The sequence below is a fragment of the Somniosus microcephalus genome, chromosome 1 (genome assembly GCF_052327205.1).
Source record: "Somniosus microcephalus isolate GS21.2 chromosome 1, FLI_Smic_1.0, whole genome shotgun sequence".
In the NCBI taxonomy this organism is placed as follows: domain Eukaryota; kingdom Metazoa; phylum Chordata; class Chondrichthyes; order Squaliformes; family Somniosidae; genus Somniosus; species Somniosus microcephalus.
Window position 1 is genome coordinate 403,698,184 of NC_140987.1, and position 72,089 is coordinate 403,770,272.

Genomic DNA, 72,089 nt, shown 5'->3' on the forward strand with positions numbered 1-72,089 from the left:
CCCCTCATCCCCGGGATTAACCGAGTGAACCTTCTTTGTACTGACTCGAGAGCAAGGATGTCTTTTCTTAAGTATGGACACCAAAACTGTATGCAGTATTCCAGGTGCGGTCTCACCAATACCTTGTACAACTGAAGCAATACCTCCCTATTTTTATATTCTATCCCCCTAGCAATGAAAGCCAACATTCCATTGGCCTTCTTGATCACTTGCTGCACCTGCATACTAACCTTTTGAGTTTCGTGCACCAGGACCCCCAGATCCCTTTGTACTTCAGTACTTTCCAGTTTCTTGCCATTAAGATAATAAATTGCTCTACGATTTTTCCTGCCAAAGTGCATAACCTCACACTTTCCAGTATTGTATTCCATCTGCCAAATCTCTGCCCACTTACTTAGCCTGTCTATGTCCCCTTGCAGGTTTTTTATGTCCTCCTCACTCACTACTTTCCCCCACATCTTAGTATCATCTGCAAACTTTGATATGTTACACTCGGTCCCCTCCTCCAAATCGTTAATATAGATTGTAAAGAGTTGGGGACCCAGCACTGACCCCTGCAGAACACCACTAGTTACTGATTGCCAGTCTGAGAATGAACCATTTATCCCAACTCTCTGCCTTCTGTTAGATAGCCAATCCTCTCTCCATGCCAGAATATTACCCCCAATCCCGTGATTTTTTATCTAAAGCAATAAACTTTTGTGTGGCACCTTGTCAAATGCCTTTTGGAAGTCTAAATACACTACGTCCACTGGTTCCCCTTTATCCACCCTATATGTTACTTCCTCAAAGAACTCCAGCAAATTTGTCAAACATGACTTCCCCTTCATAAAACCATGCTGACTTTGTCCTATTAAATTATGATTATCCAAATGTCCTGTTACTGTCTCCTTAATAATGGACTCCAAAATTTTACCTACCACAGATGTTAGGCTAACCGGTCTATAGTTTCCAGCCTTCTGTCTACTGCCCTTTTTAAATAAGGGTGTTACATTAGCAGTTTTCAAGTCTGCCGGGACCTTTGCCGAGTCCAGGGAGTTTTGGAAAATTATTACCAATGCATCCACAATCCCTACCGCCACTTCCCTCAGGACCCTAGGATGTAAGCCATCAGGTCCAGGTGATTTATCCGCCTTGAGTCCCATTATTTTACCGAGTACCACTTCCTTAGTGATTTTGATTGTGTTTAGCTCCCCCCCCCCTTTAGCCCCCTGTTTGTCCAGTGTTGGGATATTCTTAGTGTCTTCTACTGTAAAGACTGATATAAAATATTCATTCAGTGTTTTTGCCATCTCCATATTTCCCACCATTAATTTCCCGGTCTCATCCTGTAAGGGACCAACATTTACTTTAGCCACCCTTTTTCTTTTTATATAACTATATAAACTCTTACTCTCTGTTTTTATATTTTTTGCTAATTTACTTTCATAATCTATCTTCCCTTTCTTAATCAATCTTTTTGTTACTTTTTGCTGTCTTTTAAAGTTTTCCCAATCCTCTATCCTCCCACTAGATTTGGCTACCTTATATGCCCTTGTTTTTAGTCGAATACTATCCTTAATTTCTTTACTTAGCCACGGATGGCTGTCTTTTCTTTTACACCCTTTTCTTCTCAGTGGAATATATATTTTTTGGAAATTGTAAAATTACTCCTTAAATGTACACCACTGATCATGTATCGTCTTACCCTTTAATCTATTTTCCCAATCCACTCTACTCAATTCCACTCTCATACCTTCATAGTCTCCTTTATTCAAGCTTAGCACGCTTGTTTGAGATCCAACCTTCTCACCCTCTAATTGAATATGGAATTCAACCATGTTATGGTCACTCATTCCAAGGGGATCCTTTACTAGGACATTTTTAATTAATCCTGTCTCATTACACAGGACCAGATCTAAGGTTGCTTGCCCCTGGTCGGTTCAGTTACATACTGCTCAAGAAACCCTTCCCTAATACACTCAGTGAACTCATCCTCAAGGCAGCCCTGCCCAATTTGATTTGTCCAATTAATATGATAGTTAAAATCCCCCATAATTATAGCTGTTCCCTTATTACAAGCCTCAAGTATTTCCTGATTAATACTCCGTCCAACAGAGTTGCAACTGTTCGAAGGGCTATAGACTATGCCCACTAGTGTTTTTTTCCCCTTATTATTCCTTACCTCCACCCAAACTGTTTCACTATCCTGTTCCTTTGACCCAATATCATTTCTCTGTATTATAGTGATTCCTTCCTTTATTAACATAGCCACCCCACCTTCCCTCCCTTCCTGCCTGTCCTTCCTGATTGTTAAATAACCTGGTATGTTTAATTCCCAGTCATGGTCACCCTGCAGCCATGTTTCTGTAATGGCCACAAGAGCATACCCATATGTAGTTATTTGTGCCGTTAACTCATTCATTTTGTTACGAATGCTACGTGCATTCAGATAAAGAACTTTCAAATATGTTTTGTGACACTTAGTTCCTGTTTTTTCCCCTTTTACTACTTTACCTTTTACTCCATACCTTCTGTCCCTTCCTGACACGTTCTGTTTTTTAATTCCCCCACTGCTACCTAAGTCTATGACCTTCTCTGTTGTCATTTCTATTATTTGCTCTCTAGAAACCTCCCCCCCACTAATTAGTTTAAAGTCCTCTCTACAGCCCTAGTTATATGATTCGCCAGGACTCTAGTCCCAGCACTGGCCAAGTGGAGTCCGTCCCAACGGAACAGCTCCCTCCTGTCCCAGTACTGGTGCCAGTGTCTGAAGAAGCAAAACCCATTTCTCCCACACCAGTCTTTGAGCCACGCATTTAACTATTTACTTTTATTTATCCTAGCCAAATTCGCTTGTGGCTCAGGTAATAATGCAGAGATTATTACCCTTGAGGTTCTGTTTTTTAATTTGACCCCTAGCTGCTCATACTCCTTTAACTGAACCTTTTTCCTTGTCCTATCTACATCGTTTGTACCAACATGGACCACGACAACTGGATCCTCCCCCTCCCACTCCAAGTTTCTTTCCAGCCCAGAAGAGATGTCCTTAACCCTGGCACCGGGCAGGCAACACAGCCTTCGGGACTCCCGCTCTTGACTGCAGAGAACCCTATCTATCCCCCTAATGATACTATCCCCTACCACTACAACATTTCTTTTTACTCCCTCCACTTGAATGGCCCCCTGTACCATGGTGCTGTGGCCAGGTTGCTCATCCTCCCTGCAGTCCCCGCTCCCGCCCTCACAGGGAGTAAGAACCTCGATCCTGCTTGACAAGAGCAAGGGCTGCGGCTCCTTCAACACTACATCCTGGATCCATGTACCTTCCTCACTCGTAGTCACACTGTCCTGTCCCTGACCACGGACTACATCTGCAGTAATTAATTTCATAGGTGTGACCACCTCCTGAAACATAGAGTCCAGGAACTTCTCCCCCTCCCTGATTCACTCAGAGGGTTGTGAATTTTTGGAATTCTCTACCCCAGAGGCTCAGTCGTTGATTATATTCAAGACAGAGATCGATAGATTTTTGGATACTAAGGGACTCGAGGAATATGAGGATAGTGTGGGAAGGTGGAGATGAGGTAGAAGATCAGCTATGATCTTATTGGATGGTGGGGCAGGCTCGAAGGACCGAATGGCCTACTCCTGCTCCTAATTCTTAAGTTCAGGAACAAGTGCAGGAGTCTCTGACAGGGTTTGCAACCACAGTAACTGCAAGTGTGCAGAGAATGGAGGAGTCCATGTCAAACATGAGCAATGCCGTGGTTCAGGCAATGGAGAATGTACGTGCCGCCATGGAAAGGATAGCAACCTCCATGGAGGACATAAATCGCCAGACTCAAATGAACATGGTGACTCTTCTAAATAGATGGTCTGCTATGGAGGATAGATGGGCATCTATTGAGGAGAAGAACCAGAGGTACATGGACGCCCCCGTTATGAGGACTGTCAGTGCAGAGAGGGGTCCTCATGGCCCCACTGATGGGCAGCAAGGTGCTCTCTAGCCACTTGCTAGCAGTGAAGTGCGGGTGACCCATGAGATGGATTTTGTTGGTCCACAACAAGGAAGTGTGGGCTCCTCTCCAAGAGTTCACACTCCCATGCCACTGTGGATCCCTTGGTCAGAGCCCCAGATTCCTCACCCAACTGAGATGGCCGTCTCAGCCCCTGCACAGCCGCAGGATGAGCAGACTGTTGTGGAGCCCTCCCAGGCTCCCAAACCCAGAGGACACCTGCCAAAGGTGTCTAAGCAGGCGCAGCATCAAAGTGAGCAAGGTGCCTCTACATCTGTTGAAGCCACAGGGGAAGCACCACGTAGAAGCGCTCGTAAGAGAAAGTTAACACACAAATAGCCACAAGGGTAGTCATTTGGGTGTTTTGATCTCATACAAAGTAACGCTTGTCATCTGGAAAGTTGGGTTGGCAGGTTGAAGAGCTGAGGCACGGTAGACTACCATAGGATGAACGAGTCATGGCAACTGCCAGGGAACTTGGTGCAAACATGCATAATTTTCTTCCTGTGGTTACACACCAGATGGATGTTAAGGGAGTGGAAGCCCTTGCAGTTGACAAACACAGCTGGGTTGTGATGCGGTGCCCTAATGGCCACACATGTGCACCGTTGGGAAGCCAACCGCACATGCAGTTACATTTGCTTCATTCATGGAAAAGTGGATGTAATTGTGTGACTTTGCAAAGAGGGCATCAGTAACCTGCGTGATGCAAGTGTGTGCGACCGACTGGGAGATGCCGCTGATGTCTGCTGCTGATCCCTGGAAGGACCCTGAAGCAAAGAAGCGGTGGTGACTTTGACAGCCACTGGTAAGGAACGTCCACCCGCTCCTTTGGGCTCCAGGTGTTGGTGTAGCATTGCGCAGATGTCAGCGACTACCTCTCATGAAAGTTTCAGCCTCCTTTGGCACTGCTGCTCACTCATGTTGAGGAAGCTCATCCTTGGCCTGTAAACCCTGTGTTGGGGGTATCTCCTGCGGCGCGGTGCAACCCTGCGCTGATACCCTCTGCCCTGTGCAGCATCAGGTGGCTGAGGAGAAGGTTGGCGCTTCTGTTGTTGGTGCTTCTGTTGTGCCTGGTTCTGCTGCTGCTGTGGCTGCTCTTCCTCCGATTCTGAGGACCAGGATGAGAGGGTATGAATGGTTCCCATTCTGCTGGTGTATATCTCAGTTGAGGAATAGATGTTATAAGCGCTCAGTCAATGTGGGGAGAGGGCTTTCCAAGGAGGCCACAGTAAATATGGATCTCACCTTAATCACTTACAAGCTCAATAGACCTGCAAAATGTGTTCCAAAACTTCAAAACACAAGGTTCTGCCATCTGAAAGTCAGCCATGTTATAGGTCCGCTTTTATGCTGCAGGAGCAGCTGTCAACAATTCAGCTCGTTGCTGAACCCGGCACAATCAGCTGGCGTGTTTGTCGCACGACGGGCAACACACTGAAAATGTACTAAAATGGGAAGAGCCTGTAAAAATGGAATTATCTAGGCAGTTAACAAGTTGTTACCTGCCTTAAGTGCCTCTCCCGCTGTTTGGTGTCAGGTCTGATCGGGAATCACAGCCCCAACACTTTGCAAAGTTGCATAGAGGCAGGATGGTGGTGGGTACGCAACCCGCCGTCAATCATTTGGATGTTAACTCCCGACCCGCCTCCAAACCCGCCCTCTGAGTGCCGGCAAAATCGCAGACTTAGGGAGGGAATTCCAGAGCTTAGGACCTAGGCAACTGAAGGCACGACCGCCAATGGTGGCGCATTTAAAATCAGGGATGTTCAAAAGGCCAGAGTAGGCGGAGTGCAGAGATCGAGGGGGATTATAGGGCTGGAGGAGATTACAGAGATAAGGAGGAGCAAGGCCATGGAGGGATTTGAAAACAAGGATGAGAATTTTAAAATTGAGGCGTTGCTTAACTGGGAGCCAATGTAGGTCAGCAAGCACAGGAGAGATGGGTGAGTGGGACTTGGTGCGAGTTAGCACATGGGCGGCAGAGCTTTGGATGACCTCAAGCTTATGGTAGGTAGAACTAGCGAGGCCAGCCAGGAGAGCACTGGAATAGTCAAGTCCAGAGGTGATAATGGCATGGATGAATGTTTCAGCAGCAGATAAGTTGAGGTCTTCTTCTTAGGCAAGGGCAGAGATGGATGATATTATGAAGGTGGAAATGGGCAGTATAGTAATCTGGGATGTAATGTTTAAGTTATCCACCAGATGGAGCCAAAGATTAAGGGATCATATTCACCAGTGTTTAAGGTAATGTCCTGGTACACCAGTTAGTATGGTAGTGTGGCATTGCATTATGGGTATGACTCAGAGGTGAATCCTCCACCTTGGCTCATGCAGTTAGAAATACTGTGTTTTGCTTGCAGCCTGTAAGAGCTATGTCTCTCTGCTACACCGTGTAATAAACAGTTGGGTTTTCTGCCTAAGAACTCGCTTCTCTCAGTTTCAGACCTTACCACTCGGATATCACATATTGGCGATGAGAATAAACAGATCACATCTTGAAGAAGAAAAAGAAAAGAGTGCTGAATAACTGATCATGGCTACAGAAAATGCTGGAAAAACTCAGCAGGTCAGGCAACATCCGTGGAGAGAAATTTGAGTTGACGTTTCGGGTTGGACCCTTGAAGAAGGGTCCAACCCGAAACGTCAACTCAAATTTCTCTCCACGGATGTTGCCTGACCTGCTGAGTTTTTCCAGCATTTTCTGTTGTTATTTCGGATTTCCAACATCTGCAGTATTTTGCTATCGAACTGATCATGGCTGCTATGGTAGGAAAGATCTCTGTTTTTGATGTTCAGACTCAGACCTGGGATGAGTACTGCGAGGTGCTGATGCATTTCTTTGAAGTAAATGATATAGATGATGTCGGGAAAAGGAGAGCTATTTTGCTCACTTCCGTGGGAAGTCAGACGTATAGTTTAATGAGAAACTTATGTAGTCCTGCAAAGCCAGGAGACAGTACATTTGCTGAATTAGTGGCCTTGCTGAAGGAACATTTCAATCCCAGACTGAGTGAGATTGTACAGCGTTTCAAATTTAATTCACGGAACAGAAAACTGGGAGAGACTGTATTGGATTATGTAGCAGTGTTAAGGAAATTGGCACACGATTGCAATTACGGGAACAACCTGAAAGACATGCTGAGAGATAGGCTCATTTGCGGGATAATGGATGATCGTATGCAGAGGAGATTATTGTCCGCGACTGGGCTTACGTGTGAAAAAGTGTTGGAACTTGCTCAAGCCATAGAGACAGCGAACCGAGATGTAAAAGAAATACAAGGTTCAGACTGGGCTACTACAAAGCAAGTTGGGAGTCAAGTGGTTGTGCACAAGTTAAATATGCGTCAGAAACCACAACGTGAGCATGTAAAGGCATGTTATAGATGCAATGGTGATCACCTGGTGAGGGAATGCAGGTTCCTGGAGGAAAAGTGCCACAAGTGTGGGAAAAAAGGACACATAAAACGTGCATGCAGGGCAAAAGCAACCATGGAGGAATACAAACCAAAAGGGGGAGGAAAGCAAAACCTAGGAAGAGAAGTGAAAAAACAGGGAGCACATCACATCAGCGGAGAAGCTGAGAAAGAAGATGACATGTTCATAATGCATAGTATGGTAGAGAACATTCCAAAAGTGGATCCTATCATTTTGCAACTGACAATAAATGACTCTAAGGTCAACTTTGAAGTGGATACAGGATGCGGCGTAACCACAATGAACAGGGAGGAGTACTCAAAATTGTGGAACCGTGCAAAAGTTCCAGAGTTAAAGTCTTGCTCTATGCAGCTTAAAACATATACTGGTGAACGAGTGGCGACATTGGGTACAGCTACTGTAACTGTGCAACACAGGGACACCGTGGAACAGCTATCTGTAGTTGTAGTATCGGGTTCTGGACCAAACTTGTTAGGTCGGGACTGGATACGAGAACTTAAATTAGATTGGGGAGCAATAAATCAAATGGAGGGAGGCAAACAATTGTCTTTGCAAGAAGTGTTGATTGAACATGAGAACGTGTTTAAGGAAGAACTTGGCACATTTAATGGCCCCCCAGCTAAGATTTATGTAGACAAGGAGGCACTGCCAAGGTTTTTTAAACAACGACCTGTGCCGTATGCCATGAAATTAAAGGTAGAGGCTGAGCTTGATCATCTTTTGAGAGACAACATCCTGGAACCCGTGAAATGTTCAGAATGGGCAGCTCCCATTGTACCTGTTTTAAAACCGGACAATTCGGTAAGACTCTGTGGAGATTATAAATTGACAGTAAATAGGGTGTCTAAACTAGAACAGTATCCTATTCCCAAAATAGAGGATCTCTTTGCGAACCTGGCTGGAGGGAAGAAATTCACGAAGCTGGATATGAGTCATGCATACTTGCAGATTACACTAGATGAGGAATCCAAGAAGTATGTAACCATAAATACACACAAGGGTTTGTTTACCTATAACCGCTTACCATTCGGTGTCTCATCTAGACCAGCTATTTTCCAGAGGACTATCGAGGGGGTACTGCAAGGGATCCCACATGTTTTGATCTATCTGGATGACATTCTGGTGACGGGAACAACCGACCAGGAGCATCTGAGCACTCTGAGAGAGGTACTACAAAGATTGGATAAGGCTGGGTTATGGCTCAAGAGGAGTAAGTGCACTTTCCTGGGGAATGAGGCCATGTTCCTGGGACACAGAGTGGATGCCACCGGGCTCCATCCAATCAAGGAGAAGGTACAAGTACTGCAGGAGGCCCCAGCTCCTACCAATGTGACTGTTAAAAGCTTACCTGGGACTGCTAAACTATTATAACAGATTTTTACCAAACTTGGCAACAGTGTTAGCACCTCTTCACAAACTTCTGTGCAAGGAGACACAGTGGCAGTGGGAAGAGGAACAGAGGGGTTCATTTGAACAGTCCAAGAAACTGATGCTGTCCTCGGATGTGCTGGTTCACTACAATGCAGAGAAAGACATCATTCTCTCTTGTGATGCTTCACCTTACGGGGTGGGGGCGGTTCTTTCACACAGCTTGGAAGATGGAACAGAAAGGCCAATAGGGTTTATGTCTCGAACTCTGACACCAGGGGAAAAAACTATTCCCAGTTAGATAAAGAGGGATTAACAGTAATGTTTGGGTTACAGAGGTTTCACAAGTACATATATGGCAGGAAATTCACCATATGCACTGATCATAAACCTCTTCTATCTCTTTTTAACGAAATGAAAGCAGTACCACAGATGGTGTCACCCCGGATCCAGAGGTGGGCAGTGACGTTGAGGGCATATGAGTATGTCATCGTTTACAAGGCGGGCAAGTACCATGGGAACACAGATGCCTTGAGCCATCTTCCACTGCCAGGTACACCTATCCGTGCAGCTCCAGAGGACAGAGTTTTGATGTTGGAGGACACGGACACGGCAATTGTGACCGCAGAACAAGTAAGGACCTGGACCGGTAAAGATCCAGTACTGTCTAGAGTCCGAGAATATGTGATGAGGGGTTGGCTACAGCATCTGGAAGGGACTGATTTCACACCTTACAGTGTCAGGAAGACAGAGCTGAGTGTGCAGGATGGTTGCGTGTTGTGGGGAGCACGAGTGATTATTCCACAGCCAGCACGACAGTCTATCCTAGGGCAACTACATCAGTGTCATCCTGGAGTTTCGCATATGAAAGCCTTGGCAAGGAGTTACTTGTGGTGGCCAAAGCTAGGTGAGGAGATAGAAAATCTTGTCAAGACATGCAGCACTTGTCAAGTACACAGGACGGCACCAGCAGCGGCTCCTCTCCACCCCTGGGAGTGGTCGGATAAACCATGGAGAAGATTACATGTAGATTATGCAGGTCCATTCATGGGAAAGATGTTCCTCATAATCATTGATGCACATTCCAAATGGATGGATGTGTATCCTGTAAATTCTGCTTCATCTACTGTTACTATAGACTGCTTGTGTAGGAGTTATAGTAATCAAGGGCTACCGGAGATCATAGTAAGTGACAATGCCACGTGTTTTGTGAGTACCGAAACAAAAGAGTTCATGAGAAACAATGGCATAGTGCACGTGACCTCAGCTCCATATCATCCGTCTTCAAATGGACTTGCGGAGAGAGCCGTACAAACATTTAAGGAGATGATGAAAAAAAGTGCGGAAGGGCATTTGGCAACCAAGGTGTCACGAGTTCTGTTTAGCTACAGAATAACACCTCAATCTACCACAGGACTCTCTCCTGCTGAGCTGTTGTTAGGATGTCGACTACGCTCCACTCTTGACCTGGTTCACCCAGATCTAAAAAGGAAGGTGGAAAACCGACAAATCAAACAAAAGGAGAACCATGACAGAAGGACAAAGAGCCGCAGTTTTGGAGAAGGAGATGTGGTCCTTACCAGGAATTTCAGTTATGGTCCAAAATGGATTCCTGGCATCATAGACTCAATGACCGGTCCAGTATCATATACGGTCATGGTGGGAACTGGTCAGGTAGTACGCAGACATGTTGATCAGATACTGACCAGACAAGGGGAAATCGAACTGGAGGTTCCAGAGGAGATGTCGGAGGACAAGTTGGCCCCCAGTTATCCAAATGCATCGGTGGTACCACCACCACAAACAGAGCTAGTTCCACCTGGACCCCTTCGTCAAGAGGAAACCATCATAGCAGAGTCAGATACTCTGAGTACTGCTCAGGAGCAGCAGGTGGCTCTACCACAACCAAGCAGGGACTTGACTGTAAGACGTTCACCAAGGGCTCGCAAGCCGCCAGAGAGATTGATAACGACCTGCTGGATTCGTTCAGTATGGACTATCGTTAAAGGAGTTTCCTTTATGGGACTTTTTAAGAATGTTGTTAAGAAATTAATGTAAACTTAAGAGGGGGGGATATAGTAATCTGGGATGTAATGTTTAAGTTATCCACCAGATGGAGCCAAAGATTAAGGGATCATATTCACCAGTGTTTAAGGTAATGTCCTGGTACACCAGTTAGTATGGTAATGTGGCATTGCATTATGGGTATGACTCAGAGGTGAATCCTCCATCTTGGCTCATGCAGTTAGAAATACTGTGTTTTGCTTGCAGCCTGTAAGAGCTATGTCTCTCTGCTACACCGTGTAATAAAACAGTTGGGTTTTCTGCCTAAGAACTCGCTTCTCTCAGTTTCGGACCTTACCACTCGGATATCACAGGCAGATTTAGTGATATAACAGATATGAGTTAGGAAGCTCAATTCGTGATCAAATATGACACTAAGGTTGCAAACAGACTTGGTCAGCTTTAGACAGTTGCTGGGGAGAGAGGTTGATTCAGTGGAAAAGGAATGGAGTTTGTGGCGTGAACCGAAGACAATGGCCGGGATTTTGTTCACCTCAGCTGGTCCGGTGCTGGTGATGTTGGTGGTGGGTTGCGGCCCTACTACTGGCACCATCCCGCTGCCTAAAATGAATTTACGTTGATAGGGCTTGTTAAGCCCGCCCAGCACATTTCTCAGCCCAATTAGAGGAAGCAGGTCTGGTGACATCATTCATGACGTGTCATCAGCCAGTTTCCTTAATGGGACCATGGCCAACTTTCTTTTGATGTTTGTGCTGTCAGTGCTCTACAGCAGTGAAGTGCTGTAAACACTGATAATCACTGCACAGAGGTGCAGGGCTGCACCCAGGTTCTCCCATTACTCCCTCCATATGCTTATGGAAGGAGTCACAAAATGCAGAGAGGCCCTCTTCCCTTCCCATGGGCGGAAGACACCTCCCCAGGAGATCAACACAGCCTGGTTGCACATTGCAGAGGAAGGCACAAGCAGGGATGTCGTCAGGAGGACCTGGGTGCAGTGGCGCAAACCTTTCAATTATCTCATTAGATCACAAAACATTAGTACAAAGCCACTCTCACCTTCATCCTGCTGTGCCTCTCATCACATCCCCATCACTCTGCTTTCCCTACCCTACTCCTGCACATCCTTACTCACACCAACTTACCTTGCACCTCCATCCATCCCTCTCTCTCTATCTACATTATCACATCCCCATCTCACTAACCACCCCTCACACTCACCCTCATCCTAGTGCAATCATACCAACTAACAACACACAAGGGTAGCCACTTAGGTGTTTTATCCAATGTTCATGTAAAGTTTCTGTTAATGTGCTGTCAAACATTGAAGCCTTTCATTTCAACATGTTCCGTTCTTGGACAAATTTGTGTGCACCTTTAGGAAGTGACTTAGTGAGTTGCAGTGAATGGTGATACATAACGGTACCCCCCGCAATGGTGGTGAGTGTGAAAGGAATGGCTTGGACATTGCAGGGATGCTTTATGGTGTTGCTGTTGGGTGGTGCCAACCTGGCACATCATGTGGCAGCCAGGGTGTACAGCATCAAGTGAAGTAAATCTGGCCATGGTGAGGCGATCCCTGGCCTCTTGGGCAGCAATGTGGTCAGGTGCCGATGCCCTCTGTCCTGTGCAGCATCCGATGATTGCGGAGAAGGTTGGTGTTGTTGTTGGTGCTGCTGGTGTGCCTGGTGCTGCTGGTGTTGGGGCTGATGGGTGTTGGGGTCGGATTCTGAGGACCAAGGTGAGACAGTATAAACGGCACCCATGTTGATGGAATAGATGGCAGGTGAAGGAGAGATGACAGAAGCATTCTGTCAATGGTGAGAGAGTTCTTCCAATGAGGTGAGAGTGGATAGAGAGTGGAAAGTGGAAAGCCTGCAGAATCTGTGCTGGAAATGGACTGAGAAACAGCCTGTGGCTGTGGAAAGTAATGGGAGCTTTTACTGTACATTTGAAGCTGTCAAGTAATCAGCTGGAGCAATGGCCACTGAAGTCCAGCCTCAGGTTGACAGACGTGGTCCCCTAACAGCATGGTTTCCGTGGCCATGAAGTTAAAGTTAAAAAAACCTGTTAAGGGTCTGTTAAGCACATTATAATGAGTTTAATTGGGTTTCCCGCTGCTGCCTGTTGGGTCTGCTCAGCGCTGACAAACCCGACATTGGGAAAGGTGTGTTGCGGCGGGTTGACAGCGGGTCCCTGACCCGCTGTAAAAAAAAACACTTTCCCACCCAACTCACCACCGATTGCATCTGCTGACACCCCGGAAAATTCCGGCTAATGGCTTCGGTCTTCCCGATTTGATTGGAGGAAATTTCTAGTCATCCAGTGCTGGATGTCGGACAAGTAGTCTGACAATGTAGAGATGGTGAAGGGTTCGAGAGAGGTGGAGGAGAGGTAGAGTTGCGTATCATCAGCGTACATGTGAAAACTCACGCTGTGTCGCCGGATGATGTCATCGAGGGGCAGCATATAGATGAGAAATAGGAGGGGGCGATGGATAGATCCTTGGGGCACACCAGAGATGATGGTGCGGGATCGGGAAGAGAAGCCAGTGCAGGTGATTTTATGGTTACGGTTGGAAAGATAGGAATGAAACCAAGCGTGCGCAGTCCCATCCAGCTGGACGACGGTGGAGAGGCGTTGGAGCAGAATTTTGTGGTGAGCCGTGTCAAAGGCTGCAGACAGGTTCGGAAAGACGAGAAGGGATAGATTAACTTTTTCGCAGTCAATTAGGATGTCATTTGTGACCTTGGTAAGAGCAGTTTCAGTACTGTGGCAGGGGCAGAAGCCTGATTGGAGGGATTCCAACAAGGAATTCTGGGAAAGATGGGTGCGGATTTGGGAGGCGACAACACATTCAAGAACTTTGGAGAGGAAAGCGAAGTTGTAGATGGGACGATAGTTTGCAAGGATGGAGGGGGTCAAGGGTTGAATTTTTTCTGTCATTAAATGGTCCGAAAATCATTTGCAGCATGCACCCTAATTTCTGATATGTTCTATCGAAAGGAAGGCTTTCCACTGGAATGTTACTCCTATCAGGCTTTAAAGGCACTCTCCATTTCATGCGAAGCGAGCATTTGCCTATGGATGTGTTCTCAGATGTTGAACTCGAGAAATATTAGAGTAAACCTTAAAATTAAACAAGCTGTTTGTGAAAAGTCTGTTCTGCAGTTGTTGAGCAACCTGGTTTGAGTGGCAGGTTAGGCTTGATCCTCTCCACAGGTGCTGTTGAGGGATTACAATGGGGCTAGCTTGATCTAGTCTCAAAGAGAATTTGCAATGTGACTTGGAAAGAATGGAGCCTAGTGTCAAGTTATGAGCTTCTGCTGCTGAAAGTAGTACTACAGAAGACAATGGAGCAAGGGCCGGGGAGAAGTACATCAGCTGGAAAATTGTTGGCCCGGGCATGTTGGCAACATAGAAGCTGGTCTAAAGGGAGTAAATATTAGGCAGTAGTTGTCAGCCCATCAGCAGACAAAGATTATGTTACGAAAGGGCCAGAGTAGAAGAGCATGCCAGGAGCAGCACCAGGCGTACCTAAAAATATGGAGCCAACCTAGGGAAGCTGCAAGACAGGACTACATGCATGCTAAACCATAGAAGCAGCATGCTATAGACAGAGCTAAGCGATCCCACAACCAACAGATCAGATCAAATCTGCAGTTTTGCCACATCCAATCGTGAATGGTGGTGGACAATCAAACAAATAACGGGAGGAGGAGGCTCCGTGAACATCCCCATCCTCAATGATGGTGGAGCCCAGAGCACGTGAGTGCAAAAGAAAAGGCTGAAGCGTTTTGCAACCATCTTCAGCCAGAAGTGCTGAGTGGATGATCCATCTCGACCTGAGGTCCCCACCATAACAGGAGCCAGTCTTTAGCCAATTTGATTCACTCCACGTGATATCAAGAAACGGCTGAGCGCACTGGATACAGCAAATGCTATGGGCCCCGACAACATCCCGGCTGCCGGCTGTCGTGCTGAAGACTTGTGCTCCAGAACTAGCAGCGCCTCTAGCCAAGCTGTTCCAGGACTGCTACAATACTGGCATCTACCTGACAATGTGGAAAACTGCCCAGGTATGTCCTGTCCATAAAAACCAAGACAAATCCAATCCAGCCAATTACTGTCCTATCAGTCTACTCTCAATCATCAGCAAAGTGATGGAAGGTGTTTTCGACAGTGCTATCAGGTGGCACTTACTCACCAATAGCCTGCTCACCGATGCTCAGATTGGGTTCTGCCAAGATCACTCGGCTCCAGACCTCATTACAGCCTTGGTCCAGACATGGACAAAAGAGCTGAATTCCAGCGGTGAGGTGAGAGTGACAGTTCTTGACATCAAGGCAGCATTTGACCGAGTGTGGCATCAAGGAGCCCCAGTAAAATTGAAGTCAATGGGAATCAGGGGAAAATCTCTCCACTGGCTGGAGTCATATCTAGCAGAAAGGAAGATGGTTGTGGTTGTTGGAGGTCAATCATCACAGCCCCAGGACATCGCTGCAGGAGTTCCTCAGGGCAGTGTCCTAGGTCCAATCATCTTCAGCTGCTTCATCAATGACCTTCCCTCCATCATAAGATCAGAAGTGGGGATGTTCACTGATGATTACACAGTGTTCAGTTCCATTCGCAACTCCTCAGATAATGAAGCTCTGGTAGAGAGAAAATGGGGAATTACAGACTGGTAAGCCTGGCATCGGTACTGGGGAAAATGCTAGAGTCCATTATAAAAGATGTACTAGCAGAGCACTTGGAAAACAGTGACAGGATCGGACAAAGTCAACATGGATTTACAAAAGGTAAATCGTGCTTGACTAATCTACTGGAATTTTTTGAGGATGTAACTGGTAAAATAGATAAGGGAGAACCAGTGGATGTGGTGTATTTGGACTTTCAGGAGGCTTTCGATAAGGTCCCGCATAAGAGATTAGTGTGTAAAGCTAAGGCACATGGGATTGGGGGTAAGGTACTGACTTGGATAGAGAACTGGTTGGCAGATAGGAAGCAAAGAGTTGGAATAAACGGGTCTTTTTCCGAGTGGAAGTCAGTGACTAGTGGGGTACCGCAGGGATCGGTACTAGGACCCCAGCTATTCACAATATATATTAAAGATCTAGACAAGGGAACTAGATGTAATATCTCCAAATTTGCAGACGACACAAAGCTGGGTGGGCGTGTGTGCTGTGAGAAGGATGCCGAGAAACTCTAGGATGATTTGGACAGGTTGGGTGATTGGGCAAAAGCATGGCAGATGCAATATAACGTGGATAAATGTGAGGTTATCCACTTTGGTGGCAAAAACAGGAAGGCAGATTATTATCTGAATGGCAATAGATTGGGAGAAGGGGAAGTGCAACGAGACCTGGGTGTCCTTGTGCACCAGTCACTGAAGGTAAGCATGCAGGTGCAGCAGGCGGTTAAGAAGGCAAATGGTATGTTGGCCTTCGTAGCGAGAGGGTTTGAGTACAGGAACAAGGATGTCTTGCGGCAGTTATACAGGGCCTTGGTGAGACCACATCTTGAGTATTGTGTGCAGTTTTCGTCGCCTTATCTGAGGAAGGATGTTCTTGCCATGGAAGGAGTTCAGCGAAGATTCACCAGGCTGATACCTGGGATGGCAGGAATGACGTATCAGGAGAGATTGGGTCGATTGGGCTTGTACTCGCTGGAGTTTAGAAGAATGAGAGGGGATCTCATTGAAACTTATTAAAATCTGACAGGACTGGACAGAATAGATGCAGGAAGGATGTTCCCAATGGTCGAGGAGTCCAGAACCAGGGGTCACAGTCTAAGGATAAGGGGTAGGCCATTTAGGACAGAAATTAGGAGGAATTTCTTCACCCAGAGAGTGGTGAACCTGTGGAATTCTCTACCACAGAAGGCAGTGGAGGCCAATATATTAAATATATTCAAGAAGGAGTTGGATATATCTCTTAAGGCTAAAGGGATCAAGGGGTACAGGGAGAAAGCAGGGACCGGGTACTGAATTTGGATGATCAGCCATGATCGCATTGAATGGCGGAGCAGGCTCGAGGGGCCGAATGGCCAACTCCTGCTCCTATCTTCTATGTTTCTATGTTTCTATGAAGCAGTCCATGCCCGCAAGCTGCAAGACCTCGACGACAGTCAGGCTTGGTCTGATAAGTGGCAAGTAACATTCACGCCACAATGCCAGGCAATGACTATCTCCAGCAAGAGCGAGTCTAACCACCAAATGGGAGTCTTCAGCACTTAAAGCTGAATTCCCTTCCGAACCTCAAAAAATGGGAAAAGTGCTTCAGCACTAACAGAAATGGCTCAGCAAGCCAGGGAGCTGATTTCTTCATGTTGTATTGGATGGATAGATGGATAAAGTTAAATTGGAAAGTTTGCTTTATGGTGGCTTTTATTTCAGCATCATGGCCAAGAGAATGCTGTGATGGTCAGTAACAGAGGGAAGGTAAGGTGTGGGACAAATGTTGAAAGGGGAATTGGGGCTGTGGTCACTGGTACCGCAGGTGGATGATTCTATTCCGGATATCCCAACCAGAAAGGGGCTGTTTGGTTTGCATCATTCCTTCTGCTTCCTTCTCTTCAGTTTCCTCCTCTTCGGCTTCTTCCTCTTCCCTCTGTGAGCGGATGCTGTAAATCTGACAGCATAAAATGCTGGAAATACTCAGCAGGTCAGGCAGCATCTCGACCTGAGACGTGAACTCTTTTTCTCTCTCCACGGATGTTGCCTGAGCTGCTGAGTATTTGCAGCATTTTCTGTCTTCTCAGAGGTCTCCCTTTACCATCCAAGGCCTTGCAAGTGTCCAGCAGCAGTCGCAACACATTTAAAAATCTTTTAACATCCATTGCAGCAAGCCACTACTTCAGTAAAGTAAAAAAAAAAGGCCAAAAGCTTAAATGCAAACTTATCTGAAAGATGTGCGTGCCCCTTTAAGAGGTACTGACAGCGTCTCTGAGTCTGCTTGCTCGCTGGGTTTAACTGGTGTGCTTAGGACTCAGCACTGAACTCAGTGCAAAGGTCCCAGTTCGCCATGCTGACGTTAAGTTGGTGTGTCCCTCATTTTACTTTGCAGGGCGATACATCTTAACGGCATCGCTGCTGGGCCTGGGAAAATGGTGGACACCGCAGGACTCGCCACCAGCTGGCGAGAGAGCGGCAGCTGCCCTGTTTTCGTCATTTTTTGACGGCAACGGGTGGCGTAAAACCCCTGAATTTTTAGCACTTTAAGCGTTAAATTGGCCTTTTATCAGTACAATTAACTCCAAATAAATTTACTCTTTATTCTTTATTGGCACAAGTGCAGTGGAGCAGAGCCCCCGGCCACCCTATCTCCAAGACAGATGCCATCCTAAGACCCAGGGATAGGGTAATTTGCATGGCTGGGGCAGGTACATCAGTGGCACCCACCCTGACCACCAGCCAGAATGTCAGAGCGGTGTCATTCCACTGCAACGGCAGAAAGGAGACCCAGCGAGACCCTAAAGAAAAACCTCTTAAAATCTTTTTCACCCGTTGGGCCTTTGGGAAATTAGTTGAGCCCTGCTAAAGTTTGGGGACCTTTATGCAGACCTCAACAGGGCACACACCAGCTCTCTCAGAGTTCCAGTGAGGCCCACAGAGGGTGTAAATACTGGCATTTACCAGAGTAGCCCAAGATCTCCCTGAACAGATGCCCTTGAATAGGATAGCAGGCAGAAGATCTGCCCATGCCATCCCGCACCCCATTATTGGAATTTAAAAGGCCAGTCTTAATGGGATGGAACCTCATCAGAACCAAGCTCTCCCCAAATTATTGTCCACCCCCGTCCCCCCATAAAATTATGCTTTCCCCCCTTTCCGACCTCAGAAATTTCAGGACCATTGGCCTAGAAATTCAGTATAGCCACGTTTGGGGCGCTACAGCATGGCGTTCACTAACTTTTGCGCCCGGCGCAACTTAGCGCCACCTTCGCCGACATTCAGTTGCATTGCCCCAAGAGGTTGCTGCTGCGCTAAAGCAGGCAATGCACGACTATCATTAGGCGCTAAGCCGGCGATCCAGGGTGCAGACACCGAAGGCGGGCGCAGCGCAGGTGCGGCGAGTTGCTCATTGAGGGCAGACAGTCAGGCGCCGGTCAGCACTTAAAGGGGGAGGGTGAAATTGCTTGGCTGCCACGCCCTGCACACTGCAGCCCTAAGGCAAGGCCTGAACACTGCTTCTGGAACAGCTCCACGCCCAGGAGAATGGAGAAGGCCAGGGAGAGAGCGCAGCGCTTCGGCGAGGGTGACCTGAGGCTGCTGGTTGGTGCAGTGGACCGCAGGTGCCATATCCTCTTCCCTGAGGGTGGCAGGAGGCCGCTGCCCACCGAATATCGGAAAGCATGGAGGGATGTGGCAAACAGGGTCACGTCCAACAGCGTGGTTGGCAGGACACCAACCCAGTGCCGGAAAAAATTCAACGACCTCACTCGGGTTGTCAGGGTGAGTACCCTTTCCAGTATCCTCCTCATCCCTGCATGTGCACCTCACTTTATGGCCAAACGGGTCTGAAAGCCCTAATGGCCAGCCCTCATCCAGCAGCTATGGGACTGTCATGAAAAGCACTTGCGCATTCAGGACTTTAGACACTGTCAGGGCTACTCGACCATGGGAGGCAGTGCGGGCAAGATCAGGGCTTGACACTGTCAGGGCTAATCGACCATGGGAGGCATTGCGGGCAAGATCAGGGCTTGACACTGTACTAAGAGGCGGTCCTTTCTCTTGCAGGCCAAGCTGGCGCATAACAGAAGACAGCAGCGACAGACCGGGGGAGGCCGTGCTGACCTGAAACAGCTGAGCGACCTCGAGCAGCGAGTGGAGTGGATCATGGCAGGCCGGCTGAGTGGCCCCGTCGCCACTGGAGATGCCGACCCTGTTCTGGGCACCAATGGTAAGGTCATCACCTTTTTGACCTCTCCCTTTCCACTTGCGCCTCACACCAGCATCCTTTGCCACTATCGAACCAATGTAGTGCACAGCAGCACTCATGCCTCCCTCGCTGCCGCCCTGTCCTCACTCTAAAGCAACTCTTGTGCCTCCCTGCATTCAGATGGTGACTCGCCAGGTGAGGAGTCGGCCCCTCAAGCTGGCACTGTGTCCGAGTCAGACATAGAGGAGGAGGAAGAGGAAGCCGGCCCATCAGGGACACCCTCAGCCGAGGCAGCACATGGCCATGATGGTGACATGTCTTCCCTGGAGGGGAGCAGGGGGGAAGGGTCGGAGGATAGTGAAGCTCCGGGGACCAGTGGGCTGCAGCAACACGGGAGGGGTGGGGGAGCTCGGCGGCCTTCTCCCCGGAGGGTGAGTGCGGCCTCCAGTCCTGCTACGGTGAGAGCAGAGGAGGTGCAGCTCCTAGCGGAAATGGGCGCCCAGGCTGAGCGCAGGCACACTGAGCTCATGGCTGCAGTGGCAAGGATGCCTGACTCCATAGAGTCACTGGCAAGGAGTGTGCAGGAATTCGGGGCAGCACAGGCCAAGAGTCTGCAGGACGTCGTGGCAGCACAGGTCAGGAGTCTGCAACAATTCAGTGCAGCACAGGCCAGGAGTCTGCAGGACGTCACGGCAGCACAGGCTAGGAGTCAGCAGGACTTCGCTGCTTCACAGGCGGCTTCTAGCCAAGTGCTCAGTCATGCTGTGCATTCACCTGCTGCTGTCATGCAGATACAGACCAGGGCCACACGGGCACTAACTGCTGCCACACTCGCTGGATCGGCCAGGCATCGCTGGGGCACTCGCCGTGCTGCAGCAGCCCAGCAGTCTGTGCCTCAGCAGATTGCTGCGCATGCTGCAGTGCTGGCCCGTGCGCGTGCCAATGTATCAGCCGACCAGGGAGTGCCTGTGATCTGTCAGGTTGGCAGCATTCCTGCAGCCAACACTGTCACTCCTCCATTGCAGCTGCCACCAGCTGTTGGACAGACTGCTGCCGCCCAAGCAGAGTTGGAGCAGTCAGCAGCCGGCCCCTCCAGGCCCAGAGCTGGTCCAGGCCGACCCCCAAGGGCATCTGCCGTCTCACCATCTGACCCTCAGCAGCCTTCCCCCAGCCTTGCTGCAGCCACTGGGGTCCCATTGAGGAGGAGCTGCAGGGCAGGTAGGGGCCAGTCACGGAAGCAAAACGGATCACCCTTGCAGGGGAAAAAGTAGAAGGTGTGGCCAAATGTTTTGTTTTATATTTAAAGGCCGAGACTGGTATATTTGTTTTACTTGTAAAGGCCGAGACTGGTGTATTTGTGTTTTTGGGGGGGGTTTCTCTCCATTAGTTTGTCATGTGGGAAGGGCACAGAGGTATCACAGTAAAAAAAATTCTTAAATCGCACTGTCCATGCTTTCTTTTGGAAGTCCTGGTTGCCCTGCTCGGCTGAGGGCTTGTGGAGCGGCTACATTCATCTTCTGCCATTGGCACAAGCCATTCCCTGAGAGGGGGCCTAGAACCGACTTGCAATAAGCCGCTGACGGGCAGCCCTTGCACTTTCTGCCTCCCTCCTGTGCTGGTCCTCCTTCTCATTCTCCTCCTCCTCCTCCTCCTCCTCCTCCTCTGGTGGTCCTCCAATGTCTGCTGGCAGTGGCTGAGTCCTGCGGATAGCCAGGTTGTGCAGCATGCAGCACACGATAACGAAATGGGAGACTCGCTCAGGCGAGTACTGTAGGGCTCCCCCGGAACGATCCAGACAGCGGAACCGTTGCTTCAGCACACCGATTGTTTGCTCAATGATGTTCCTGGTTGCTTGATGGCTGTCATTGTATCCCTCTTCAGCAGGGGCGCTGGGCGCATGGAGCGGGGTCATCAGCCAGGTGCACAAAGGATAGCCTTTGTCTCCGAGAAGCCATCCTCGTGGGTGAGGCTGGGCCTCGAACATGTCTGCCACAGAAGTCTGGCGCAGGATGAAGGCATCGTGGCTGCTGCCTGGAAAGCGGGCATTGACAGCTAGGATGAGCTGCCTGTGGTCACACACCAACTGCACGTTGAGCGAATGGTAGCCCTTCCGGTTGCGGTAATCCTCGGCATTCTGTAGAGGTGCCCGCAAAGCCACATGCGTGCAGTCAATGGCGCCCTGCACCATGGGGAAGCCCGCTAATGCTGCAAAGCTCATTGCACGCTCTTGCTGCTTCTCAACGGTCATGGGGAAGGAGATGAACTGACGTCTCCTTCTGAAAAGAGCATTGGTCACCTGGCGGATGCAGCAATGTACCGCAAACTGGGAGATGTTGGAAATGTCCCCAGTAGCGGATTGGAAGGAGCCGGTGGCATAGAAGTTGAGAGCCACCGTCACCTTCACTGCCACCGATAGAGACGTCCTGCTCCTCAGCTGTGGCTGCAGATCTCCGCGAAGTAGGTGGCAGATCTCAGTGACCACCGCCCTTCTGAATCGCAGCCTCCGAACACACTGCTCCTCAGACATGTTCAGATATGAGAACTGCTGGCAGTATACCCTGGGTGGGTAATGTGGTGTATGTAACCTGTTCCACCTTAAGAGAACTTAAGCCTGGTCCACCTTAAGAAAGGTACTACTTTCTTTGGCTGCTGTATATGTAATACCGGTGGTGACCACACCGGTATATAAGCACAGTGTAATAATATTGTATTCAGTATAGTCCTGACCTCCAACCAGTAAAGACCTGTTGAATTTACTCTTGTGGTCTGTGTAATAATTCTCACTATAACACACAGACTTAACAGTGGCGACGAGTCCGATTCTTACCCTGCTGCAGTAATTTCCACGGCGACTTCGTCCACAGACAGGACGTCGAAGAGAGGTTTCCACCCTCATCACCTACTGGAAGACACGTCGAGCGGCAGGCATCGAGCAACCGGAGTGCAGAAGACATCCTGACCTCGAAGCCTCCATCAGCGACTGTCAGCTTCTTCTACTACCTCGTGGTGGGTAAGCCGGGCAGCGACGCAACAGAAAGTCAACCGCGTTGGCTGTACAGACGGGGCTGGGAAGACGGAGGAATAAGGGCAGTGAGGTCAATCGCGACCGGAGATAAGGGCCGGGCCACTTTCGAGCTAGAGGCGCAGCGCGGGACATCGATCGCGACCGGAGATAAGGGCCGCATTCAGGCTAAAGGCGCAGCGTCTGGGGAAACTGAAGGCGCGAGAGCCGCGGTGAAGCGGAGACAGCGTCGGGGGACGGGTGAAGACAGCCAAGCGCGGGAAAACCGCCATTTTGTGGGCGGAGGACGACGACAAGAGCGGGAAGCTGCCATCTTGGATAACATTAAAAATACAATAAATTGCTACGATGCCTAAACATGGGAACATTAATGCCTTCGACAGTGATATAGAAGACTGGGCTATGTATGTAGAACGCATACAAAACTATTGTAAGGCAAATAAAATTCCTGATGCAGATAAAGCACTAACATTACTAAACTTAATGGGTGCGAAGACATACGGGCAATTGAAACACCTGTTATCACCAGATGAACTGGCGGATAAGACGTTCGAACAGATTGTTACTGTCCTAAATAATCATCTTAACCCCACGCCACTGATGCTAGCGGAACGATTTAAATTTTACGATAGAAGACAGCTGCAAAATGAAAGCAATGCTGAATATTTGATGGAATTACGTAAGCTAGCAAAATATTGTCAGTTTGGAACGGGACTGACAGAGGCACTTCGAGATAGATTTGTGTGTGATTTATTTAAACAGGATACACAAAGGCGGCTGCTCGAGGAGAATGAGCTGTCTCTCGAGAAGGCGGTCACTATGGCAGCAGCACACGAGGCCGCAGCGAGAGGCACAGCAGTAATGCAGCTACGGCCACCGGAACTCGGTACAAACAAATTGGGTTTGAGTTCTGTCAAATGTTATCGTTGTGGAAAGACAACGCACGATCAGAACCAGTGTTGGTTTAAAAACCAAGAATGCAGAACGTGTGGCAGGCTTGGCCACATAGCTAAAGTATGCCGGTCAGGAAAGAAGACCAGCAACAAAAAGTCACCGCAAGGAAAATATGCAAAGGTACACAAGGTGACAAAGAACAGTTTGACCGAACAGAAGTCAGATTCAGACGCTAGCAGTAATGAACTGGATAGCTTAAGAATACACAACGTTGGTAAGGATACAGACCTCCAGACAATTTGGGTCACTCTTCAGATAGCAGGAGTCCAAGTAAAAATGGAATTGGACACTGGATCGGCATTGACGGTCATGAATAAGAAAGATTACAGAAGGTTATTCCAACATATTCCCTTACAGGATACGGAGATTATATTGAAAACGTACACGGGGCAAAGAGTGTACCCCATCGGAAAAATAGAGGTAGAAGTGGTCCACAAGGGCGAAGGAAGCCAAGTAATGGACTTATATGTGCTACCTGAAGGAGGTCCACCACTACTAGGACGGGAGTGGATTAGGAAAATGAATATGGACTGGCACTCCTTGAAAGCACTAACGGTAGATTCCGGGGAAACAGCTGTCAAACCTAAACGATTGTCCAGAATATTGGATGAGGCTAAAGAGGTGTTCCAGCTGGGATTGGGAACACTGAGAGGAATTACGGCAAACATCAAGATTGATGAACATGCACAACCAAAATTTTTTAAAGCCAGACCGGTACCCTATGCAATACGACCTACGGTTGAAGCGGAGCTGGAAGCACTAGAACGTTCAGGTGTACTGTCTAAAGTAGATTGGAGTGAGTGGGCTACGCCCATTGTTCCCGTTATGAAACGTCCTGCGAACAATAAGCCAGGAGATACAGGGAAGGTTCGCATCTGTGGAGATTTCAAAATCACCGTTAATCCGGTGCTTCACACGGTGCAGTCTCCGCTTCCACGGATTGAGGATATTTTCACTTCACTGTCTGGCGGGAAACACTTCACCAAGATAGACCTGGCGCAGGCGTACTTGCAGATGGAGGTTGAAGAAGAGTCATGCCAATACCTCATGATCAACACGCATCGAGGGTTGTACCGGTACAATAGGCTGGTTTTTGGTGTGGCATCGGCTCCAGCAATTTGGCAGAGGGCCATGGAGCAGGTATTACAGGGAATTCCAGGCACACAATGTTACCTGGACGACATTCTGATCACAGGTGATGGTGATGAACAACATCTCGCTAACTTGGAACTGGTGCTCAACAGACTGAAAGAGTATGGACTTAGAGTAAATCGGCAGAAATGTGAGTTCTTCCAGAAGCGGATCTCGTACTGTGGTCATGTCATTGACCGGGAGGGGCTTCATAAGTCTCCTGACAAGATAGAGGCAGTTGTAAAGGCTCCCGCTCCGGAGAATGTCTCTCAGTTGAGGTCGTTTCTAGGATTAATTAACTATTACCATAAATTTCTGCCAAATCTATCCACGGTACTGCATCCGTTGAACGCTCTTTTACAGAAAGGGGTACCATGGGACTGGGGCGAAAACTGTAAGAAGGCATTTCGCAAAAGCAAAGAATTGATCACCTCAGAGGAAGTGTTGGCTCACTTCAACCCGACACTGCCTATTCGGTTGGCTTGTGATGCTTCTCCATATGGTATTGGGGCAGTACTCTCACATAAATTGCCAAATGGCACGGAAAGGCCAGTCGCGTTTGCATCCAGATCATTGACCTCCGCTGAGCGCAACTATGCGCAGATCGATAGGGAGGCCCTTAGCCTTGTATGGGGAGTGAAGAAGTTTAAGCATTACCTACAGGGCCAAAAATTCACGCTTCTGACGGACCATCAACCGTTGGTGTCCATTGTTAACCCTAAGAAGGGTGTTTCGGTGATGACAGCACAGCGTCTCCAGAGATGGTCTCTTTTCTTAGGGGCACATCAATATCAGATAGAATTCAAACGTACGAAACAGCACAGCAATGCTGATGGCCTGTCATGCCTGCCACTACCTGAAGATGAAGACACGACGAAAGTTGACCCTGTTGAGTTATTTCATTCGACCATTATCGAGTGTTTACCTGTCACCAATGCAAGTATTGAAAGAGAAACCAGGAACGACCCGACACTGTCCAGAGTCTACGAGGTGACAGTGAAAGGATGGCCAACACGGGGTGATCCTCTGTTACCGGCATTCTCGGCAAGGCGAGACCAGCTGTCCGTCTGCCATGGTACTTTGATTTACGGGACAAGAGTGATTATTCCTCCCAAGTTAAGGGAAAGAGTTTTAAAAGAACTACATGAAGGTCATCTGGGGGGAGTTAAAATGAAAAGTCTTGCTAGGGCTTACGTATGGTGGCCGGGTATTGACCAACAGATTGAGGAGTTAACGAAAAGCTGCGCTGGGTGTCAAAAAGTGCAAAATGCACCTCCGATAGCACCGCTACACCCATGGGAATGGCCTTCAGCCCCATGGCAACGCGTACACATTGACTTTGCTGGTTCATTCATGGACTCCATGTTCCTAATCGCGGTGGACGCACATTCCAAATGGCCAGAAGTCATCAAGATGAATACCACTACTTCAGAAAAGACAATTGCGGTGTTAAGAACAATATTCGCAAGGAACGGATTGCCAGAACAGATCTGTTCGGACAACGGACCACAGTTTGCATCGGAAGAATTCCAACAATTCTTAAAGAAGAATGGAGTTAAACATTTTACCTCTGCCCCATATCATCCGGCGACAAACGGGTTGGCTGAAAGATTTGTCCAGACATTCAAAAAGGCTATTAAGGCCATGAATGATGATCAGATTCTGCTGCAACACAAGGTCGATAAGTTCCTGATGTCATATAGAAACGCCGATCATGCCGTGACTAACCAAAGTCCTGCTATGATGTTTTATAACAGGAGGTTGCGGTCCAAGTTGGACTTGTTAAAACCAAATGTGCGGAGGGAAGTGGAAAACAAACAGTTTCGGCATATTAACAGCAAGACCACTCGAACTTTCGACGTAGGACAACCAGTGATGGCAAGGGGTTATGGAAACGAAAAATGGCAGTCCGGAACAATCCGGGCCAGACAAGGACCTCTGATGTACACCGTAGATATTGGTCATAATGTGATAAGGCGTCATGCGGATCAACTGGTAGAGTCGAGAGCAAGGGTCGAACCCATGGTTGTGACAGAGCCAGCTGTGGAAGACGTTCATGAACCTGCAGCATCTACCTCGGCCGAGAATGTACTTGATGATGATGACACCCAATACATTGGCAACCAACTAGAGGAGGCACCTCAACAACAAGAATCAGAGACCACTGAAAGGCGTTATCCAAGCCGAATCAGAAAGCCTCCTGAGAGACTGAACCTTTGAACTGTTATACCTGAAGTTATATATGTATATATGTTATGTTTATTTGGGGATATGACTGTTAAGCTAAAAAGGGAGGATTGTGGTGTATGTAACCTGTTCCACCTTAAGAGAACTTAAGCCTGGTCCACCTTAAGAAAGGTACTACTTTCTTTGGCTGCTGTATACGTAATACCGGTGGTGACCACACCGGTATATAAGCACAGTGTAATAATATTGTATTCAGTATAGTCCTGACCTCCAACCAGTAAAGACCTGTTGAATTTACTCTTGTGGTCTGTGTAGTAATTCTCACTATAACACACAGACTTAACAGGTAAGGCCTCCTTTGCTGACGCCTGTTGGCCCTTCTCCATCTGGCCATGACTGGCACTCTCTCACAGCATCTCTGAGCCCTTTGAATGCAATGGAGAAGCCCAACGTTTCCACCTATTGCAGCCCCCATTATATGTTTCCAATCAATGCTATGACACTGAAGTTAAAGACAAGTGCAAAGCTGTGGCCTGAAGCCACAAGTACCTGTGCGAGTGTTAAGCCAAACCAGAAAGCTCTCTACCTTTGTCTCTCTCCAAAGATCCGTCTCTCACAAAGAAGGAGTGGTGCAAAATGGCTGCCATTTATACTGCAGGAGGAGTCCCCTTTAATTAGCGCCCCCCGCGCCCCGCAGCGACTGGGAACCGTTCCCCTCTACCAGTCGCTAGGGGCGCCAGGCGCACAATAGGCCGGCGCCAATGAATTTCCGGTTCGGGGCGCACAAAGGGCGTTGCACCATGAAATGACATCAGGATCTGTGCGCGCAGCTGAGCGTGCGCAAAGGTTTTGCGCCGCCGCTAAATCTTAACTGAAGTTCGCGAGAGGCGCAGATCGTGCTGCGCCCGGGCGCTAGCCGCTTAGCGCCCCACTTCTCCTCCTCCTAAGGTGCTAGCGGCTGGTGCAAACAACTGAATTTCTAGGCCATTATCTTTAACAGTCTTAAATTGGAATTTTTCTGCTGGTGGGAATTTTCTCAACCTTAAGAAAATGTATTCAATTGAATTATATCACAAAGCATCCGAAACTCATTTCCAGTTATGGTTTTGTCATTATTATATCACTCGCACAACACGACATGGCACTAACCAACAGATATTGAAAGGGATCATACAATACTTAGAGCTGCTGGTTAACTTCTGAATGTTTTTTGGTGTGTTTTATCACTCTGGAAAGGTCACTTTGACTAAACAGAGCAAGATTTTGCTGGCGGCTGCCTCACAGTTTGGTTGCAGCCATGGGTGTTCGTGACGACTGTGCAAAAGCCAGAGTCTGGACGGTGAGGTTCCGTACAAAGATTAAGTTTATTAAAGCTAACATTAACTAAGTAGTAACTTTATTAAAGGTAACAGTAATGGTACTAGTAAGATATCAGTAAGCAATTATACAACCTGGCTACCCTGGATTGCGAGCTGATCAGACCCTGACTTCCAGCGGTAAGGTGGGTGAGCTCTAAAAACTCCTGACACTAACCCTATAATTATACCCAATATGTCGGGGTCTAATTATGTACTCTCTGGCTTTGTCCCTGACAGTATCCTGTGTTCCCCATCTGTTACCTATAAATGTCTGGTTCTTGCAGCTACAAGCTCCGCTTTGTTCCCGAACAAAAACCTGCAAGCTCAGCTAGTATGACACAAGGACATTTTAACTTATCGTAAACAGGCAGGGACTGATGGGAAAATGGTCAACTGGAAATGGTCAACTATCTTACCTCTCCCTCCTATTGAGCCTCAAAGAATCTTACTAATGTTTCATCACTTGAAGTTAATGCCCTGTCAATCTCACGATTCAAGCGCGTGACAATTGCGTGCAAACATTTGGAGGCTGATTTTATATATACTGTATATAAAATCAGCCTTTGGGGCTGGAGGACAAAGATGAGCAGCAAGGAATCTACCAGAGAGCAGGAGCAGCTGCCAGAAGGAAGAGGAGGCGGGCACTGCGCAGGAGGCCATCTTGATTACAATTGCACAATCAAAAATCACATCCTGTTAATTGTTGAAAGTGCGATTGTGTACTAGAAAGTTGGTTTCTCTTCAGCTTCAGTTCTCTTACTGCAGTAGACCTGTCGTCGTTAACGTTTTGCTGAGGCCCAACATTCATGCACTGTATGGTTATGCTGATAGGGTTAGATGAAGATGGAGGAGGCTGGTAGGGAGCATAAACACCAGCATGCACCAGTTGGGCAGAATGGCCTGTTTCTGTGCTGCACATTCTATGTAATATCCACAGCGGATATTCAGGGAGCACTTATCCTACATCAACTTTACTCAGGAACAATGTCTCAGGCGCCTTCAAGGGGGCTGTCACCGAGAGGCTGCAGCCGCAACTCGAGTCTCACACAAGGGCAGGGACAGCTATGGCCCTCAACTTTTATGCCAAGGAATCCTTTCAGGATGCACCAGATGACATCAGTGGCATCTCTCAGTTCACTACACTGAAGTATCAGGGAGGTCACTGAGGCCCTCTATCAGGAGAAACACTTGCATCTCCTTCCCTAATGTCAGAGCAAAGCAGGACGAGAGAGCACTAGGCTTTGTCTGTATCAATATGGGCTTCTCTTGACAGAGTGCTACCCAGATAGGTGAATCTATCCACAGCCTGAAGCATGTGATCACCGATAGTGATGATCAGTGGAATGTAATCCTTGCCTGGGGCTAGTTGGAAGAGTACCACTGTTTTTTAAGGCTGATAGTCATGCCAAATTTCAGGCAAGCTGTTTCAAGTTGGTTCATGATTGTTTGCACATCAGTGGGTAGTGGGCCACAAGGTCACAGTCATCAGCAAATTAGAGTTCACAAACAAGTTCTTCCAGCACCTTTGTTTTAGTTTGTGGTCTTCTAAGGTTGAAGAGCAGTCCATCAGTCCTGAATCTAATCTTGACCCCTATTTCAAGATTACTGAAAGTCACAAGAAGCATAGCAGCAAATAAAATGCTGAAGAGTGATGGTGCAAGGACATATCCTTGCTTGACCCCGTTTCTAACTTGAAAGGATATGGAATCTTTCATTTTACACTATCGTACAAAGTCAAAATCTACCCCACTGCATATTCAGGGTTTGTTGTGCATTTTGTGAGCTTCATGCTTATTTCTCTCCTTTATTTTTTTCAGCTGCCTCATTCCCGGGAGTGGCCAACCACCGACCCAGCAACAAGCTCACATTAGCATTTTACTACTTCTAGAAGCTTCTTATTTATTGGTCTCGTAAAAAATGTTACAATGGAGTCAAAATGGTTGGATTTGTTCAGTAATATGATTTAATAAATAGAATCATGGAACCATACAGCATAGAAGAAGGCCATTCGGTTGCAGAGATTCACGTATCTCTGGTAAACAGGATCGAGTACAAACCAATATGGTGGGTGTGTTTAATCGGAGTTTAGGACAGAATATAACACACTAGTAATACAGCAAAAACATACGACCGTGACAAGCAGCTTGTGTATTGATTTGTATGTGGGTTCAATGACGACACATTCATGAAAGAGAATGACTTTTTATCTAAAGTATGTTCAACTCAGTTAACAGCATTACAGGAGACACCATCTTAGAGATCCATCTAAAACAAAACTAAAACTAAACTGCTTGTCTCTCACATGCCCTCTGCTGGTCAGGCATAAATAATCAATCAGGCAAATATGCTGATAAGGCATAAATAATCAAACAGGCAAATACCATCACTATTTGCTGATATCATTACATCTCCCTTTCTTAAAACAAAAGTATTTTACTTTTATCTAACAACATGTTTTCTTTGTATTACTCTGCATTTTAACTGTAACACTTAATGAACTTACATTATCATTATCATGATCAAGGTTTTTTAACCTTGTTTTGTGTGTTCACATGAAATATGTAAATACACTAGAACTTGAAGAAAGAATAAGATAACATTACATCCTTCTATAACAATAGTCCTTAAACTTGCACAATGAGTCTCTCAGGAGGCTTTACGTGTCTTGAGGATTTTCTGATTGATTGCCCTTGAATCTGAGTTGTTGCCTCCGATGATGATTTCTCAGCTGTGTGATCAGGTTGTTCAACAGTATCAGTCTTTTGACCTGCTGTGTGATCAGGTTGTTCAACAGTATCAGTCTTTTGACCTGCTGTGGTTGGTCCCATGAGAAGATCTCGACGATTTCTTTGCAGAACAGCACCCTCATCTGTTTGAATGGTGTATGATCTTGGTTGAACTTCACTCAGGACAGTTCCCTTCTGAGTCCATATGTTTGTTTTGTCTTTGAACCTTACTTGGTCACCAGTGTGGAGTTCAGGTAGGTTTTGTGTTCCTCTGTCATAGTAGTACTTTTGCTTTTCTTTCTGTTGTTCTTTGAACTTCCTCACTTTCTCCCCCTCTTTTGTTTTCAGGAGGTTCTCCGGGATGGGTAGGTTTGACCTTAGCAGATGTCCCATAAGGAGTTGGGCTGGTGACATACCACACTCGAGCGGCGTTGTGCGGTATACAAGCATGCTCTGGTAGAAGTCAGTTCCACCATCTCTTGCCTTGTACATCAGTCTTTTCACTGTCTGGACCGATTTTTCCACTAGTCCATTGGACTGTGGAAAGTGAGGACTTGACGTTGTGTGGACAAAGTCCCACTCTTTGGCAAAGTGTCGGAAACTTGCATTGTAAAACTGGGGTCCGTTGTCTGTGAAGACCTCGCTTGCCACGCCATGTCTGGAGAATATGGCTTTCATACATGTTATCACAGCATCTGCAGTGGTGGTGTACAGTCTACAAACCTCTGGATACAGGGAGTAATAGTCTGTGACTACAAGATAGTCCTTCCCTTGACATACAAATAGGTCAGCGCCTACCTTCTGGTAAGGTCTGTCTGGTGCTGGGTGTGGCTTTAGTGGTTCTACCGGATTGCTTGCTCGATATTTCAGGCATATTGTGCAGTTTGACACCTCATTTGTCACATCTTGGTTGATTCGTGGCCAGTACATCACCTCTCGTGCTCTTTTCTTACACTTTTCGATTCCCAGATGTCCTCCATGGATCCTTTTTAGCATCTCTTTTCTCAGACTCTTTGGGATAACTATTTTACTTCCTTTGTAGATGATGTCTTCGACCACTGATAGTTCCGCCCTGCAGTTCCAGTACTCTGCCATGTCAGGTGAGCAGTCTTGCTTCATGTTGGGCCATCCATCCAAGATGCTTTTCCTCAGTCATCTCATTGTTTCATCTTTGTTTGTCTCAGTCTTTATGGGCTCCATTTTTGCATCTGCTATGGGCAGTGCACTTGTGATCATGTCCACGTAGGCGTTCACTTTTTCATCCATTTTGGTGTTTGCGGGCTCACTTGGGTCAACAGCTCTGGACAACGTGTCTGCTGTATACATCAGCTTACCCGGTGTGTACGCAACATTCAGTGTATAGCGTTGCAGCCTGATCATCATTCTTTGTATTCTAAGCAGACAGCTATTTAGTGGCTTTTGGAACAATGCAATCAAGGGCTTATGGTCAGTCTCTACACTGATTGCTTGTCCTGACACAAACTGGTGAAATCTTTCACAGGCGTATGTGATGCTGAGCAGCTCCTTTTCTACTTGAGCATATCGCGTCTCCGTGTCTGTCATTGAGCGCGATGCATATGCAATAGGTTGCCAGTAGTCATATTTTTGCAGAAGAACGGCACCGAGCCCACTCTGTGATGCATCTGATGATATCTTGATGGGCCTCGCTGGGTCATAAAACCTCAGAACTGGTTCCTCTGTGAGCAGTTTCTTTAGATCGCTCCATGACTTCTCATGCTCATGATTCCATTCCCATTCTATGTTCTTTTCAGTTAGTCTTCTCAGTGGCGCTATCTTTTCTGAGAGGTTGGATATGAATTTACCCATGTAGTTGATCATTCCATTAAACCTCTGCACGTCCTTTTTGCATTGTGGCTTTGGCATATTCTCAATGGCGGACACCTTTCTGGGATCTGGTCTGATGCCCTCACCGCTAAGGATATCTCCCACAAATGTCAGTTCTGTCACCCCGAGCTGGCATTTCTCTCTATTCAGCTTCAGGTTTGTTTTCCTTGTTGCTTCCAGCATTTTTTCAGTCTCTCGTCATGCTCAGTTCTCGTGGTTCCCCATACTATGATGTCATCCATTGATGTATCAACTCCCTCCAGGTGCTCATAGATCATATGGATAGTTTTGTGATACACTTCAGGAGCTGAGGCAATGCCAAATGGTAACCTTAGGAATCTGTACCTCCCAAATGGACTGTTGAACGTGCACAGTCTTGAACTTGCCTTGTCCAGTTTCATCTGCCAAAATCCTGATGATGCATCTAACTTGCTGAAATACTTTGCATTTGCAAACTGTGACATGATTTCCTCACGTGTAGGAAGCTTGAAGTGCTCTCTCTTTATTGCTCTGTTTAGATCTCTTGGATCCAGGCAAATTCTGAGCTTTCCATTCTTTTTGTCCACAACGACGAGGGAACTCACCCACTCAGTTGGCTCATCTATCTTCTGAATCATGTTCAGGCTTTCCATCCTGTCCAACTCTGCCTTCAGTTGCTTTTGAAGAGCAAACGGAACTTTTCTGCATGGATGTATGACCGTTGGCATACTTTTATCTACTCTGATCGTGTGTTCTCCTGGAAGGCAGCCTAGACCCTGAAATAGGTCGTTGTACTCTTTCATGAGTTCATCATAGACTGTCTCTCCTTCGCTTTCCACAATGAGGGCTCTCTTTACCAGGTTCAGTCTCTCACAGGCTATTAAACCTAGTATGGCTTGCACATCCTTTGGCACCACGATTAATGCTAGCGTGTGCTCTCTGTCCTTGTGTGTCACTTTGACAATGCATCTTCCTTTCACTGGTATATTAGTACCTGAGTATCCTGTCACTTTCACTTTTATTCCATGTATCTTTGGTCTGGGTCTAATTTTCTTAAAATCAGTCTCTGATATCACATTAACTTGTGCTCCAGTATCCAATTTAAATGGAATGTGTATATCATTCACTTTTAGTGTCAACATCCAGTCTCTTTTTTCTTTTTTGTTTTCAGACACAACATCCACATAGAACTCCTCTATCTCGCTTTCATCTACTGCATGGACCTTGCTTTGTTGCGCTTGGTTCTTACAGCAACGGGCATAATGGTTGTTTTTGTTGCAACTATTGCATTTTTTATCATATGCTGGACATTTTTTGGTGGATGCTGTGTACCGCATTGACTACATGACTTTCGATTGCCCCTTTCATTTTTGTTCGCTGGCCACGCCTCTTTTTTCACATTGGCGCTCTTTTTGTTAAACGGTTTGTGTCCGTTCTTTCTCACTGCATCCACGTTGCAGCTACTGTCACTGAACAGCTCCTTTGCCTGCAACTTCACAGTCTCTGTAGCCCTACACAGTGCTATGGCTTTTCCCAGGTCTAGATCTTGCTCTCTTAGCAGTCTTTCCCTTAGACCATTATCTGGAATACCACACACCAGTCTGTCTTTTATCAGCGAGTCTGTCAGTCCCCCAAATTCACATGTTTTACTTCGGTTTCTCAGTTCAGTCACATACTGATCAATAGTCTCTCCCGTTTTCTGTACACATGTGAAAAATCTGTGCCTCTCAAACGTCACGTTACGTTTAGGTATGCAGTAGGCCTCAAACTGTTCCATTATTTTATCCAACTTCATTTTGTCTCCATCAGCAGCGAATGTGAAGTTATTATACACCTCCAGCGCTTCATCACCCACGACATGTAAGAACACTGACGCTTTCATTTTATCACTTTTCTCGTCAGCTCCGATTGCCGCTAAATACAACTCCAAATGTTGTTTGAACGTCCTCCAATTTTCAGCCACATTACCTGTCAACTGAAGCTTCGCCGGTGGGTGTAATCCTTCCATTTTTCACTTCGTTTGCTATTCTCCAAGGTAAGTAACGATTTTCTCTTTTGGCTTGCTAATATGTGGAGAGCTGATTTAACTTCAGATTTTTCCTCTTCATCTCTTTCAATCACTTCTGACACCATGTATTGATTTGTATGTGGGTTCAATGACGACACATTCATGAAAGAGAATGACTTTTTATCTAAAGTATGTTCAACTCAGTTAACAGCATTACAGGAGACACCATCTTAGAGATCCAGCTAAAACGAAACTTAAGCTAAATTGCTTGTCTCTCACATGCCCTCTGCTGGTCAGGCATAAATAATCAAACAGGCAAATACCATCACTATTTGCTAATATCATTACAGCTTGTACCGGACCCGATCGGACAGACGGCTGGCATGGATGAACAGTTCTCTGGCTTCTGGCCTCTCTCTCTCTCTCTCTCTCTCTCTTTCACACTAGAGCCTCCGATGGTGAGCATGGGATCATCCTCAAAAGAGCGTTCGACCAGCCCAACTTCTCTTTGCAACTTCTGTTTGGATCTCCCCTCCACCGTCTCTGTGGGTAAGCCCTCGGGGTGTCACTTTTTATTATCTTTTTAGGGTTGGGCCTGAGGCCAAGTTATTGACAAGACCATTTAACCTATAGAGGTTCCTCTAAAACTTCATCAACCAATGACAGCTTAAGTTCTTTGTCTTGGTGCTTGGATGAAAGCCCTCCCCAAAAGAGGGTCTCATTACTTCATCCAATTTATCTTTCTTGTTTTTACATTTTGAAGGTTCTTCCATTGGAATCCATCTTATCTCTCTTAATTCTATCCTCCTTAACCCAGCAAGTACAAGGCCTGGCCCTGTCCCTCTTAATCATGGCCCCAGCCAGAGCTGTTGCACATTAGCCAGTTGCTATCTCACCTTCATCTAGCAAATGGCCCATTCTAAGATGGATACCTTAGCCTCCTCAAATTCCTTTCATTCTATGTCTTTTCCTAATTAACGTTTAATTATCTTCACAAACAGTTCTGCTAAACAAACTCCAAATTCTATCTGTGGAGATTATAATATGGTTATTAGTAATAATGGACGAAGCATAGGTTAGGTCTTCACTGGCCAAATTAAAGATACATTAACAAAGTCAAAACCCTAATTTACAAACAACAGATAACTAGCCTGGCAGGGCCATCCTATGGGCCCCCGTGTGGAATGTTTATGTTTCACCTAATCTAACTGATTAAAAAGACTGTCTGAAATTCTAATGCAAGCTTTCCAGGAAAACAAAACTTACCATTTAAACACAGTATTATTTGTGTAGCCATATATATTTTTAGGCACCCCTAATTTCCAACAGTCCCCACCTTGAGAGGGAGAAAAACTCGATTTCAACCTCTCATTTTCGACCTTCTACTAACCATGCCAACTCTAAATTATTGGTTCGACAGCTCAATTCACTGTTCCGGTGTTCCAATTCTGCCACACCTGGGAATCCTCTGTTTCTTCTATCTTTCCTGATCTTACCCCGCCTGGGGTCTCCTCTACATTGCCTCTGATTTTCATCCATCATTAATTCATTAGTACAGTTAGTCATACTTATAGATACACATTTGGCTTATGCATCAAAGTCTTACTACATGGGTTACATATATCAAATATACTGTCATTACAAGTTGGAGAACTACCAGAGCGTGTGAAATGATACGAATCTAAGGGTGTGCTAATATATAAACCCCAATATCCCACCAGTGTGAATCGTCCCCGATGCTGTCAATTTCAATATCTATTCTCGAGTTGTCTTGCTCCAAAACATAAAATTGCTTTAGGGGGGATTTCAGTCGCATCACGAGCTCACTGAATTCCTCAGACAACAGGAGAATGTCGTACCTGAATTGTACCACATAACTGTGCAGCTCATACTGGATCGTATTGGCTTTTCCCACGCTCTGTTACCTACAAAACACAATTATTACAGTCACAGTTATAATTCAGTCTTACAATCATTAGCACGTCGACTAAGTATTTACATTTCAAGTAACAATGATACAAAACAAAGAATACAGAAATTGTAAAGAAAGCTACAGTTTATCATCTAACCAGGAATATTTATTCTTTCATTGTTTTCAACTGATTGATATGGTACCATTTAGCCACCATGGCCCTCCCCTTTTTCCCAGGGAATTGCACCAGATAAACCGAAGGACTGGCCCTGTCAATAATCGGGAAGGGGCCATTCCACTTTGGTTCGAAGCAATGTTGCTTGTTCCCATAGTTTAGTACTCAAATGGTCGGACCTTCTTGTCGAAGTATTTCTTTGCCTGGTTTTTTGATTTGTCTGTTTGTGTAGCTACAAACATGTTAGTTTGTTCTATGTTCTCTACCACCATTTCAAGCCATTTCTGGTTGGCAATTCCCTGTAATAAGGGTGTGGCTGAAGGTGTTAACAGATGGACTGGCATTCGCATTAGTCGCCCGGTCATAGCCTGGTAGGGTGAGATACCTGTTGTGCTATGCGGGGTGGATCTAATAGCCATTAGACACATTGGCAACATACTGGACCATTTGGTGGGGTGATCTGCACAAAATTTGTTTAACATAGTTTTCAGAGTTTGGTTTCCTCTTTCCACCACACCAGATGATTGTGGGTGAGGGGAGATGTGAAGTTTATGCGAGATACCCATTATCCGTTGTAATTCGGTAAAAATTTGGGTGGTAAAGTGTGATCCCTGATTACTATCAACTATTGGCACTCCCCACCTGCAGATCACCTCACCCAATAAAAGGCGAGCTGCTGTCAATGCGGTTTGTTTTACATGGAAAAGCCTCCATCCATTTAGTAAATTTATCAACTATAACCAGACAATATCGCAAGCCAGAAGGTCCTGTAGGTAAGGGCCCTATAAAATCAATTTGAAGGTGGGCCCATCGGGAGGAGGGGTACTGCGCAACAGTGCCCAATTAGTGTGGGCACTTGGATTGTGCTGTAAACAGGGCAGACAATGATTCACCCTATGAGTGACATCTGTGATGCAATCGGGATACCATGCAAATTTGCGTAGTTTCTGAACAGTTGCATCAGCTGAATAGTGCCCTCCTACCGGATGTGAGTGCAGGAGATCAAAAATTTCGGGTGCCATGGATGGGGGAACACAGACAACCGGGAGATCAGATAATAGCCACCGCATACGGGGGTTGAACATTAACAGGGGAGCAGCTTCCCCAGACTGATCCGGAGGCAATTGTGTGTCCGCAGCCCATGGAGTGGGCTGAGGTAACAGACATCCATTCTGATGCCATGCAATAACAACTGCATAGGGGGAATAACTGGACTGGAGGGAAGGGAGGTCGATGTCCCCATCTTGGATACTCGAGACTGATCTTAAGGGAGGGGTAGAGGCTTGCCAGCGGACACCATTCACGGCGGCGTCCTTGGCAGCATAATCTGCCTGTGAGTTACCCTGGGTATGTACATCTGAAGAACGTGAATGGGACTTTACCTTACCAACATAGACAGGGACTGATCATAGAAACATAGAAGATAGGAGCAGGAGTAGGCCATTCGGCCCTTCGAGCCTGCTCCGCCTTTCAATGAGATCATGGCTGATCATCCAAATTCAGTACCCTGTCCCTGCCTTCTCCCCATATCCCTTGATCCCTTTAGCCTTAAGAAATATATCCAACTCTTTCCTGAATATATTTAATGAACTGGTCTCCACCGCCCTCTGTGGCAGAGAATTCCACAGGTTCACCACTCTCTGGGTGAAGAAATTCCTCCTCATTTCAGTCCTAAATGGCTTACCCCTTATCCTTAGATTTTGACCCCTGGTTCTGGACCCCCTGGCCATCAGAAACATCCTTCCTGCATCTAGTCTGTCCAGGCCTGACAGAACTTTATAGGTTTCGATGAGCGCCCCTCTCAATCTTCTAAACTCCAGTGAGTATAAGCCCAATCGACACAATCTCTCCTCATACGTCATTCCTGCCATCCCAGGTATCAGCCTGGTGAATCTTCGCTGCACTCCTTCCATGGCAAGAACATCGTTCCTCAGGTAAGGCGACCAAAACTGCACACAATACACAAGGTGTGGTCTCACCAAGGCCCTGTACAACTGTAGCAAGACATCCTTGTTCCTGTACTTGAACCCTCTTGCTACGAAGGCCAACATACCATTTGCCTTCTTAACCGCCTGCTGCACCTGCATGCTTACCGTCAGCGACTGGTGCACATGAACACCCAGGTCTCTTTGCACTTCCCCTTCTCCCAATCTATTGCCATTCAAATAATAATCTGCCTTCCTGTTTTTGCCACCAAAGTGAATAACCTCACATTTATCCACATTATACTGCATTTGCCATGTTTCTGCCCATTCACCCAACCTGTCCAAATCGTACTGGAGTTTCACCTCCTCACAGCTTACCCTCCCACCCAGCTTTGTGTCGTCTGCAAATTTGGAGATATTACATCCAATTCCCTCGTCCAGATCATTAATATATATTGTGAACAGCTGGGGTCCTAGGACCGATCCCTGCGGTACCCCACTAGTCACTGCCTGCCACTCGGAAAACGACCTGTTTATTCCAACTCTTTGCTTTCTGTCCGCCAACCAGTTCTCTATCCAAGTCAATACCTTGCCCCCAATCCCATGTGCCTTAATTTTGCACGCTAATCTCTTATGTGGGACCTTATCAAAAGCCTTCTGAAAGTCCAAATACACCACATCCACTGGTTCTCCCTTATCTATTTTACCAGTTACATCCTCAAAAAATTCCAGTAGATTAGTCAAGCATGATTTACCTTTTGTAAATCCATGTTGACTTTGTCTGATCCTGCCACTGCTTTCCAAGTGCTCTGCTATTACATCTTTTATAATGGACTCTAGCATTTTCCCCACTACCGATGTCAGGCTTACCGGTCTATAATTCCCCGCTCTTACTCTACCACCTTTTTTGAATAGTGGGGTAACATTAGCTACCCTTCAATCCATGGGTACTGTTCCAGAGTCTATCGAGTTCTGGAAGATGACCAGCAATGCATCTGCTATTTCTAGGGCCACATCCTTAAGTACCCTGGGATGTAGATTATCAGGCCCTGGGGATTTATCGGCCTTCAGTCCCATCAATTTTCCGAACACCATTTCCCTACAAATACTGATTTCTTTCAGTTCCACCCTTTCATCAGACCCTATGTTCCCCGGCATCTCGGGGAGGTTATTTGTGTCCTCCTTTGTGAAGACAGAACCAAAGTATGTATTTAGTTGGTCTGCCATTTCTTTGTTTCCCATTATAAATTCCCCTGAATCTGACTGCAAGGGACCTACGCTTGACTTCACCAATCTTTTTCTCTTCACATATCTATAAAAACTTTTACAGTCAGTTTTTATGTTCCCTGAAAGCTTACACTCATATTCTATTTTCCCTTTCTTAATTAATCCCTTTGTCCTCCTTTGTTGAATCCTAAACTGCTCCCAATCCTCAGGATTATTGCTTTTTCTGGCCAATTTATATGTCCTCTCCTTGGATCTTATGCTGTCCCTAATTTCCCTTGTTAGCCACGGTTGAGTCACCTTTTTTGTTTTATTTTTATGCCAAACTGGGATGAACAAATTCTGTAGCTCATCCATTCGGTCTTTGAATGTTTGCCATTGCCTGTCCACCGTCAACCCTTTGAGTGCCATTCCCCAATCAATCCTACCCAACTCGCTCCTCAGACCATCGTAGTTTCCTTTATTTAAATTGAGGACCCTAGTCTCTGAGTCAACTACTTCATTCTCCATCTTAATGAAGAATTCGATCATATTATGATCGCTCCGACCCAAGGGGCCTCCTACAACAAGATTGCTAATTAATCCTTTCTCGTTACATAATACCCAGTCTAAGATGGCCTGATCTCTCGTTGGTTCCTCGACATATTGGTCCAGGAAACCATCCCGTAAACACTCCAGGAATTCCTCCTCCACAGTATTGTTACTAATTTGGTTGGGCCAATCTATATGTAGATTAAAGTCACCCATGATGACTGCTGTGCCCTTATTGCACGCTTCTTTAATTTCCCTTTTAATGCCATCCCCAACCTCCGCCTTACTGTTTGGAGGTCTATATACCACTCCCACTAATGTTTTTTTCCCCTTAGTATTTCTCAATTCTACCCATACAGATTCCACATCATCAGAGCTAATATCCTTCATTACAATTGTATTAATCCCTTCTTTAACCAGTAATGCTACCCCACCTCCCTTTCCTTTTTGCCTATCTTTCCTGAATATCGAATACCCCTTGATGTTGAGTTTCCAGTCTTGGCCATCCTTGAGACACGTTTCCGTAATCCCAACCAAATCATATTTGTTTACCTCTATTTGCGCAGCCAATTCGTCCACCTTATTACAAATGCTCCTCGCATTAAGACACAAAGCCTTCAGGATTGTTTTTTTAACGCTCTTAGACATATTAGAATTATTATTTACTGTGGCCACGTTTGATTTAAACCATTGATTTCTCTGACTGCCACTTTTGTTTTTCTCCTTCCTATCTTTTGCTTTTATCCCTGTTTCCCTTTCCTCTGTCTCCCTGCTCAGGTTCCCAACCCCCTGCCATTTTAGTTTAAACCCCCCTGAACAGTGCTAACAAACCTCCCCGCAAGGATATTTGTCCCGTTCTGGTTCAGGTGCAACCCGTCCAACTTGTACAAGTCCCACCTTCCCCAGAAGCAGGCCCAGTGATCCAGGAAACTAAAGCCCTTCCTCCTGCACCAACTCTTTAGCCACACATTCATCTGCTCTATCCTCCTATTCCTATACTCACTAGCATGTGGCACCGGGAATAATCCAGAGATTACAACCTTTGAGATCCTGCTCTTTAATCTGTCCCAAAGGGAAGCAAAGAGGTTTGCATGGAGCAGGGTCTTGCCATCGACAATACAAAAATTATTCCTAACATACAGCGGTAAAGATAACAAAGTGTTAATCGCATAGTCACTATCTGACCAGACATTAACAAGTATGTCATGAGTAACTTGGATTGCTGTCACCAGGGCTGCAACTTCAGCATATTTAGGCAGAGTGGGGAATGCATTTATACTTAAGTTTCCTGTCAGGCATGACTACTGCAAATCCAGTAAGGGGCTTTCCATCCCTGTGATAGGATGACCCATCAATGTAAACGTTCTGGGCGTCACTTAGCGGAGTAGGAGAGACGGGGTGATGGTCAAACTCCAGTGGTGGAAGGGGGCACTCATGGCTTCCCCCCTCGTACAGTAGGCATGGTGTGGAGATGCCGGTGTTGGACTGGGGTGGACAAATGTAAGAAGTCACACAATACCAGGTTATAGTCCAACAGTTTTACTTGAAATCACAAGCTTTCGGAGCGCTGCTCCTTTGTCAGGTGAAGTGGAGAGATGCATAAAGACACAGCTTATATAGTCAGAGAATAATGCCAGATGATTATAGGTAATCTTTCTAACTGCCATTTATCACACCTCAGCAGAGAGATAATCACAGCAATCAAAGGTGTGAATGGTGTCCAAACAAGTTAGTCAGGAAAACATTTGACCCCTTGTGACCCCACCTCATTGTTCATTGATGTAATGTTTTCCTGACTAACTTGTTTGGACACCATTCACACCTTTGATTGCTGTGATTATCTCTCTGCTGAGGTGTGATAAATGGCAGTTAGAAAGGTTACCTGTAATCATCTGGCATTATTCTCTGACTATACAAGCTGTGTCTTTATGCATCTCTCCACTTCACCTGACGAAGGAGCAGCGCTCCGAAAGCTTGTGATTTAAAATAAAACTGTTGGGCCTAGAAATTCAGTTGGTTGCGCCAGCCGTTAGCGCCTTAAGAGAAGTGAATTTCGGGCGCTATGCGTGTAGCGTCCAGGCGCAGCGCAATCTGCGCCTCGCCCCAAATTAAGTACACATTTAGCGCCGGCACAAAGTTTAGCGCGCGCTCACCTGCGCGCGCAGAAAATGACGTCATATCCTCGTGCAACGCCCTTTGCGCGCCCCGATCCAGAACTTCAGTGGGACCGCCCCATTGTGCGGCCGGCGGCCCGCACGCTTGTTTAGTGGAACGCAACAGAGCCGACGCGGGACCCGGGGAGCGTAAATTAAAGGGCACTTACCCTGCACTATAAAGGGCAGCCATTTTGCAGCAAACACTCTTGTGCAACGGATTTCTGGGGAGAGACCAAGGAAGACAGCTTTCTGGTTTGGGCCCACACTAGCTCAGGTATTTTTGGCTTCAGGCCAGAGCGTTGCAAGTGGCCTCTTGGATATTTGACTGTTTGGCAGCATATTATGGGGGCTGCATGGGGTGCCAACGCTGAGTTTCAGCGTCATGTCCATAGGGCTCGCAGACGCGGTGTGAGAGGGGCAGCCCTGGCTAGACGCAGAGGGGGCAACAGGCGTCGGCAACATAGGCCTTACCCAGTCAGGGCATACCGCCAGCAGCGCACCTACCTCAACATGAGTGGCGCGAGATGTGTAAAAAGGCTGAGATTCCGAAAGGAGGTGGTTGCAGAGATCTGCCATCTGCTTCGCAGAGATCTGCGTCCAAAGCTCAGGAGCAGGACGTCTCTGTCGGTGGAGGCGAAGGTGACGGTGGCCTTGAACTTCTATGCCACCGGCTCCTTCCAATCCGCTGCTGGGGACATAGCTAACATATCCCAGTTCGCCGTGCATTGCTGCATCCGCCAGGTGACCGATGCCCTTTTCAGAAGGAGACGCCAATTCATCTCCTTCCCCATGGCCCTGGAGAGGCAGCATCAGCCTGCACTGGGATTTGCAAGATTCGCGGCCTTCCCCTTGGTGCAGGGCGCCATTGACTGTACGCATGTGGCTTTGCGGGCACCTGTGGAGCATGCCGAGGATTACAGCAACCGTAAGGGCTACCATTCCCTCAATGTGCAGCTGGTGTGTGACCACAAGAAGTGCATCCTAGCTGTCAATGCCCGCTTTCCAGGCAGCAGCCACGATGCCTTTATCCTGCGGCAGACAACTGTGCGTGACGTGTTCGAGGCACAGCCTCCCCCAAGAGGATGGCTTCTCGGGGACAAAGGCTATCCTTTGTGTACCTGGCTCATGACCCCGCTCCGCGCGCCCAGGACCCCTGCTGAAGAGGCATACAACGAGAGTCATCAAGCGAGCAGGAACATAATCGAGCAAACAATTGGCGTCCTCAAGCAGCGGTTCCGCTGCCTGGATCGTTCCGGCGGATCTCTGCAGTATTCCCCGGACCGAGTGTCCCAATTCGTCGTTGTTTGCTGCATGCTGCACAACCTGGCTCTCCGCAGGACTCAGGCACTGCCACCTCACGTTGGACCACCACCTCAGGAGGAGGAGCAGGAGGAGCATGAGGAGGAGGAGCAGGAGGAGGAGGAGTACCATCCCAGGAGGGAGCGAGAAAGTCCAAGGGCCGTCCGTCGGCGGCTTATTGAACGGCACTTCTAAGCCCCCTGTCAGGGAATGCCTTGTGGCCATGAAGGAACATGAACGCAGCCGCTCCGCAAGCCCTCAGCCGGCGAAGGCAACAAACACTTACAGCAACAAACATGAACACTCTCTGAATAAAGAGAAATCTTTATTTTAGACCAATGAAACCCCTTCACACATGAAACCCAGAAACATTAAACGGCCCCAAAAAACAGTACATCAAATGACTCACTCCCACAACCTGGGGAGGAATAACTGAACATTTGTTCAAAAATGGCCTTCATCCTTGGCCTTAACCCAAAAAACATCCCCAGAAACAAAACAACCATGGCCAAAAGAAACATAGGCATCGCCATATAAAATAACACTTGGCCACACCGTCTACTTCTTGGGCCGCGAGGGTGAGACCTTGTCGAGCCTTTTGGGGCCCCTGCCCGGCCTGCTGCTCTTCCGCAAGCTCTGCCCAGTGGCTACTGCGAGGCTGGGGAAAGGCTCCTGAGGGTTAGATGTCCTTCCGGCAGATGCCCTTGGGGGGCGGCCTAGACGGGGTTTGCCCCTCGAGGGTCCGGCTGGTGATTGGCGCAGCTGTGCCTGGCCAACATCATTCGCAGCCGCTTGCCGTTGAGGCGCCACTGGGGGAGTGGCGGTGACGGCTGGAGGAACATGTTCAATCTGGCGGATGGTCGGCCCTGGCTGGTGATGTGCCACTCTGGGACTCGCACGGGCCCGCACTGCAGCATGCGCACCAATCTGCCGAAGGGCAGCCCGCTGTGCTGCTGCAGCGCGGCGGGTGTCCAGGCGATGCCTGGCTGACGCAGCGCGTGTGGCAGCAGTCAGTGCCCCTGTTGCCCTGGTCTGCGACCGCAACAGAGCAGCCACTGTCTGGACGGCATCACTGATCAGCCGGCCACTCGCGGCATGTGAGGCCCCGAACTCGCGCACACTACTAGCCAGGGACTCGATGGCCTCAGGCATCCGTGCCACTACCCCCATCAGCTCGGTGTGCCGGCGATCCGAATCCTGGGCCATTTGATCGAGGTGGCGCACCTCCTCTGAGTTGAAGGTGGCCGGACTGGAGTCCGGACTCTCCCGCTGGGGAGCAGGGGGCAGAGCTGGCCGACCCTTGCCACGTTGCCAGCGGCGACTGGGCCCAGCAACTGCACTCCCCTCCGATCCTTCCCCCCTCTGGGGGGAAGGCTGCGGACCAACCGCAGCCCTCCTGGGTTGCTGGACGCCACTGGTCCCAGCAGCTCCACTCCCCTCCGACACTTCCTCCAGGCTCTCCTCCAGGGAAAATGTGTCCACTACTTCGGCATCTGCAGCCGCACCTGACTGCTGCCCTGATGGTCCGCCTTCCTGTTCCTCCTCCTCCTCCTCCTCGGAGGGGCTGTCACTGGCAGCTTCAGGGAGCTCCTCGTCACCAGCTGAAAGCAGGAAGGCACAAGAGTAGCTTTAGAGTGAGGAGAGGGCATCAGCGAGGGAGGCATGACTGGTGGCATTCAGCGCATTGGTCGGACAATGGCAAAGGAGGTAGATCGGATGCGCAAGTGCGACGAGAGAGGTCCAAAAGGTGATGTCCATACCATTGTGGCCCAGAAGAGGGTCGGCATCTCCACAGGCAACGGGCCCAATCACCCGGGGTCCCATGAGGCGACTCACGCGCTCCTCCAGGGGAGTGAGCTCCTGGATCTGGGGGCGGCCTCCCCCGGTCTGCTCCTGGTGCCTTCGGTTGTTGGCAAGTTTAGCCTGCAAGAGAAAGGACGCCCTGTAAGTACGGTGTGTAGCCCTGATGTGGTGTGCACTGCCTCCCATGGTGGAATACCTTGGCCAGTGTGTAGCCCTGATGTGGTGTGCGCTGCCTCCCATGGTGGAATAGCTTGGCCAGTGTGTAGCCCTGATGTGGTGTGCGCTGCCTCCCATGGTGGAATAGCTTGGCCAGTGTGTAGCCCTGATGTGGTGTGCACTGCCTCCCATGGTGTAAAGTGCAGAATGTGCAATTGATGTTCATGACTGTCCCATAGCTGCTGGCTGAGGGCTGGCCATTAGGGCTTTCAGGTCCCTTTGCCCATCATGTCAGGTGTACATGCAAGGATGAGGAGGAGACTGGAAAGGGTACTCACCCTGACAATCCTGGTCAGGTCATTAAACTTCTTCCGGCATTGGACATTGTCCCTGGGGTCATCGCCGGTGGCCGACACCCAGCGGGCGACCTCCCTCCAGGCTTTCCTATAGACGCTGGTTGGAAGCTTCCTGCCAGTGTCCGGGAACAAGATGTGCTGTCTCTTCTCCAAGGCCCTCACCATCACCTTCAAGTCATGGGCTGAGAAGCGCAGGGCACGCTCACGGGCCTTCTGTACCGTTGCCATGGCTCCTTCTGATCACCAGCAGTGTTCAGGCCTAGCTGGAAGGCTGCAGTGTGCAGGCCGTTGCAGCAGAGCAAGTCGACCCTTCCCCCTTTAAGAGTTGGCCGGCGCCACGGTGCCTGCTGTCAATCAAGAAATGACCGCACCTGCGCTGCGCCCGGCCTCGGCGCTATCCCTCTGCACCGCCGGCTTAGCGCCTAAAGATAGGCGTGCAACGCCAGTTTTAGCGCTCAAGCAACCTCTTAGGGCGAAGCTACTGAATATCGGCGAAGTGCCATCGACTTTGCGCCAGGCGCAAACTTTAGCGCCCGCCCGACTTTACCGCCCCAAAAGTGGCTATATTGAATTTCTAGGCCTTGGACTATAACCTGGTGTTGTGTGACTTCTTACATTCGTACAGTAGGAGCTGAGGTAGTAGAGTTGTCTGCCTTGGCATTATTTCCAAATCTCTCTGAGTTAACAGAAGTGTCCAGTGACTGAGCCGGGCAGAGGAGACCAAAGTGTCCCCTGGTTTAAGTAGAAGATTCAAAGGGGTCTGGGGGCTATGTATGATCGTTTTTTTCAGCCCAGTAATAAACGTGAAGTGTTTGACTGCCCAAAAAGTGGCTAGCAGATGTCACTCACGCACAGTGAAAATCTTTTCCACGCCATTCAAAATACGGGAGGCGAAAGCGATTGACATAAGTTTACCCTATACCTCTTGGCACAGAACAGCAGCAAGACTCTGATCAGTGGATCCCACCTCCAGGTGGAAAGGCTTATCTCGATCAGGGCTTGTCAGGCATGTGGCTTGCATAACAGCAGTTTTAAGGAGGGACACAGCCGTTGTATGTTCGGTGGTCCAGTCATGGGCCACAGCGTCCTCTTCACCCTTTAACAGTTCATATAATGGTTTGGCTAGCTCCGCAAATCTGGGAATAAATGAGCGCTGGTATCCCACTAGGCCCAGGAAGGAGCGAAGTCCGGCTTTGGATGCGGGCAATGGTAAACGCTGAATCACCTCAATCTTATGCTGGTCAGGGCTGAGTCCCTTTTGTCCCACTGAAACCCCTAAAAATGTTACTTCTGGCTGTAACAGTTGTACATTTTTGAGGTTAATTTTCAGCCCAGCTTTTAGAAGAAGGTCTAATAGCTCTTCCATTAATTTAATATGAGTCTTTTTGTCAGGCGTTGCAAGCAAAAGGTCATCAACATACTGCAGCAGGCAGTCGGGTCTCGATAAAGGTTTCAGTGCCTGAGCCATCCGTTTGTGGAATATAGTTGGGGCGTTGTGAAAGCCTTGAGGAAAACATGTCCAAGTATAACTTTGATCTTCAAAAGTGAAGGCAAACTTGTACTGACCCTTTGACTTAACAGGAATACTCCAGAAGCCGTTTGAAATGTCAAAGGTGGAGAAGTAGCTGGTGGAATCTGGGACAGGAGAGTGGGGGTCTCCCGAACAACAGGGGCGCAAGCTGGGGTTACCGAATTTAGCTTGCGATAATCATTTGTTAGACGCCAGCTATCGTCTGGTTTCTTAACTGGCCAGGTTGGAGAATTAGTGGTAAAAGTGCCAGTGCGGATAACACCCTGCTTTAATAATGAATCGATAGTAGACCGAACATAAGGTTTACTCTCAGCCGGAATGGAATACTGCTTAACAGGAGGGTGGGAGGGTCCATTAATCTCCTCATCTCCCGACATCCTACCACAATCATGTTTGGACTTAGCAAAAACCACTGAAAATTTATGAATTAATGTATTAACCATGGGGTCTTCAGTCCCGGGAAGGGTGAAATTCTCAGGTTTTTTAATTGCATATTAAAATGGGCATCTGAAATAGGTGTCGGTGGTCCATCATTAAAGTGCCACCAAATACGACCATTAGCATAGTCGAGGACAGCACAGTGTTTATGCAGCGTGTCACTTCCGAGGATACCTTTTTGGTCATGGGTGGCCATATATACAGGAGAGGGGACATCGACAGAATACCCATCGATGGACAAGACTGTGGAGCTCAATCCCTGATTAACTAACTGAGTAGAAGCATTAAAGCCAGAGAGGTTTAGAGCGGTGCCAGAATGGGAAAAGGGAGCGGGGTCATCACGGCAGAACCGGAATCCACAAACATAACATGGCAGCAGCCTCCATGATCAGTGGCCCGGACAAAGGGTCGGCCATCCTCCCCGTACCAGACAGCAGAAGACGTGGTCACCATAGAGGCCTCTGACCGTCACTGGGGTCGTGAGTCTGGGAGCGCATCGCCACTGCTACAAACAGCTGAAACGTTTTGTACCCCCCCCCGGCCTAACTGTGCTTCATGGCCTCAACTACTGCCGAAAGGTGTTCGAGCTGCTGCTGCACAAAGTTCAAATCAGACCCGTTACCTTCACAGATTGGGGGTTGATAGCGTGGGCCATTATTTGGACGTCGACTATCGTGGCAGTCGCGAGCATAGTGTCCGGAATTATAACAGTTATAACAGATTACGTGGCTTTTGTCTCCTGACTAGGGCGGGGTTTGTGGAGTCAGCGGACCCTCCACCATCGACACTTTGGACTCAGTAGGGGTGAGGGATGACTTAACTTGGTTCCAAGCTCAAATGCAAGTGTCCTTCAGATCAGCCCACGGGGTTCCCTGATGAACGGTAATACCAAGAGCGTCCCTTACGGGGGGGGGGGGCGGGCGGTAAGAGAGCATCAATGAATGTCAGCTTAAATCCCTCCGTGTCCCAAAACTCTTGACCATTACAGTTTTTCTGGGACTGGTTGTACAAATCATACAATTGATTTGCAAAGGCTACGGGATGCTCATTAGCCTTTTGCTGGCCGTCCCCAGCCGCACGGGTGAAATTAATTGCGTCCATGCCCAAATGGGAACAAACTGAATCCATAACATCCCACCAGCCCTTACTTTTATCATAGATTTCCCGTGAAAGTGATAACTTGAGTTCCCGTGAAAATCATGACAACAGAACTTGTTTTAAGTCTGTCAACTCTAACTCAGGGTGACAGTGATGGAATGTACCCTAATCACTTGTTAGGACAACTGGGTTCATCCCCCAGTTTATTGGCCCCATTTCTTCGGCTAGTGCTTTGCACTCCACCGGGGTCAAACTTCTACTGGTAGTAGTAGTTACTTCCACATTTGGGGGCAGGTTGTAGGCTACAGAAGAGGTATCATTATCGAATTCATCATCCGAGGGTGTAGGGCCACCAAATTGGGTGGTAGTAGTGACTATATTAACTTGCTTGGTTTCTACCGGGGCAGTTTGTCCTGGATAGGGAGGCGGTGGCGCAGAGGGTGAGGGACTATTTTGGCAGATGGGGTTCTTATTGCACTGGGCTTTTCTTGTTAGATCATCCCAGTTAATACCAGGATCCCTGGTTTAAGGCGATGAACAGCCGCAACAGCAGCTGCTTGTCTCCCCAGCTTTCCTTTCAATTCCATAATTTTTAATTCGCAGTGAGTATGGTCAGTGCTCACCAGAGGGAGTTTTTCAAGTAATTCTCTCAAGGCTCCCCTGGCGTCCTCAAGTTGTGAGATCAGGGATTCATTTTTTAGTTTTAAAGCCTTGTTATCCTCAAACACCTGATGGTGGTGTCTTGAGGCAAGTCGTGCCTCATCTGCCAAGGCTTGTTCTTGATGGAGAAGTGTACAGACTGTGGCATGTCGGCCTTGCCAATCCTGTAAGTCTCTTTCAAGTTGTGCATTTCTCTCTTTCAGGAGTACAACTTTGCCTCCCAAGCGAACAGCACACAAGTGGGCCGCGTAAGCCAGTCTATTTCTGGCTTCCTTAACTTTACATTTCTTCGCACCCACCTGGGACGCTATCTCACCCCAAATCTCAGAGTAACTTTTCTCACTCTTCTCATCACCCTGCACTATTCCAATTACTGCTTGGGCCCCCGGAGCCCCTAACTTATCCGAAAGACTGTTCCTAACCTTTTCTCTAAAATACACATCTGCCATTTCGTTTTTACTTTACAACCCGTCCTCAACTAGTTTCGACCACAACAACCCTGTTGCACTCCTGGCTGGCTCACCAGTTTGTAGAGATTCACGTATCTCTGGTAAACAGGATCAAGTGCAAACCAATATGGTGGGTATATTGGCCTAGAAATTCGGTGGCGCCGCCAGTCTTGCCTGGGCGCCAGAAGTACTGCCCCGGATGGAGCCACGAGCGCCAGCCAGAAATTCAGTTTCAGCGCCCCAAACAGAAGCGGGGCGCTGCTCGAGGCACCCCGCATCCGTCTTGGGGCGCTGCAACTGAAAATAGCAGCACAACGTGCCGCAGCACCACACGCTGCGGCACGGCGTGCTGCGGCACTGCAGGCCTTCCTCCCCTTCTTAAAGGGGAGGAGCCTGCTTCAGCGCGATTGGAGATTGCGAGTGCCGGCAAAAGAGCCCGGCACCGAGGAGAAGTGCCGGGCTCTTGGGACTCAGCCGGCACAACATGGGGGGGCACTCAGGAGGCCGGGGACGGCAGCGCGAAGAGGTGCTGGCAGGTGGCCAGCAAAAAAAATGGCCGCCCCACACCTCTCCTTTAATTAGCGCCTCTACCGCCGCAGGTAGGCCCCTTTGCGACCGGCGTTACAGCGGGGGGCGCTACCAAATTTTGCGATCGGGGCGGTAGCGGGGCACTGCGCACACCGATGACATCATCGGTGGTGGCGCAGCACTACAGGCTAACGCCACCATTAGCGCCCTGCTAAATTTCACGGGAGGCGTGGCCAGTGGCGCTAAACCCATTAAGTGCCCTCTTTGGGCGCTAACTGGTTGCGCAGCCCACCGAATTTCTAGGCCATTGTGTTTAATCGGAGTTTAGGATGGAATATAACACACTAGTAATACAGCAAAAACATACGACCGTGACAAGCAGCTGGTATCAGATCCGATTGGACAGACGGCTGGCATGCATGAACAGTTCTCTGGCTTCTGGCCTCTCTCTCTCTCTCTCTTTCACTCTAGAGCCTTGATGGTGATCATGCGATCACTCTCAAAAGAGCGTTCGACCAGCCCAACTTCTCTTTGCAACTTCTGTTCGGTTCTCCCCTCCACCGTCTCTGTGGGCAAGCCCTTGGGGTGTCACTTTTTATTCTCTTTTTAGGGGTGGGCCTGAGGCCAAGTTATTGACAAGACCATTTAACCTATAGAGGTTCCTCCAAAACTTCATCAACCAATGACAGCTTAAGTTCTTTGTCTTGGTTCTTGGATGAAAGCCCTCCCCAAAAGAGGGTCTCATTATTTCATCCAATTTATATTTCTTGTTTTTACATTTTGAAGGTTCCTCCATTGGAATCCATTTTATATCTCTTGATTCTATCCTTCTTAACCCAGCAAGTACAAGGCCCGGCCCTGTCCCTCTTAATCATGGCCCCAGCCAGACCTGTTGCACATTACCCAGTCGCTATCTCACCTTCATCTAGCAAATGGCCCATTCTAAGATGGATACCTTAGCCTCCTCAAATTCCTTTCATTCTATGTCTTTTCCTAATTAACGGTTAATTATCTTCACAAGTACTTCTGCTAAACAAACTCCAATTTCTATCTGTGGAGATTATAATATGGTCATTAGTAATAATGGAAGAAACATAGGTTGGGCCTTCACTGGCCAAATTAAAGATACATCAACAAAGTCAAAACCCTAACTTACAAACAACAGATAACTAGCCTGGCAGGGCCATCCTATGGGTCCCCATGTGGAATGTTTATGTTTCACCTAATTTAACTGATTAAAAAGACTATCTCAAATTCAATGCAAGCTTTCCAGGAAAACAAAACTTATCATTTAAACACAGTATTATTCGTGTAGCCATATACATTTTTAGGCACCCCTAGTTTCTAACAGGTCCATCGTGCCTGTGCCAACTCTTTGAACGAGCTATCCAAATAGTCCCACTCGCCTGCTCTTTCCCCGTAGTGCTATTAAATATATATCCAATTCCCTTTATAAAGCTTCTTATTGAATCTGCTTCCACCACCCTTTTAGGCAGTGCATTCCAGATCATAACAACTCGCTTCGTAAAAACAATTCTCATTTGCCCCTGGCTTCTTTTGCCAATTATTTTAAATCTGTGACCTCTGGTTATCGACCCTCACGCCAGAGGATACAGTTTATCCCTAGCTATATGAAAACCTTTCATAATTTTGAACACCTCTATTAAATCCCCCCTTGACCTTCTGTGCTGTAAGGAGAACAATCCCAGTTTCTCTAGTCTCTCCACATAACTGAAGTCTCTCAACTTGCAGAAAGGGCATATAATTGGCAAATTAATTTCAACACCCATAAGTGTGAGGTATTACATTTCAGTTAGAAAAATAAGGAGGTCACATATTACTTAGAAAATAAGGAGGAGAAATTCGGTATCGCCCATTTGGGGCGCAATGATCGGCCGGGCGCAAAGTTTAGCGCCTGGCGCTAATTATCATCTCCGACTGCAAACTTGGCTTCTATCGCCCCGGAGGTGATTGGAGTGCTAAATCAGGCGCTAATGCAGAGGAGCGAGGCACTACCTCAGAGCGCTGGCGAAGCTCATGTGATGTCAGTCAGCAATGACACACAGACACACTGGCGCCGGCCAGTTCTTAAAGGGGAGGGTCGATCTTGCTCTCCATCCACACCCTGCTCATTGCAGCCTTGAATCTCGGCCTGGAGAGACCTGTACATCAAATCTGCTGGAAAGAACAATGGAGAGACCCAGGGAAAGAGCTCAGAGTGCAGCCCCCATAGTCTCTTCTAAATCAATGCAAGGAAGATCAAATCAAAATGAACCTGCAAAGTGCTGCTCAGTACCCAAAACTCCTCAACACAGCGTTGAATATCTCCAGAGGTCTCTCTCACTCAGAATGCGTGGTGCAAAAATGTCGCCAACAATAAAAGGCAGGAAGCGGTCACCTTTAAATAACGCTCCCCCAGTCCCTTCCTGACTGTAAAATGCTCCCCTCAACCAGTCGTTGCTAGCGGCAGACGGTAAGGCAAGGGGCGCCACTCAATATCCGGTCCGGGGCACTACCGGGGCATTGCACACTCGACAATCTGCAGGCGCAGGAGATCATGGCGATAGTGTTTAGCGCCGCCGCAAAATGTCTTGTCAATTTCGTGAGCGGCGCAAACATCGCCGCGCCCGGGCGCTAGTTGCTTTGCGCCCCATTAGCGCCCTCTTAAGGCACTAACGGGAGGCGCAAACCAACCGAATTTTTCCCCCTAAGAAACTAAAAGGGGTAGAGAACCAAAGTGATCTGGGAGTACAAATACACGAATCACTGAAAATAGCAACGCAGATTAATAAAATCATGAAAAAAGCAAACCAAGCACTAGGGCTTATTTCTAGAGGGATAGAATTGAAAAGTAGAGAAGTTATGCTAAACTTGTATTGAACCTTGGTTAGACTACATCTGGAATACTGTGTACAGTTCTGGTCGTCATATTATAAAAAGATATGGAGGCACTGGAGACGGTGCAAAAAAGGTTTACAAGGTTGATGCCAGAAATGCGAGGATATACCTATCAGAAAAGAATGAACAGGCTGGGTCTCTTTTCTCTTAAAAAAAGAAGGCTGAGGGGTGACCTAATAGAGGTCTTTAAAATTATGAAAGGCTTTGATAGAGTAGACAAAGAGAGAGTGTTTCCATTTGTGGGGAAGAGCAAAACTAGAGGCCATCAATATAAGATAGTCACCAAGAAATCAAATAGGGAATTCAGAAGAAACTTCTTTACCCAGAGAGTGGTGAGAATGTGGAACTTGCTACCACAGGGAGTAGTTGAGGCAAACAGTATAGATGCATTTAAGGGGCAGCTAGGTAAGCATATGAGGGAGATGCGAGTAGAGGGTTATGTTGATAGAGTTAGATGAGGAAGGATGAGAGAAGGCTAGAGTAGAGCATAAACGCCAGCATGGACTGGTTGGGTCGAATGGCCTCTTTCTGTGATGTACATGCAATATAATTCTATGTAATCCCTGGTACCGCTCTAGTAAATCTCATCTGCACCCTCTTCAAGGCCTTGACATCCTTCCTAAATTATGGTGCCCAGAATTGGACACAATACTCCAGCTGAGATCTAATCAGTGATTTATAAAGGATTAGCATAACTTCCTTGCTTTTGTGCTCTATGGGCTCGATTTTCAGTGTGCTGTGGAGTCGGGTTTGGAGGCGTGCGGGGGGTTAAATTCCTGAAATCGGGGGTCCCAACCCCATCCCGCCTCCAACCCGCCTCCGTGCCAATTTCAAAGGAGGCGGGTACCCGCCCCGCACTGGGACCCGCCTACCCGAGGCAGGAAGGGATTAGTGCCAATTAACTGCCTGTTAACAGATAGTTAACAGGCAGTTTTTAGCCTAATCCCTATTTTTAAGCTTGAACTGTAGGATTCCCGACGGCTCCAAACCACGCCAAGTTGCAGGAGTCAGGACGTCAGGTTGAAGAGCTTGGAGGGGTCGAGATGTCGGTGTTCAGGTGAGTGATGTGTGCATGAGTGCAAAGGTAAGTGTGTTTGGTGTGTCTAAAGTGATGAAATAAGTTTTACATACCTTTTCTTAACTTTTCAGCCTTCCTTCCTTTAGGTTCAGGGAGTCCCTCATCTCACCAGCACAGAAAGCAGAATGGCTGCGATCTGTCAAAAGTGACAGCCTGCAGCTTTCTGTGCAGGAGAGATTTCTAACTGAGTCTGTGGAGAAGGACTCATGTTAGAAGTAAGACTGTCAGTGTTTGACAGCTTCAAACAGCTGTGAAACACTGATATTTCATCTGTCAAAATGTCTTGACAGATGAAATTTCAGTCTGTGACGTCACCTGTTGCCAGATGGCCTTTAATTGGGCTGCTGAGCCTGCTGGATTGGCCGCATCTCGATGGAGGCGGGACTACAACCCCGAAAGTTGTAGTCCCGCCTCCAACCCGACTTCTGAATGAAAATCCAGCCCTATGCCTCTATTTTGTAAAGCCAAGGATCCTGTATGCTTTTTTAACAGCCTTATCAACTTGTCCTGCCACCTTCAAAAATTTGTGTATGTGAACCCCTAGGTCTTGACGTTCCTGCAACTCCTTTAAAATCGTACCATATAGACAGACCTCCCTGATAGATAATCTATGCAAATTAACTTCTAAAAATGCAGTGGACCAAATTAAGAAAAAAACAATGAGTAAAGAGGGCTAAGACATGTAAAAGTTCCATCTGATAGTCAGAGCCAGAGCCTGAGGTAAACAAACAGACAGTAATTGAAGGGATAGATAATATTTCTGACCAAACTAGCTATTTGGAAGGGGACAGATGGCAGCACAGGCCACAGTGCCATCTAGTTCCTGCACCATGAACTTCTTCTGTAAGAAATATTACCAATGGAACAGGAATCTACCTCCATCTGTCAAAACAAGAGATTACTGCAAAATAGGGAAAGGAGAGAGTACACTGGGCATTGCTGCGACAGTAGCTAAAATTTCTACCATATTTGTTGTATTTTCCCGAGATAATAAAAGACAGCATAGTGACATCATCTGGGCCACGTTCAAATCTACTCATCAATCGTGTTTTCATTTTAAATTAATATTTACAATTCATTCTCACAATATTAATTATTTATCTGACAACTGGTACACAGTGAATAAATGTTTTGGCATAGTCTCCATCCAACTCATTGGCACTGACTTGCCCATTGTCTGGTTGTTGCTTGTAAGGTACAAATCAGAACCAAACTCTTTATTCTGCAACCTCTACAGCTAAAAAGAAAGACTTGCATTTATATGGCGCCTTTAACAACTACCAGATGTCTCAAAACGCTTTACAGCCAATTAAGTACTTTTGGAGTGTAGTCACTGTTGAATTGTGGGAAACTAAGGCTAAGGAAGATGTACACGATATATGCAATTCTGTATAAATTAATTTCAGCTTAATTTTGACAATGGAGAGGAATTTGAAGTAGCATTTATTCATTGCCATTTTACTTTTGTACAATAGGAGGTGGCACGTACACTGATATCTACAAGCGATGCCTGTGCACATGTTTCAGGGGCACTAAAGTGTTGGTGGGAAAAGGGGCAATATCTGGGGCAATGTATCAGCTGGTGCATATATCAACTGCAAATTGCTAACTACACCCCTGAACTTCTGTACCTAATTTAAAGTCAGGATTAGTGTACTGCTCAAGTTTGCTGTACTCACAGCAGAGAACATCAAGGATTTCACTGGGAACAGGGGGTTCAGATTTACTTAAAATGAGCATCTGGAGGTTGTAATTAGCAAAAATCTACCAAGGCACTGAGGGATCTCCTCTTACAAACTAATAACTTTCAGCTTAAATGGAAGATAAGGTTACATGTGACATCATTCTCAGAAAGTTCAGTCGTTTAGTCTCTTAATTTGCTTACCCTTCTCTTTTATTGTTTGACAGCTGGATATATAATAATTATTGTTCGCAATGCACTCTTGGGGAATTTCAATAATAACCAAGATAGCCTTCTCCTCAGAGTCACCTGAGCCCTTTCAACAGCTTCACTTGCCACAGGGTCTCGGGTGTTGTATGTTGCACCTCCAATGCACTGCTCAGAGGAGTGAAGGATTCAGCAATCTGCAATGTGTGAACCTTCACAACATGCCTTTATTTCTGATCACCCTCATTTTCTAATACTTATCTCATCGTTTAATAATACTTAGTATATTTTGCATGAAACAAAGTTTGTAATAAGTTAAAACCTCTGGAAGCCTCACTCAATCTCTGAATCCCCAGAAAGGCTGCCTACCCCTTGTGCCTTTGACACTTGGCTGAGTCTTCGTGCTCATAATATGTTCATCGGGTTGCAAGGTCTGCCATGGGGAAGCATGAAGCAGAGGCCAGGAACTACCTTAGGCGAATGATAAAAGTGGAGACAGAGTGGGTGCTGCTCACACTCCTCCCCCCTCATTCACTTGCACCTTTCCCGACACTCACAACCCCCATTGAACCATTAGTACACTTCTCCTGTTGGTTGATCTCACAGCAGCATTCACAGAGCAGACCTCGAACACAACTCTTCATTTGGGTAATGTATGGGGAACAGAAAGATTTTACAAAGGGAAAAACCATTGGAGATGTACGAGTGTATTTTAAAAACTGCAGAATAAGCCAGTGGCTGAATTAAACTGACTATCAATGTAATTTTCAGGTTCCTTGAACTGGAGCTGGAACCAGAACTGAAAACAGAAACAAAACAAGAACTGGAACAAAAATAAGAACTCGAACTGAAACTGGAAGCAGGAATTCGCTCCCTTTCAGAACCATACTGGTGTCTGATCATACTGGTGTCTGATCATATCATACTCTGTATTATTTGAGTTTCTTATTGACCCTATTAATCTTTAACCTGTTCTGATTATTTTTTCTGTACACAGAATAGTTCAGCAACAGCAATTTGCAGTTATATAAAACCTTTAACCTCGAACATTTACACAGGTGCTTTACATAAGATCATAAGAAATAAGAGCAGGAGTAGGCCATTTGGCCCCTTGAGCCTGCTCTGCCATTCAATAAGATCATGGCTGATCTTCTACCTCATCTTCACTTTCCTGCATTATACCCATATCCCTTGATTCCCTTAATATCCAAAAATCTATTGATCTCTGTCTTGAATATACTCAACAATTGAGCATCCACAGCCCTCTGGGGTAGAGAATTCCAAAGATTCACCACCCTCTGAGTGAAGAAATTTCTTCTCATCTCAGTCCGAAATGGCTGACCCTTTATTCTGAGCCTGTGATCCCTGGTTCTAGACTCCCCACCCAGGGGAAACATCCTCCCTGCATCTACCCTGTCAAGCCCTGTAATAATTTTGTATGTTTCAATGAGATCACCTCTCATTCTTCTAAACTCTAGAGAATATATACATAGTGTGTGTGTGTGGAAGGGGGTGGGGCAGGCAGAGTAAATAAATAAAATAGATAAGGAAATGGATGCCAAGCCATGGACAGAATGTTAGGAGAGGATGAAAGCTTGGTCAAAAAGATGATTTTGAGATTTTTTTTAAAAGTGGAGAGAAAAGTAGGAGTGTCAGAGAGTCGGACCAAGGCCGTTGGTTGAAGGCTCTGCCTCCAAGGTGGGGCAAGGGGAAGGTAGGATATACAAAAGGCCAGAAATGGAGAACTGAAGGGTACAGGATGGGATATAAGGTTGAAGGAGATTCCAGATATTGGGTGGGCAATACTGTGGAGGGATGCCTTCCAATTCTATAGAATTGGGAGACATGGGACTGGATTTTATCAATGGAGGCGTGTAGGAGGCGGGACTCCCACTTTTGGGGTTGTAGTCCCGCCTCCATCTAGTTGTGACCAACCCGCTCGATTTTCCCCTGATTGACCTTGTTGAGCCCGCCCAGCGGGCTCAGCAGGCCAATTAAGGGCCACCCGGCAACAGGTGATGTCACAGATTGACATTTCATCTGTCAAGAGCTTTTGACAGATGAAATATCAGCATTTGACAGCTCTTTGAAGCTGTCAAACACTGACAATCTGTACTCTAAGTTAATTCCTTCCTCTCAGGCTGATTTAGAGATCTCTCTAGAACAGAAAGCAGAGGCTGCAGATTTTGACAGCTTGCGGCCATTCTGCTTTCTGTGCCGGTGAGATGAGGGACTCCCGAGACCTGAAGGAAGGCTGCATTATTAAGTAAAGGTAAGTAAAACTTATTTAAGCACTTTACACACATCAAACACACTTACCTCTGCACTCATGCACCCATTACTCGCCTGAACACTGGATATCTCGAACCCTCCAAGCCCTTCAGCCTGACGGTCCGCCTCGCTAACTTGCCGTGTTTTGGAGCTGTCGGGAAGCCCACACTTCAGGGATAAAAATAGGGATTAGGCTAAAAACTGCCTGTTAACTACCTGTTAACAGTCAGTTAATTGGCACTAATCCCCTTCCCGCCTCGGGGAGGCGGCTCCCAGCACAGGTCGGGTCCCCGCCTCCTGGGAAATGGGCATGGAGGCGGGTTGGGGGCGGGATGGGTTCGTGCCCCCCGATTTCGCGAGTTTAACCGCCCATATGCCTCCAATCCCACCTCAACGGCCCGATGAAGTTCGAGCCCATGGAATCAATGTAAGTCAGCGAGGATAGGAATAACAGGTGATTAAGACATAGTGCAGGACAGCATATGATCTGAAACACTAGCTTGCTGATTTTGTGAATACTGAACAGCATCAGCCCCAGACCTAGATATATAAACCTACTGGCATGAAATTCCGAGTTCCGCAATCCACTGCCAGAAGTGTGGCAGGGCAAGACTTCTGCCTGGCTCTCATTCTGACCATGCCAGAAATCCTAGGTGCAAGAATAAGCCATTTGCTGTAAGAATTTGCTATAACTTGACCAAACTTAGAAAGTTGACCAAATTTAATATCCCAGCATGTTTCGGGAGGTTGAGAGGTTGGTTCCTGTGGGAACTTTGTACGAAAGCTGTTAATCAGATAAGGAAGCGACAGTCCCTGAGCAGGAACAAACGGTTGGGCATTACAAAGACAGGAACATCTTCAGGCAAAACAGTTTGGGACACAAACGCATTGAGGAGCCTGCCCAGGTTTTTATAAAAAGATGCTGTTTTAAGACACTCGGTGCTGCTGCAGTCGGGGGAGGCAACCTTTGCCAGTTTGCCAGTTAAAGTCGTACATTTAGCCATCGCTGAACTGACCACTCACTGATGTTAGTACATATGTAGTGTTGGCTTATTATCGCTTGATCTTAAAGGGAAAAAACCTATGTATGTTTAGATATAATCAGGAGTATTATATGTAACTGTGTTGTGTGAGCTTACTTGTAACCTCTTGCTGATTTTAAGTGACTTATTTTTGCTTGATTTTAAAGTAAGGGAATAAATCTGTGTATGCTTAGATATAATTAGGAGTATAATATGCAACAGTTTTGTGTGAGCTTACTTGTAACCTCTTGCTGAATTTAAGTAAAAAGAAAGTTATTCTCAAATCCTTGTGTTTTGTGTTGTCTGTTCCATGGGTCTGAACTTTGGAAACTGTTGGACGGGTTAAAGGACAAGGGTGAATTTAAACGTCTTACAGATTTTTGGTGCCCAAACAGGGACCCGTTCAGAGCAGACAATGGCAAAGATAATGGATGAGTTAGTCACAAAGTATGTGGCGGGGAAGTTACCTCTCCAGGAGAGGTGGGTATGGGTCATTATTGACGGTGATGATCCAGTTTATGAGGCCGAACAGTGGACACAAGTGTCCACACGTCGGCAGCGGATAATGAAAGCCTTCTGGTTGTTAGCCTATCAAAGGCAGGTTAAGCAAGATGAGTATGAAAAGATTAAATTACGAAGGGAAATAGAGAATATGGCAGAAAAAGCCAGTGATAGAGAAGCGGTGGTGAACTGACTTCTGAAGGAATTAGAGGAAGATAGAGAAAGCAGAAAGAAGGAGGTAGGGGAAGTGAGGGAAAGTAAGAGAAAGTTTGAGGAAAAATTTGAGATGGAAAAGGAAAGATGGGTTAGTAAAGAACAATATCTAGAGAGCCAGTGTATCAATAATCAGAATCAGTGTGACATGTTGTCAATGAGGGAAGCAGATCAGAGGCACCGAGCGGAGCAGGCAGAAAGGGCCAATGCGGACCTGAAAGCCGCATTTAGGGTTGTTCAGAAAAGGGATGCTCGAGGGGATCACACCGGGTGTAAAAGGAAGATTAAGAATTTGGAGGATAAATTACGGATCCAGAGGGGCCTTGTGTGCACCATGACCCCTTCATCAGGAGGAGAAGGGCTGGACGATGGAGAAAGGGATAGTGAAGGCGAGGAAGGTGAAGCGGAGTTAGAGCAGGGACCAGACTATGGCCTACCAGAGGGAGTTCGGCCCCCACCTATGGCCCCGATGCGCCAAAAACGGTACCAGGCGCCGGCCGAGGGTGCAGAGGTAGAAGCCCTAGGGCAACTATATCGGGTATTTGTGGTCCTGTATAATACTGAGGAATTAAGGAAAATGTCCCGTGATATGAAAAAGTTGGAGCAGGGAGGGGACCCCCAAGGACACTATTTAGAGGTGCAACAAACGGCCGCCTTAAACGGCCTTGATGAGGAGGAGAGGAAGCGTTTACTGCTATTCACCCTGAGCACTGGTGTTTTTGCCGGCCTCCCACTGGAGAGCAAATGGGCAGGAGGCGATTATGCAGGGTTAAAGGTTAGAATTGCCCAAGTGATGGGACAAGGAAAAGGGGATCCTTTCAAAGCTTTAGCAGACATAGAGCAGGGTCCAAACAAAACCCTGGCAGCTTTTGCTGACAAGCTGTGGCACACATATCTGGCGGCCGTGGGAGGGGTGCTGGGAGATGGAGGATAACTAATGGGAGCCCTGTGTAACCACTGGTTGCGCACTTTGATTTTTCACAGTCTGCCCTATCTACAAGCTGCGGTGTCTGAGTTTGATCCAGAGCATGTGGGTGACGTAAATACTGAAGCTAAGGCAGTGAGGAAAATGACCTTGTGTTTTGAAGCATGCCAGGCAGATAAAAAGAATACCGGGACCATAAACAAGCCCAAGGGCAAGGTGTATGAATGAAAGGTGGGACCCCCTCGCCCCCACACCCCCACCCCTGGAAATGGCAGCAAGAGGGAACAGCGTCTGGAAAAGGGTGGGGCCAGGATAAGGAATGTTATCATTGCGGAGAGTTAGGACATTTGATGCATAACTGTGGGAAACTTAAGCAAGGGAAGACTGAGGTTCCGCAATCAACAGGATCTCAGCCTAGTGCCCCTGGGTATGAGGATGTTATGTATTGTGTGTTCTCCTCCCACCTGTGGTGGCGCTGTCACAGCAGATAAATGGTTGGGTGTTCTCTTGGTTAAGTTTAGCTCTCTTTGTTCGGAACTCTCCAGAGCTTTCCTTTCCTTCCTGAATAAAGCACTTCATGTTTGAATCTCTGGGTTCTGAGTTCTAATTGTGTCTAGGTAGAAAGGTACTGACACAACAAAGTGGCGACGAGGATCGGATGAATCTGCGTTGTGGGAACTTTCTTGTTTTCGACTACAAAACACTCGGAACAGAGATTGCAGCATCACATTAATGTACGGGTGCAGTGAGTAAACAGAAATTTTAATTTGAAACATGAGATGGCTACTATATTAGGCAACATCGGTGATTTTGATGAAAATGTGGAGCAATGGAGCGCTTATACGGAATGTTTTGAGTATTTTGCATTGGCGAATGCGGTGGCAAACGAAAAGGTCGTGCCTACCTTTCTGAGTGTAATGGGGCTGAAGACATTCAATTTACTTCGCAGCCTTGTGCAGCCAGATAAGCCAGGAACTAAAACATATAAGCAACCAGTGGAAATTCTTGGAGCACATTTTTCACCAAAACCTCTGGTTATTGCTGAGAGATTTAGATTTCACAAACGGAATCAAGAGGAGGGGGAATCAGTGACGGTGTTTATTGCTGCTTTAAAAAGGTTGTCAGAACACTGCGAGTTCAAGGAGGTGCTGAATGACACCATCAGAGACAGACTTGTGTGTGGTCTGCAAAGTGCAGCCACACAGAAGCGCCTTCTTACTGAGGACAACCTTACTCTTGAAAAGGCCATTGGAGTTAGTGTCTCCATGGAGATGGCGGAAAAGGAGGCTCACCAGTTGAGTTCAACAGGGAGAGTTCACAAGGTGTCGTCTGAGCCTAAAGGTGCGCGGAGCGGCACATGTTACCGTTGTGGGAAAACGGGCCATCACTGTTGTGTCCGTGTATAATAAGACACAGACTGCAGGAGAAACGGTACAACAGGTGTCTACTAAACGTGGCTCACACTGGAACTGCCTGTACAGATTACTACTCAGTGCTATATACAGGTGTGGTCACTGCCGGTACTACAGTATACATGAGCTGTAAAAAGTAGTTCCCCACTTAAAGGTATATACATTACAATTCCTCCCCTTTTAGATTAACAGTACCATAACACTCATTTAACAATTAAATATCAAACTAATTACAATTAACACTTTCAACATGCAACATTAGCTGAAAATAGTCTATTTATATATTCAGTCTTTGGGGAGGCTTCCTGACCCTTTCTGGATAGCGCCTTTCCCGAGTGTCTTGCTCTTGGTGCGGAGGCGATTCTGGCCCCCTGTCGTCGGTTGGTTCATCTGCTTCCGATGCTACTGTTTCTGGGGTAGATGCGACCTGTACGTCGGGTTCATCACCAGGTACGTATGGGCGAGGAATGGGGTTGACTTGTTCCTGTGACTCTAGGATCTGGTCAGCATGGCGTCTCACGATGCTCTCCCCAACGTCCACTGTGTACATTAGTGGGCCCTGCTGTGTGCATATCGTTCCTGGCTGCCATTTTTCTGTTCGGTAGTCGCGGGCCAAGACTGGTTGCCCTACATTGAAGCTCCTTGTTGGCTTCTCATGGATGTGCTGGAATTGCTTACTCTCAACATCTCTTCGTACATTTGGTCTGAGCAAATCCAGGCGAGATCTTAACCTTCGGTTAAAGAACATCATGGCTGGGGCCTGGTTGGTGACTGCATGTGTTGCATTCCGGTAGGCTAACAGGAAATTATCCACCTTGTGCTGCAGCGGAATGTTGTCATTATACATAGCCTTTATTGCCTTCTTAAAGGTTTGTATGAACCACTCAGCCAATCCATTTGTGGGTGGATGATACGGGGCGGATGTGTAATGCCTTACCCCATTCTTTTTCAAGAACCTCCGGAACTCTTTGGACACAAACTGTGGTCCGTTGTCGGAGCAAATCTGTTCTGGCAAGCCATTCCTGGCAAAAATGGTCCGTAGGACTGCAATAGTTTTCTCCGTGGTGGTGGAGGACATTTTGATGACCTCAGGCCATTTTGAGTGCGCATCCACGGCTATTAAAAACATTGAGTCCATGAATGGACCAGCAAAATCAATATGCACCCGTTGCCATGGAGATGAGGACCACTCCCTTGGGTGTAGAGGGGCCTGTGGTGGTGCATTTTGGACTCTCTGGCATCCTGAGCAGCTCTTGGTCAGGTCCTCGATTTGTTTATCGATTCCCGGCCACCACACATAAGCCCTGGCTAGGCTTTTCATTTTTACCCCTCCCAGATGACCCTCATGAAGCTCATTGAGCACTCTATCCCTTAACTTGGGTGAAATTACCACTCGGGATCCACACATCAAGGTCCCCCGGCACACTGACAGCTGTTCTCTCCTTGTCGAGAATGCTGGCAACAGTGAGTTGCCATGTGCTGGCCATCCCTTCACCGTCAAATCATATACCCGAGACAGTGTCGGGTCATTTCGGGTTTCCTTTTCGATACAAGCGTTAGTTACTGGTAGGTATTCAACTATAGTCGAATGGAATATTTCAACAGGATCCACTGCTGGTGCTTCCTCCGCAGTAGGCAGTGGCAGGCGTGATAGCCCATCAGCATTTCCATGCTGTTTCGTGCCCTTATATTCAATCTCATAGTGGTGCGCCCCTAGAAAAAGTAACCATCTTTGTAGTCGTTGCGCAGTCATCACCGGAACGCACTTCTTCGGATTAAAAATGGAGACAAGAGGCTGATGCTCAGTCAGCAAGGTGAATTTCTGCCCGTGCAGATAGTGATTGAACTTTTTCACTCCCCACACTAGGCTGAGGGCTTCCCTGTCAATCTGGGCGTAGTTACGCTCGGCTGAGGTTAGTGATCGTGACGCAAAGGCTATTGGCCTCTCTGAGCCGTCCGAAAATTTGTGCGACAGCACCGCTCCAATGCCGTAGGGTGACGCATCACATGCCAACCGAATTGGTAATGCCGGGTTGTAATGGGCCAATACCTCTTTCGATGTGATTAGTGTTTTGCTCTTCTGGAAAGCTCGTCTACATTCGTCACTCCACTTCCATGGCACCCCAGTTTGCAGTAGGGTGTTCAGTGGGTGTAGTATTGTAGACAAATTTGGCAAGAACTTATGGTAGTAGTTTACCAGCCCGAGGAACGACCTCAGTTGTGACACATTTTCCGGTGCTGGAGCCTTGACTACTGCCTCAATCTTCTCTGGGGACTTATGTAACCCCTCTTTATCGATAACGTGGCCACAATATGAGATCTGTTTTCTAAAAAATTCGCATTTGGGGCGGTTAGCTCGGAGCCCATATTCCTGCAATCTAGTGAGCACCTGCTCCAGGTTGGCAAGGTGATCACTGTCATTTTCGCCCGTGACCAGGATGTCGTCCAAATAACACTGGGTCCCTGGGATCCCTTGCAGAACTTGTTCCATTGCCCTTTGCCAAATAGCCAGATCTGATGGTACCCCGAATACCAGCGGGTTGTATTGGTAGAGACCTTTATGGGTGTTGATTGTGAGGTATTTTTTTGATGCTTCTTCTACCGCCATTTGCAGATACGCCTGGGCCAAATCAATCTTAGTGAAGCGTTTCCCTCCAGATAGCGAGGCGAAAATATCTTCAATCCGCGGAAGTGGATATTGTACGGTGTGAAGGACCGGGTTCATTGTTACCTTAAAGTCCCCACAGATGCGAACCTTCCTTGGTTCCCCAAGCGTGCTGCTCAACGACTTTTTCATCACAGGGATGATGGGTGTAGCCCACTCGCTCCAATCTACCTTGGACAGTACACCTGAACGTTCCAGACTCTCCAGCTCTGCTTCGACGGCTGGGCGGATCGCATAAGGTACCAGTCTGTCCTTAAAAAATTTTGGGCTTGCATTTTCTTCAATTTTAATCATCGCTGTCATGCCTTTTAGTGTTCTGAGTCCTTGCTGGAACACTTCTTTCGCGTCAGTTAGGATCTTTGACAGTCGCCCAGGTGTGACGTCGTCATCGTTTTTGTCAGCCACAGTCAGTGCCTGAATGGAATGCCAATCCAGTTGTGTTTTCCGGATCCATTCACGTCCCAGTAATGGTGGTCCTCCATCTTGCAATACATACAGGTCTAGTTTTGGTGTTTCCTTACCGTTATATATAACGGTCACCTTTATTTTTCCTTTGGGGTAGACTTTTTGCCCCGTGTACGTCTTCAAAATAATTTATGTGTCTCTCAAGGGTATGTGTGAGAATAGCCGCTCATAGTCCCGTCGGTTTATGACTGTTAGGGCTGATCCTGTGTCCAATTCCATCTTTACCTGGACTCCTGCTATCTTGAGAGTGACCCAAATGGTTCGGTGATCCTCCGTTGTGATCACATTATGTAGTTTCAGACAACTCAGTTCCCTGCTTTCAGAGTTGTTATCACTCTTTTGTTCGTCTGAACTATTCTCCGTCATCTTATGTACCTTCTTGTACTTTCCTTTGGTAGGTTTCTTATTGCTGGTTTTCTATCCCGACCTGCAGACTCGTGCTATGTGTCCTACTTTTCCACACTGTCTGCATACTTTGTCTTTGGACCAGCAATCATTCTGGTCGTGTGTTGTTCTGCCGCAGTGATAGCACTTCTCTGTTCCATATGACATTTCGTTTGTGCCATATTCTTGCGGTCTCTGTTGTATATCTGCAGCGCCCCGTGCTGCTGCTTCATATGATACCGTAATGCTGAAAGCCTTTTTCAGCGTAAGGTCCTTTTCAGATAAAAGCCGTTTCTGGGTTCCTTCACTTTGAAGCCCACACACAAACTTGTCCCTTAAGGTATCTGCCAGTCCCGCTCCAAACTGGCAGTGTTTCGATAGTTTGCGCAGTTCTGTTAAGTAATCAGCATTGCTTTCATCCTTAAGTTGGTTCCGTTTGTGAAACTTGAATCTTTCTGCTATCAGCAGCAGTGTGGGGTTTAAATGTTCATGTAGTATCGTTACTATGTCTTCAAAATTCTTTTCCATTGGCTTTGTTGGGGTTACTAGATTTTGTAATAAACCATACGTCTTTGCACCCATTAAATTTAACAATACTGACGCTTTCTTGTCATCTGACACCTCATTTGCCTTGCAGTACACCTCTATTCATTTGACATATGTAGTCCAATCTTTGACTTCATTGTCAAATGCGGTGATACTGCCACTCTTCGGCATTTTGGGTGTGGTTTAAAATGGCGTCTCCCAATGACTTAAAATGGCGTCTCCCGCGCATTCCTTCCTCCCCCGCTGCTGCCAACGCCGCTCCCAGCGGTTCTCGTGCCAATGGCGGCGCCCTGTAGGTTTCGCGCGCTTCTCCTGTGCTGCTGCCAACGCCGCTCTTGGCAGTCCTCGTGGCAATGGCGGCGCCTCGCAGGTTTCTGTGCATCTCTCTCTCCCTCTCTCCGATGCTGCTCAGCCCCTGAACACCGGCTGCGCCCTGTGCGCTCTGCCCTCTCTCTCTCTCCCCCGTCGACGCTGCTCAGCCCTTTGCTGTGCCGCTCGGTCGGGCTCTAGCCCGCCGCTGTCCGGGAAGTGTCTGCGCACTACCTGTTGCCAGCCCGTTTCACTGGACCACCTCGACTGGAAAGCCAAGCCTGGCTCTCGACAGCCTCCCCCGCAATTCTCGAGTCTCTGCTGGATGACTGGGTGGTTGCCCGTGGTCGACGCCCGAGCCTCTGGCCTTGCCCTCCAATCCACTGATCTCCAGGAACGAATCCCCGGGAGGTGATACAGAGTTGCAGGTAGGTTCGAACTTGCCTCGTCGCCAATGTTGTGTCCGTGTATAATAAGACACAGACTGCAGGAGAAACGGTAAAACAGGTGTTTACTAAACGTGGCTCACACTGGAACTGCCTGTACAGATTACTACTCAGTGCTATATACAGGTGTGGTCACTGCCGGTACTACAGTATACATGAGCTGTAAAAAGTAGTTCCCCCCTTTAAGGTATATACATTACAATCACGCTAATGACTGCTGGTGTACGGAGCTGGAATGCCGAAATTGTGGCAAAAAGGGTCACATTGAACGCGCCTGTAGAGGTAAAAAAAGAACAGACAGAGCTGGGAAGCATGAAAGCATAATGTCTGTATTTGGACAAGAGAGGAAAAAGAGTGTTCATTCAGTGCAGTATGATGGAACAAGCAAAACAGAGGGGAGCGACACCTCTGAGGAGGAAGAGGTGCACATTCTGACGGTTGCAGGTGGTTCAAATGGCTACTGGGTGTCACCACTGGTGGAGGGAGAATCAGTGCGGATGGAGGTGGACACAGGTGCGGCTGTGTCCCTTGTTTCAGACACTGTCTACAACAAAATGCTAAAGCATCTTACCCTTCAGCCAACAAACATTGTGCTAAAGACATATACCGGCGAACCTGTGGCCATGAGAGGCGCCATTGAGGTGACAGTTAAATTGAATGGACAGACTGCGAAACTGCCACTATATGTGGTAAAGGGAAATTACCCATCACTACTGGGACGTGCGTGGCTAGAGAAAATCACGCTGGACTGGCCTGCAGTCCGCATGATGTCAAAAGGGGAGTCAGGTCTGACTGCAGTGTTAAACAAACATGCAGAACTCTTCAATGGGGAACTTGGGAGCATGAAAAAGATTAGCATGAGACTGGACATTAAACCTGACAGCAAGCCGAAGTTTCACAAAGCCCAACTTGTACCCTATGCAATTAGGCCAAAAGTTGAGGCTAACTTGGAGGCCTTAGTTGAGAATGGAGTCCTGGAGCCTGTGAGCGTGAGCAAATGGGCCACACCCATTGTTCCTGACCTGAAAAAGGATGGATCTGTTCAAATCTGCGGGGATTTTAAAGTGACTATTAACCTGGTGCTGTCTGCGGAACAGTACCCTCTTCCCCTTATTGATGATCTTTTTACGGGCCTGGCCGGAGGGCAAAAGTTCAGCAAAATAGACTTATGCCAGGCTTATCTACAAATGCATGTCGATGACAAATCAAAGGAGCTGCTGACAATTGTGACACACAAGGGGCTATACAGGTACTGCCGCCTTCCGTTTGGAATTATGTCAGCCCCTGCTCTATTCCAAAGGGCAATGGATCAGGTTTTGAGTGGACTGCCAGGAGTCCAGTGCTACCTGGACGACATCCTTGTCACTGGGACAAATGAGGAGGATCATCTTCTGAACTTGGATGTGACACTACAACGACTGAAAGAGTACGGACTCAGAGTTTGTAAAGACAAATGTGAATTCTTTCAGTCTTCAGTTGAGTACCTGGGGCATGTGATTGACGCTACTGGCCTGCATAAGGCGCCGTCAAATGTCAAGGCGATCATGGAGGCCCTAGCACCCCAGAATGTGAGCCAGTTACGTTCATTTCTGGGGCTACTTAACTACTATAGGAAGTTTATTCCAGACTTAGCAACATTGCTGAAGTCGTTACATCAGTTGCTATGTCAAGGCAAAACATGGAAATGGACTGAACTGTGCAATGAAGCTTTCGCCCAAGCAAAGAAAGCATTGCTGAAATCGAAGGTCCTGACACAATTCGACCCAAAGCTACCCATGCAGCTAGCATGTGATGCATCACCATATGGTGTGGGAGCAGTCATATCCCACATCATGCCTTCTGGTGAAGAGAAACCTATCGCCTTCGCATCATGCACCTTGAACAAGGCCGAGAGTAACTATGCACAGATTGAGCGCGAGGCCTTGGGAATCGTTTCTGGAATTTGAAAATGTCATCAGTACCTGTTTGGGAGAAGGTTCACACTCCTGACGGATCACTGTCCATTGACTTCAATCTTCGGGCCCCACACTGGAATTCCGTCTCTTGCTGCAAGCAGGATGCAAAGGTGGGCTTTACTGTTGTCAGGACACACATACGACATGAAATATCGCAAATCAGACTAGCATGGCAACGCAGACGGTCTCTCGAGGCTACCCTTGCCTGTTACTCCCCCAGAGCCTCGTCAGATAGACATCTTCTACTTTAGACAAGTGGAGGGAGAACCTGTCACGGCAGTTCAGGTGCGAAGGTACACCCGCAACGATCCAGTCCTGTCTGAGGTAATGGACGATGTCATTTGAGGGAGAGCTATAGGAGATTCTCCTAGTTTGAAACCTTACGTTTCAAAAAGAAATGAGCTCTCCATCCAGGCAGGTTGTCTTCTTTGGGGACGCCGTGTCATCATTCCGCCACCTCTGAGGGAACCTATACTGCAACAACTTCATACAGGCCACAGTGGGATGGTTCGGATGAAGGAAATGGCAAGAAGCTACTTCTGGTGGCCAGGTCTCGATGGAAATATTGAGGAGAAAGCCAAAACAAGTTCCCTATGTCAAAGGATCTGGAATGTTCCACAGCCGGCAACCCTACACCCCTGGGATTGGCCTGCAGAAGTGTGGCAGCGAGTACATGTGGACTTCGCTGGTCCTTTCGAAGAGAAGATGTTTATGGTGGTTGTGGACGCTCGTAGCAAGTGGCTGGAGGTCACTGTGATGAGGTCTACCATGGCAGAGAAAACAATTGAGAAACTTGGTGAGATGTTCAGCCGTTATGGCTCAACGGAACAACTCATAAGTGACAATGGTCCACAATTTGTATCACAGGAGTTTGCAACCTTCTTGCATGTGAATGGTGTCCAACACATCAGGTCTCCGCCCTATCATCCCTCTACTAACGGCCTGGCAGAAAGGTTCATGCAAACTTTGAAGCACGCCTTGAAGGCATCGCAAGGTCAGGGCTCAATCCAGCAACATCTGAACAGCTTCCTGTTGTCCTACAGGAACGAGCCGCATGCCGCAACCAAAACTTCCCTCGCTTCGTTCATGATGAAGAGGCAGTTGCGGACAAGTTTTGACTTACTCAAATCTCCAAGGGCAGAACGGGTTGTCCATTGTCAACAACAAGCTCAAGTTGAAAAGAGAGAGAAAAGAGCCAAGGAGAGACGGTTTCACCCTGGAGAGCTCGTCCTAGCTCAAAACTACAACACTGGACCGAAATGGGTTCCTGCTACGGTGATTGCGCAGACAGGCCCTGTGTCTTACACGGCTGAGACTGCTGAGGACGTCATCTGGAGAAGACACACAGATCAACTGTTGCTAGGAGCAGAGACAGCCACAGAGGCTCCAACGGCTGGTTGGCCTGAACTGTTTCCGGATGATACCGCAAACCAGCATCCTTTGCCACAGTGCTCTTCTCCAACACAGGAAGTCATAGAGACTGTTCCACCTATGCAAACTCCTGACTTTCAACTGACACAGGCACCTTCTCTATCTAGGCCTGTGTCAATGCCTACTGCTGTGGAAGCCAGCGATGACCGTCGGTATCCTGTCAGAGAGCGGCGGCCTCCAAGACGCTTGGATCTGTAGGCTTAGTGACTTAGCCACAAGACTGGGGCAGAATAAACCCCAGGGTAAAATCAGGGTTTGAGGCAGTCTACCTCTACCCTTGGTTAGTTGAGTGCATTGAAAGTAACTTACCTGTTGAGGAATAATGTGGACCTTTCATTTAAGAGGGGAGGAATATGTTATGTATTGTGTGTTCTCCTCCCACCTGTGGTGGCGCTGTCACAGCAGATAAATGGTTGTGTGTTCTCTTGGTTAAGTTTAGCTCTCTTTGTTCGGAACTCTCCAGAACTTTCCTTTCTTTCCTGAATAAAGCACTTCATGTTTGAATCTCTGGGTTCTGAGTTCTA